Raw genomic sequence first — 71,104 nt, 5'->3', positions numbered from 1 at the left:
GCCTCTCCAGCTTCCTGATCGCAGCCACGTACGCCGCCATTTGAGGATCCGTGCACTGGTACTCCTTGGATACCTGGTTGACGACCAGTTGGGAGTCCCCTTTGACCAGGAGGCAACGAATCCCGAGCCCCACCGCAGCCCGGAGGCCGGCGATGAGACCTTCATATTCCGCCATGTTGTTGGATGCGCGGAACTGCAACTGCACGACGTACCAGAGCTCTTCACCCGTTGGGGAGGTGAGAACCACTCCGGCCCCTGCGCCTTTCAGCGAGAGGGAGCCGTCGAAGTGCATGACCCAGTACCCGAGCGCGTCGTGCCCGGGATAGGCAGAGACCTCTTCTGGGATGATGTAGGGGACGGGTGTCCACTCTGCCATGAAGTCGGAGAGCGCCTGGCTTTTGATCGCCTGGCGACTGACGAAGTGCAGGTCGAATTCCGCCAGCTCCACTGCCCACTTGACAACGCGCCCGGTGCCTTCCCGGTTTCGGAGAATGGGTCCTAGTGGATACGTGGTAACCACCGAGACCTTGTGCGCCTGGAAGTAGTGGCGCAGCTTCCGGGAAGCGACGAGCACAGCATAGAGCAGCTTCTGAGCCTGGGGATATCTTGTCTTGCTTCCCGGAGGACTTCACTGACGAAGTACACCAGTCTCTGTACCCGACGGGCCCGGACGGCGGCTCTACCCGGGGGGCTGCTGCAGCCCCCAGGCTTGGCGGCATGGTCGAGGCTGGCCGGGCATTCGGGCTCGACTCCCTGGTTCGGAGGAGCAGCGTGCTCGGGCTCGACCCCTTGCCCAGGGGGAGCTGCGAGGACAGGTGAGTGCTCGGGGGCCTCTGGGAGCTGGGACCCAGCACCTGGCCCTGAACACTCGCCGCGCTCCACCACCAGTACCATACTCACGACCTGAGGAGTGGCCGAAACGTAGAGCAGCACGAGCTCACCTTTGGAGGGAGCCACCAGCACGGGTGGCGAAGTGAGGTACTTCTTTAGATCGCGGAAGGCCTGCTCGGCCTCCGGCGTCCAGTCAAAATGATCAGACTTCTTCAGAAGCTTGAAGAGGGGGAGCCCTCGCTCCCCGAGCTTGGAGATGAAGCGCCCGAGGGCTCCCATGCAGCCGGCGAGACGTTGAACCTCCTTGAGTCGAGCCGGGGGTCGCATCTGTTCGATGGCCCGAATCTTCTCTGGATTGACCTCGATTCCTCGGCCAGAAACCAAGAAACCAAGGAGCTTGCCCGCCGGCACCCCGAAGACACACTTCTCCGGGTTGAGCTTGAGGCGAGTAGTGCGGAGACTGTTGAAAGTCTCGGCAAGGTCCTCGAGCAGGGTGGCGCGGTCTCGGGTTTTGACCACGAGATCGTCGATGTAAGCTTCGACGTTGCGGCCAACCTGCGAGTCAAGGGTAATACGAATAGCGCGCTGGAAGGAGGATCCAGCGTTGCGCAGGCCAAAAGGCATTGACATGTAGCAATAAGTCCCCACCGAAGTGGTAAAAGCAGTTTTTTCCTCGTCCCCTACGACCATGCGAATCTGGTGATAACCAGAGTTTGCATCTAAAAAGCATAAAAGATCGCATCCCGCAGTTGCATCTACAATTTGATCAATGCGAGGTAAGGGGAAGGGATCTTTAGGGCATGCCTTATTCAGGTCGGTGTAGTCCACGCACATGCGGAGCTTGCCGTTGGCCTTCGGGACGATGACTGGGTTTGCCAGCCAGTCGGGGTGGAGGACTTCTCGGATAAATCCGGCGTCGAGGAGCTTGCTGACCTGCTCGCGGATAAACTCCTTGCGCTCAGGCGCCTGACGCCGGACCTTCTGCTTCACCGGGCGGGCGTCCGGACGCACCGCCAAGTGATGCTCGATCACCTCCCTAGGGATCCCGGGCATGTCGGACGGTTGCCAGGCAAACACGTCTGCGTTAGCCCGGAGGAAGGCGACGAGCGCGCTTTCCTATTTGCTGCCCAGGTCACCGCCGATCCGGACGACCTGGGTAGCGCCTTCGCCCACCACGACCTCCTTCGTCAGAACAGAGGCGTCAGCGGCGAGTCGGGGTTTGGATGAAAAGGGTCCCGGGCCCCCTGTAGAGCCATCGACCTCGGCCTGCGCTGAAACCAGAGCCATGTATGACTGCTCAGCGCAGGAGACGGCGCCGCCGGAGTCGGCGATCACGAAGATGGGGCCCGCGGGGCCCGGCATCTTAACCGTGAGGTATGCATAGTGCACGGCCATCATGAACTTGGCGAGCGCCGGACGCCCGAGGATGGCGTTGTAGGGGAGAGGGAGCTCCGCGACGTCGAAGAGGACGCACTCCGTGCGGAAGTTGTCCCGGCTCCCGAATGTCACGGGCAACTCGACCTGCCCGAGGGGCAGGGAGTGCCCGGGGGTCACTCCGCAGAAGGGGAGCGACGGCTTTAGGCGCCTAGATGACACCTGCAGCTTCTCAAAAGCCTCCTTGGAGAGGAGGTTGAGGCCGGCACCACCGTCGATCAGCACTCTGCCGACCTTAACATTGCAGACAGTGGGGGACACCACCAGGGGTAGTCGCCCCATGGCTGCAGTACTTGCGGGGTGATCAGCCATGCTGAACGTGATCAGAGCGTCCGACCACCTCAGGGGCCTAGCGGCCTCTTCGCTCGGGGTTGCCGAGCACACCTCGCGTCGCATGACCTTAATGCCACGGCGCGAGGAAGGCATATACGCGCCTCCGTCGATGAAGGCGACGGCGTGCTCGGGCTCCTGGAAACCGAGCTCGGCGTTGTCGGGGGCGACCTCAGCATCGCCTCCTCCGCGGGACTCGTCGCGCTCCCTCTGGCGCTGCTCCACGAGTCCTTTGACCGTACGACACTCCGTGAGGTCGTGCCATCTGGTCTGGTGTATGGGACACCATTTGCCTGGCTCGGGCCCCGCGGGAGCGGGGGCCCTCGCTGGAGCAGGAGCCCGGCCGGGGGCCGGGGCTCTTGCGGGAGCCGGTGCCCTAGCTGGTGCCGGGGCCCTCGTGGGCACGGGGGCCCGAGGAGGGGCCCTAGCAGGGGCCCTTGCGGGACGTCGGTCGACGCCCGGCCGGCGCTCTTGCCGGCGGTCGGGCTCTTGCGCCGCCCTATGGGTGGGGCCTTGGGTCGGCTCGACGGGAGCGACCTCGCGCTTCCTTCTCTTCTTCTTTTCCCGCTTGTCAGAGCGGGAAGAACTTGGCTGGTCGGTGGCGGGGCGGGAAGCATGCCACGCCCTGGCCTCCGCAGCCTTGGCGCACTTATCGGCCAGTGCGAAGAGCTCCGCAGTGGTCTCGATCTCGTGCGTACCTAGCTTTTCGAGCATCCGCTCGTCGCGGACGCCCTGCCGGAAAGCAACAATAACAGCATGGGGGGCCACTCGCGGGATAGTGTTGCGAACCTGGCTGAAACACTGTATAAAGCGCCGCAGCGTCTCCCCTTCCTGCTCTTGGACGGCGTGGAGGTCGCACTCCAAGCCGGGGCGCGTGAATGTGCCCTGAAAGTTGGCCACAAACTGGTGGCAAACGTCATCCCAGGAGCTAATAGACCCTGGGGGTAAGTTCATAAGCCAAGAGCGGGCAGAGCCCCTCAAGGCAACATGAAAATAATTTGCCATCACCTTTTCGCTGCCTCCGGCCGCTTGAACGGCCGTTGTGTAGATCTAGAGGAACTCGACGGGGTCGATGGACCCGTCGTACTTCTCCGGCAGCTCGGGGCGGAACTTGAAAGGCCACCTGACCCGGCGGAGCTCGGTGGTGAAGGCACGACAACCGGTGCCGTACCCCGCAGCGCGAGCGGGGGTCCTCGGCGGCGAGTGGCGGCGAGCCGGGGATTCCCGGTGATCGTGGGCCGGGAAAGAGGAAGCCTGGTCCTCTACCCCGACCACCTGCCAGGTTTCCTGCTGGCGCTCGAGAGTAACCCGGGCGTCCTCGTGGCCCCTCCGCTCGTCAAGACGCAAGCGGAGGTCCCGGGCTTCGGACACGGCCAAGGGGACGGCACTCCGCCTGGAGACCCCTGCAGCGCGCTCCCTGGGCCGGCCTCGCTAAACGCGAGCCTGCGCCGAAGTGGCACCCGACGCTGTCCAGATGCGGACCTAGCGACCGTGATCCCGACCTTCTGCTGGGGGTCGGAAAGTGCATCAGCAGCGGCGGCGGCGGCCCTACTGGGCCCAGCGCCTTGATCCCCTTGGGAGGGAAAAACCGCGCACGTGGATAGCGGCTGCTGCTGGAACGCAGCAGCGACTGGGCTCTCTCGGGCGTCGGGCAGCACTCCGTCACTGGAAGTGGAGCCGGAACGCTGGAGTCGGTGCCCACCAGCCATCTTTTCCTGTGAAAAAAGGCAAACGAACAAATCCAGGGATATTCCCCCCTACCTGGCGCGCCAGCTGTCGGAGGATGAACTCCTGTCGCAGGGATCCCGAGAGACCCCTTTTTAAAGATTCGGCCGGGGGGATGATCCTGAACGAGCTCGTCGGGGAAATAAATGGAAACGGAAATAAATGCAACGTCTGGTGGTGGGGGATGATCGACCTAGTGCAAAAAGGAGATAGATGCACCGGGGTTTTGACAGGTTCGGGCTGCACGGGGGCGTAACACCCTACTCCTGTGTGAGTGCGATATCTTTCCTTGAAGGGAATTCTTCAAGGATGTGTCTGGTTACAAGGGTGTGTTGCCTACAGAGAGCTTGAGGCTCCCGTGTTCTAGCTTTGCTCGAGCTTGTTTGTGATGTTCTTCGTTTCTTGATCTGGGCTTGGCTCAGTTGAACTGGATTTCTGCTAGACTTCGCCTTTCTTTGCCTGAACTTTGCCTTTTTTTTTTTGCGTCTCCTCCTTGTGTTCTCCATCCTTTCCTTTTATACACGCGCCGACCTCGACTTATCCTAAATGGGAAAGAGAGGGCGCGAGTGTCCAGGCGCCACGGAGAAAGGCGTCATCATTCCGTCTTGGCGAAGTGACAGGGGCGGTGAAAAAATGCGGCGGGCATCCGACCACCCGCCACTGTGGACGTCCTCCGGCACCATTGAGAGGGCCCACCGGGTGGTCACAGAGGCGCCCGGTGCGCCCATCCTGTCTTGTTCTTCTGTCAGGGCAGGGTGGTAGGCGGAACGCTTCGATCCTAGCAACGTTATCCCGAGGCACCCGGATGATACGGGACGGTACCCGTGCAATTAATGGACCCACGCCCCCCTGCCAAAGCATGGCAGGGACTGACACTAGGGCGTGGCAGCTGAGAATATCGGGATGTCAGGATGTCAGGCCGCGCATGCCCATTAAATGCGGCATTGGACCTTTGACTGGCTGACACCCCGCCGACGGGACCCTTCGGGTCGTCGGGCGATCTTGCGCGAACCTTCGGGGAACCAAGTCCTCGGGGGCTGCCACGTGCAGCCCCGAGCACTCTCTCCCGAGCACTTCGGTGAGACCTTCGTGGAACCGAGTCCTCGGGGGCTGCCACGTGCAGCCCCGAGCACTCTCTCCCGAGCACTTCGGTAGGACCTTCGGGGAACCGAGTCCTCGGGGGCTGCCACGTGCAGCCCCGAGCACTCTCTCCCGAGCACTTCGGTAGGACCTTCTTGGAACCGAGTCCTCGGGGGCTGCCACGTGCAGCCCCGAGCACTCTCTCCCGAGCACTTCGGTAGGACCTTCTTGGAACCGAGTCCTCGGGGGCTGCCACGTGCAGCCCCGAGCACTCTCTCCCGAGCACTTCGGTAGGACCTTCGGGGAACCGAGTCCTCAGGGGCTGCCACGTGCAGCCCCGAGCACTCTCTCCCGAGCACTTCGGTGAGACCTTCAGGGAACCGAGTCCTCGGGGGCTGCCACGTGCAGCCCCGAGCACTCTCTCCCGAGCACTTCGGTGAGACCTTCGGGGAACCAAGTCCTCGGGGGCTGCCACGTGCAGCCCCGAGCACTCTCTCCCGAGCACTTGGCTGTTCAAATCATCGGGGGACTATGGTACTCGGGGGTGAGTGGGAACCCTTCCGAGCACTTTCTTCCTGGTACTTGGACTCTGCGGATCATCGGGGAACTGGGGTGCTCAGGGACCAGAGGCTGTGGCCCCGAGCACCTTCTCTCGGACTTAGATTCTCCTCATCCTGCAGGGGGGATCTCGCGGGATGGTGACACGTGGCGGATGACCGGCCTAGTCTCGGGACTCAGGGACCCCTGGTTCCCGATACACCGACAGTAGCCCCCGGGCCCATTGGTAGGCGATGGCACGGAGACTGCGGATGGGCCCTTCGTCGCGGCCGAGGCCGAGGCTGGTGTGGACGCCACATGGCAGGCTTTCGAGAGGTGGCCCTTGCGGACCCAGACCTCGGGTACGACCCCGCGGGGAAACGAGTGGACGCGTGTCCACACAACTTCTGAAGGGTATGACGACCGTACGGGCGGCACGCACAGCCGCCGCGCAGATCGAGGAAAATACGCCTGGCAGCCGCTGACGCCGCACGATCGGCGGGAGATTCGCCTGGTGGTTGCGTCGATCGAGGCAACGCTTCGCCGAGCGAACCGTTGGGCGGCAATTTTTGAACTTTGAGATATAAAAGGGGGAGGGGATCGGTCCGTCCCCCTCTTTACGCCTTCTTGTACCCCTGCTCTTGCCTTCTTCGTGCTCCGAAGCCCTTAGGAAATTCTCAGGCGACCGGAGCACTTTTCCTTCCTTTCCTCCACCACCAAAAACACCTCCACTCTTGCCGAGATGACGAGGGTCGGAGGAGGCCGCCGGGACAAGGCTCCGGACAGCATTCTGCCGGAGTCTCGTCTGAGGAACGAAGAGGCGGCGGACAAGATCAGGAAGTTGCTGGTGCCCGAGGGGCAAGAGGGAGCTGTGGTGGTGAGGCCGGCGTGTCTAACGCCGGTGACGACTGTCCCCGGGCGGATCGTTCTCTTCACGTCTTTCGTGGTGGCGGGGTTGGTGCCGCCGTTCGGTGAGACCTTCGGGGAACCGAGTCCTCGGGGGCTGCCACGTGCAGCCCCGAGCACTCTCTCCCGAGCACTTCGGTGAGACCTTCGAGGAACCGAGTCCTCGGGGGCTGCCACGTGCAGCCCCGAGCACTCTCTCCCGAGCACTTGGCTGTTCAAATCATCGGGGGACTATGGTACTCGGGGGTGAGTGGGAACCCTTCCGAGCTCTTTCTTCCCGGTACTTGGACTCTGCGGATCATCGGGGAACTGGGGTGCTCGGGGACCAGAGGCTGTGGCCCCGAGCACCTTCTCCCGGACTTAGATTCTACCCCGACCTCCAAGGGGGACCTCGCGGGATGGTGACACGTGGCGGACGGCCGACTTGGTCTCGGGACTCAGGGACCCCTGGTTCCCGATACACCGACAGCGCCCAAGTCACCAGGATCAGGTAGCCACAAAGGCAGCCGAATGCAACAGATCATAACAAGGTACCACAAGGTGGCACCAGATCAAGAGAAATATTCAAGGGCGCCCAAGCCAACAGAATCAGAGAACTCCAAGAGCTCTCCAGAGTTACTGAGCCAACACAGAACCACTGAAAAGAGGGCGTCAAAAGACACACCACAGTGGACACACAGCTGATCAACAGAGATTCCACTAGATCAATAACCGGCTACTACAGCCTAGCTTAAGAGCTCAATTGATACACTAAACGCACTTAGCTCGCATTCACCACAGAGTAGAATATTGCCAATTCTAGCATGCATATACAAAGAACTTAAATGAGAATCAAAATTGCACGCTAGAATGTAAAGGAGGGATTGGAACGAGCTTACTGTCCAGTAGGATGAAGATGGCAAGGCACGCAAATGCGCTGTCCCAGAAAACTGAGATTCCCCCTCTATGCCGAGGACAACTGGGAATAGCTTTCGGAGATACAATGCCACAGAGCCGGCTGCGAGGCACACCACAGCCGACACCCGAGAAGCAGAGAAAACCACAACAGCAAGAGTCCAACACTGGGCCAAGGTGAAGAAGCCGAACACTGCAGGCTATGGCGTGCACGAAGGCACAGTCCAGAAACCACCAAGCCGACAACACCACAGATCTCCTCGCGCACATGCGCAGCCGGCAACCGAACAGCCGAGCACCGAACAGGCGGAAGGCGCAGCACCAAATCCCGCACGAGGCCGACGAGAGAGAGCTGACGGGAACTCGACCAAAGGCGAGCTCAACCGCGTCGGTCGATGCCCCACCGGAGGAAGCCGGCACAGCCTCGCGCGAGAGAGAGACAGAGAGAGAACCGTGGCCGAGAGCAAGTGGAGAGCAGCTCGCAGAATGGACCGGGGGGGGGGGAGATCATGTGAGATCACCAGCATTTGAAGGGAGAGGATGAGGCCCGGCATCCACCCCACGACGCATCAACGGCGCACCGAATCCGCCGGGCGACGAACAGGCGACCGAAAAGAGCGGAGCCCCCCAACGCGCCTCTGTGACGGCCGCCGCCAGACCCCAGGGCACGGGCACCCTTTTAGGTTAGGCAGCCGACCGGGTGGGCTGCTCGGCTTTTGGGCCTAGAAGCGGCCCACTCGGTCAGGCCTTATCCCTTTTTTTTTCTTTAAGGAATTTGCTCAATTTAAATTTGACTCCAACTCAAATTCGAATTTTAAAGGAAAAAACCCCTTCACATTCCAACAATCTAACGTTGGCTTCAAGAATCACATCATACTGTATCATTCAAGAGTCAGACCACTAATCTGGAGTTCACTTATGAATGAGATAGGGCATCCTGGGCCGATTCCGGGCGGGCATGTTGCTCGATGGCAACGTCCACTGACGAAGTCCCTACAGGGAACATGGTCAAAGTGTTGATGACAACCTTTGGTCGTAACCTTTGGCTTGTTTGCTGCTTCAATTTCTATTTGGTTAGATGAGCTGTTTTGGATTTGTTGTGAAGTTGCTTCTGTTTGTTGGATGTTTCAATACTATCTTTGCACAATAGGCGTCCCATTTACTTGCCCAGCCCACTACTCGACCCACTAATAAATAAAGGCATGTGCTTGGTACGTGATGATTTATGGAGGGAAACAGAGCACATGAGGCCAGTTTTAGCGCCAGATAAAAACTACTAGACTCAACTTTTTTGCATTCCTTTACACTTCCCTAAAGATAAGAAAAGTCAGCACAGAACATCACGAAGAGGAAATGTGCTGATATCCTACCAAGAGCTGGACGCCCAAATGGCCCAAGAGATAGGAGTTGTTATGGATGGATCCAACAAGCCTTTCATGCTTGCATGTTTCTTGTCCTTTTTTAATGATATTTATCTTCTTTTGCATTTAAATTGCGCTTCTATTTTTTCCAGTGTAGGAGTAGAACCTAACTGGGTACCTCAAATTGGCATGAAATTTAAAATTTTGGAAGCTGGTACCTCAAATTAGCATGAAATTTAAAATTTTGGATTAGGCTTGGAAGTTCTGAGTGAACAAATTTTATTATGACAATGTTGGTGAGATGTCTAACTTGTGCTTTTAACTTTGCAGGGACCAATTACCGACAAGCTTTATATTGAAGATTTGTTTTAGCAATGAAACGTGTATTTTGGAGCACTACTGTTGTTTCAGACAATGTGACTTGAAAACACATTTCAGCAAAGCCCTGGATTATTGTACAAGAACTGTGGTACTTTCATTGCTGTAATATTACAAGTATTTGGAGTATTTTGAGGATATTCTACTTTTATTACAAGTATTTGGAGTATTTTGGGGATGATCAATAGTCTCCCGTGCTAGATTTCTATCCATACAGGTTTTATTGATGCATAGTTTATACAGTAAGTTAGCAACCCAAAATGCATGTTCTATTTTCAGTCCTGCAAACATGGCGTAGAAAAGTGAAGGCAAAGAGGGCGTCAGCATTCATTGTAGCCAAACAAGAACCCTTGGATGAGTTGAACGGTGGATGGGAGGGCTAAAGTCAAGCCGTGACTTTAGTGAGTAAAGTCAGAGGAACCCATGTGTTGACGTGGCAAGGATTTAACCACTTGACGCATTGTGGTGTGGGATGATGGGATGCAAATGTTGTAACACCATTATTATTGGCGTGACAAACATAATAGCCATGCTGCAGCGCGTGGTCTGGCAGCAATGCAGTCAAAAGATTCAATTTTAGAAAAAAAAAATCTAGTTGGGTTTTTTAAAATATTGTGAAGAAAAACTTCAAATATTGTTAGGAAATACGCGCGCAGACTATAAGACGGCACTATTATCTTATAGGATAGCCTCAAAGCTACCTTAACTTGCTCATGTGTATAGCTTCTTCTTTAGCATCTTCAGCGTGTCCCAACCAAATACAAATACTAGGTTTGATCACACCACAAAAATACTAGGACAGGTAGAATTCTCGTCCAAGGCCAGGTTTTGGATCGATCAGTTGCAACGATACAACCAGCAAACTCGAATTGCCAGCCCAAATAATTATAGGTCTTGTTACAAAATATAACTGTTGTAGTATTTTACTTGCATTTCACAAAACCAGATCGACGTTTTCTTTTTGTCTCTAATTCCTGAGAAAGTGAAGATCATGCCAACCCGTAGCCTATATATGATCTGACCTTTGCAACGAGAGTTCAGTACCTCGGTTACAGGTTACCACAGGGTTATAGCCAAACCAGTAGCCCTCCTTCTAAAACCAGGCTCCATTGCAATGGGTTGGTGTTCAATTTTTTAAAGGCGGTTACTATATTTCAACCACTTGTTTTATTTTTCAGTGACGATTGTGAGCTGTTGGATGGGCCATCTTCAACCTCTTGATGACTCCCTCGCAGTTGTGATCCCCCGCCTCTCAATCAAGTTTGTGTTCGTTCCCGCTCTCGCCCTCGCCTCCGCCCCTCCCATCTCTGGCGACAAGGATGCCACCAGATCTGCTCTTGCTGCCCCTGCTCCACCGTGGCCCACCGGTCATCCTCTGCCACCCGCGGCCGGTGGTGCCCCCGTCGCCTCGCCGCCCTGCCCCATCCCTACGTCCACCTCCTCCGCCAGACTAGCGTGCTTCCCTGAGCATCCCTCTAAGTCTAGAAAGTACACTGATGACCCCCCAAAACCCCTTCACGAACCCTAAACCTCAACGGCCGCAATCATATATTCACGCTCCTAAATTTCAGGTTTAGGAAGCGTGTTTTTAAAAAATTATTTTGAAAATTCAAAATGCTATAAAATGGGCTGGGTCTTGGTAAGAAACCGGAGGAAGGACATCCCATTTTTTGCATCATATAGCCTAATTACTCTTCACAGCATCTTGGGCTCCATTCCACATGAAAACTAGATGGAATCATTTTCACATGGCCAATGCCGATAGTTTTGCATCTAAAAAAATGCCGATAGTTTTGGATACACCGGTAGTCAAAGCTTTTGAGAGGTCTGACGGTACAGATTCAAAGATGTCAAATTAAACAGAGCAAGTGACTAATTTGTAAAACTACGAAGCTACAAAAAAAATGGTAGTTAAAAAATACATCTCAACTGCAGCATCAAATCTCAACTGCAGCATCACGGAAGTCAACAACGTCATTTAGAAAAGACGGTAGTATTAATTCCAACACCGAGTTGTATGGTAGTTATGGATGAGCCGAGTTGTATGAGTTTCCAAGGTGCTTAGTCCTAGTGTTCCTTGACGTTTCAGAATAAATACTCTTTGACCCGCTTTAGCTTCCAGCTTCATACCAAAATTTGATGTTATAGACTATAATAAAATATTTTAAATTTTTATTTTTAGTCTAAAATAGAAAGAAGATGTTTATCTAAATACCCTCAGTGTACCAACAGTTCTAGTTTCATAATTTTTTTAGCTAGGAATAACCAGCTCTAAGTCTTAGAGCTGAAACTCTAGCAAACAAATCCTTAAACTCTCTCAAATTCAACTGCCATTGTATTTGAAGTTTTGAACTATGAGTAGAAGCATGAGACTTGCATCACTAGATTCATTCTTAAAGATACTTCATTAAAACATAAGTTTGTTTTTGACATGATAAATGTATAAGAAAGTAATCTATTACATATATTAAAGGGCCAAGAATTAGAACGATTCTAGATCAAGCTCCAGTAGCTATTATTTATGTGGGTACCATGTATATGTACATACATATATTGATACAAATACATATGTATATATATACATGTACATGCACGTATACGTATGTATATGTACACCTAACTTTTTTTGCGAAATTCTAGAAAATAGCAAAAATAATAATTGTTATATTGATAAAACGGTTGAAATAATCTAAAATGCATAGGAAAATATCTAAAACTCAAGAAAATATGAAACAAATTTAGTTAGGTTCATATTACTGCCGTCTACATATTAATATTATATGCATGCAAGAAAGTACCATTATTTTCCTCATAATTAAATGAATGTGTTAAATATTAAGATGTCTAAAATTGGTGAACCTAATTTGTTTAGTCTTCTTTTGTCATGCTCTGTGCAACAAAAAACGGGCGTAGCGTGATGAGCCCATAGCTCCTTCGGATACGATCAATACCGCTAATAATTCTCAAATCATACAAAGTCCAATTACAAGAGCACGTGCACGACAATTAAACCACCAGGTGAACTCGTTTCTCACTATGTCACTAATCGAGTCGACCATCAAATCGTGTTCGACCACTAGTCGCTTCAATCATCTACTCGAGTTCGACCAGTAGTCGCTTAACCATCTATCGAGCTCGACCACTAGTCAAGTCGACCATCAAGTCGTGATCGACCACTAGTCGTTTTAACCATCTGCTCAAGTTCGACCACTAGTCGAGTCAATCATCAAGTCGTGTTCGACCACTAGTCGCGTTAACCATCTACTCAAGTTCGACCACTAGTCGAGTCAACCATCTACTCGGGTTCGACCACTAGTCACTCCGACCACTTGCTCGAGGTCCGACCTATCACTCTGACCACCCACTCAGGGTCCCGACCAGTCACTCCAACCACCTAGTCAGAATCGCCCACCTTCTCGAATCCGACACCATTGCCAAAACAGAGGTAGCCAAAGTTCAGAGAGAGAGGGAGAGAGAATATCTTTTTATTACCTTTATAACTCTGCTCCCTGAAAAAAGTTTGTGATCCACGTACCTCACTGGTTTTAGAAAAGGCAGTAGAAGAGTTTTGAGTTTGTGTCACATTCAAAAAAAAAAGAGAAAAGAAAAGAAAGCAAGAAGCAAAGATTATAAAAAAGAAGCAAAGAGTGAAAAAAAGAGAGAGAAATTCAAAAAAAAGAATCAGTTTGCATTGCGAATTTTGTTCCATTGTGCTTGTGTCTGTTATAGTTTTCGGCTTGCTTGAGCTAGTTCTAGGAATGTGTTCGGACCAGCAATTGTGACGAGTATTGTGGACTTTTACTCAGCTTTGCTAATCTGATTTCAATTATTTCTATTCCTTGCTACTATACCTATCCAAGCTACACATTCTCTCAATCAGAACGGTTTCTCCCCTTGCAACTATCTCACTCGCACCCAATAAGGTATCATGAACCAACCATCGGTTGTGCCAACTGCGGTGATTGGTAAGAACACCAGCAAGAGCATGGTAAGACACTTGAGAATGTGTGACTCCACCTCCACCACTTAGTAATCGATTGGGATAATTTACCTCTCGTTGTTTTCTATCTTCGACTAACCATGGCAGGTGAAGTATAGGCTGCACAGGAGTGTGTGTTTTTAGGGAAGAACTCACAATGGTGTTGAATGATCATCGACAAGCTATCAATGATGACATCGATAAGAAGTTTGCGGAGACAAACACTATATTGCAATGGCTTCATGACAGTATTTCCATGCTCAATATATGCTTTGATCGAGTGGTTAATCAGCCTCCAAACCATGGGCGTGTGGATACTCATGGCGCAGACTATGAGCAAGAGGAGTCCATCGTAGATGATGAAATTTTGAGGCAAGAGCAAGACACCTTTGATGCATGACAACGAGACCGATTAAACTTCAACCGTCAAGGTATAAGAGATAATAATTTTCAGCAATATAACCTACGTGTTAATGATGATCCATTTGCTAAGGTTAAGTTTACCATACCATCTTATGCTGGTGCTTATGATGCTGAAAAGTATTTAGATTGGGAGATGACGGTTGCACAAAAGTTAAATGCTCATTTAGTTCCTGAAGTGCATAGAGTTAGGCAAGCCACTAGTGAATTTAAAGAATTTGTAATTATCTGATGAAATAGAGTATACATCGATGGATCAGCGCCTACCACATGGAATGCTTTAAAGGTTGCTATGCATAACAGATTTGTTCCACCCTCTTTTAAATGTGATTTATGTAAGATATTACAACGCTTCAACCAAGATGATAGATCTGTAGAAGAATATTATCAAGATCTACAAATTAGTATGTTACGTTGTGATATTATTGAGGATGAAGAGGCTGCAATGGTACGTTTTTATGAAGGGTTAATGCGTGAAATTCAGGACATAATTGATTATAAAGAATACAATAGTGTTTCTAGATTGTTTGAACTTGCATGTCTGGTGGAAAAAGAATTGCAGAAACGACAACAAAAGCCAATGAGCAATTTTGGAAGCACGACCACTTCAAAATCAACACCGGGACAATTCAAAATAGCCCCAAGCTCAGCTATACGGTCTGCTGCTCCCTTCTCAAGTAGGACGCGTTTAGCAGTACCTTCGACACCGTTGCACGCTCTCGAGGTAAGCAAATCCATAAGTGTGCAGGGTCCAACCAAGAGTACTTCTTCGGTTGCTTCTACAGGGCGATTGACCAGGATTGTATGCCACCGATGCAAGGGAATTGACCACGTCATAAAAGATTGCCCAAGTTAGCGAGCGTACATTGTAACAGAAGACGACTGTCGGAGGGTGAACTCCTGTCGCAGGGATCCCGAGAGACCCCTTTTTAGAGATTCGGCCGGGGGGATGATCCTGGAAAAGCTTGTTTGGGAAATAAGTGGGAACGGAAACAAATGCGATGGCTGGCGGGAGATGATTGCCCTAATGCGAGGAAAAGATGGGTGCACCGGGGTTTAGACAGGTTCGGGCCGTACGGAGGCGTAACACCCTACTCCTGTGTGAGCGCTATATTTATCCTTGAAGGGAATTCTTCAAAGATGTATCTGGTTCTAAGGGGAGAGCCGTTTACAAAGAGCTTGGGGCTCTCGTGTTCTAGCTTGGCTTGAGCTGGTTCGAGCGTCTGCGTCCTCTTCTTCACACACTTTCGGTTCCTTCGGTCTTGTTCGTCGGGGGGTCTGGGTTCTCTTTTACGTGTTCTCCATCCTTTCCTTTTATAGGCGCGCCGACCTCAACATATCCTGAATGGGAAAGAGGGGATGCGAATGCCAAGGTGCCACGGAGAAAGGCGCAATCATTTTGTCTTGGCGAAGTGACAGGGGCGGTGGAGAAATGCGGCGCGCATCCGACCACCCGCCACTGTGGAAGCCCTCGGGCGCCATAAAGGGGGCCCACCGGGCAGCCTCAGAGGTGCCCGGTGCGCCCACCCTGTCTTGTTCTTCTGCCAGGGCAGGGTGGCAGGCGGAGCGCTTCGATTCTGGCAACGTTATCCCGAGGCACCTGGATGAAACGGGACGGGACCCGTGCATTTAATGGACCCACGCCCCCCTGCCAGTGCATGGCAGGGTCTGACACTGGGGCGTGGGCAGCTGAGAATGTCAGGATGTCAGGATGTCAGACCGCGCGTGCCTATTAAATGCGGCATTGGGCCTTTGACTGGATGACACCCTGACGACGGGACCCTTCGGGTCGTTGAATGATCTTGCGCGAACCTTCGGGGAACCGAGTCCTCGGGAGCTGCCACGTGCAGCCCCGAGCACTCTCCCCCGAGTACTTGAGTGAGACCTTCGGGGAACCGAGTCCTCGGGGGCTGCCACGTGCAGCCCCGAGCACTCTCTCCCGAGCACTTCGATGGGACCTTCGGGGCACCGAGTCCTCGGGGGCTGCCACGTGCAGCCCCGAGCACTCTCTCCCGAGCACTTCGGTGGGACCTTCGGGGCACCGAGTCCTCGGGGGCTGCCACGTGCAGCCCCGAGCACTCTCTCCCGAGCACTTCGGTGGGACCTTCGGGGCACCGAGTCCTCGGGGGCTGCCACGTGCAGCCCCGAGCACTCTCTCCCGAGCACTTCGGTGGGGCCTTCGGGGCACCGAGTCCTCAGGGGCTGCCACGTGCAGCCCCGAGCACTCTGTCCCGAGCACTTCCTTCTTGGTATTTGGGCTCTGCGGATCATCGGGGAACTAGGGTGCTCGGGAACCAGAGGCGGCGGCCCCGAGCACCTTCTCCCGGGACTTAGCTTCTTCTTACCTTGCAGGGTGGTGACATGTGATGGATGGCCGGCCCGGCCTCGGGACTTAGAGACCCCTGGTTCTGAATACACCGACAGTAGCCCCCGGGCCCGTTGGTAGCCGATGGGACGGAGACTGCGAATGGGCCCTTCGTCGCGACCGAGGCCAAGGCTGGCGCGGACGCCATGTGGCAAGCTTTCGAGGGGTGGCCCTTGCGGACCTAGACCTCAAGTACGTTCCAACGGGAAAATGAGTGGACGCGTGTCCACACAACTTCCGAAGGGTATGATAACCATACGGGCGGCACGCGCGGTTGCCGCGCAGATCGAGGAAAATACGCCTGGCAACCGCTGATATCGCGCGATCGGTGGGCGATTCGCCTGACAGTTGCGCCGATCGAGGCGACGCTTCGCCGAGCGAACCGTTCGGGCGGCAGTTTTTGAATTTTGAGATATAAAAGGGGGAATGGATCGGTCCGTTCCCCTTTTTACGCTCTCTTGCACTTGTGCTCTTGCCTTCTTCGTGCTCCGAAGCCTTTAGGGGATTCTCAGGCAACCGGAGCATTCTTCCTTCTCTCTTTCTTCACCACCAAAAAACACCTTCCATCATGTCGAGATGACGAGGGTTGGAGGAGGTCGCCGGGACAAGACTTCGGACAGCATTTTGCCGGAGTCTCGTCTGAGGAACGAGGAGGCGGCGGATAAGATTAGGAAGCTGCTGGTGCCGGAGGGTCAGGAGGGTGCTGTGGCGGTGAGGCCGACGACTCTGACGCCGGCGACGACCGTCCCTGGGTGGACCATCCTCTTCACCTCCTTCGTGGCAGCGGGGCTAGTGCCGCCATTCTCCGCCTTCTTTCTGCAAGTGCTGGAAACGTACGGCATTCAAATGGTGCACCTAAGCCCCAATTCCGTCGTGGCGTTGGCGGTCTTCGCGCATCTTTGCGAAATGTTCGTGGGGGTGATGCCGTCGGCGACGCTGCTTCGCCACTTCTTCGTCCTTCGGCCGGTGGGGAAGAAGAGGGGGCACTCCACGGCGGACGTCGCGGGGTGCTGCAACCTTCAGCTCCGGGAAGGCCTGGGGGATCATTACATTCCCCAGGTGATGCGCAGCAAGTGGGAGGAATGGCGACGGGACTGGTTCTTCGTCGACATCGACCCCCACGAGCGCCTCGAATTGCCAGAGAAGGCGGCGGAACCTCGGCGATCAACGTGGGAGGCGCCGCCACCAGAAGATGCGAGACTGAAGCCGGTGCTGGAGCGCATTCTGGAACTGCGCGAGGGCGGGCTGACCTCAGTCATGGTGGTTGTGGACTTTCTTCGCCGTCAGTTGGCGCCCTTGCGAGAGCGGTCCCGGCCGAGCTGGTTCTACACCGGGCCGGAGGACATCACCAGGACCCAGATTGGCACGAGCTGGGATCTGGGGGCGGCGGAACTGCGGGGGATGACAAGGGTGATCACCGGAACGGAGGATATGAGCCGGGCGGAACTCCCGTGGCCGGAGATGGCGCTCTGTGCCAACCCCAGCCGGGTGGCCATTATGGCGGGGCTGCCGGAGTTCGATGCCCAGGGGCCTGTGGACCGGCCAAGAAGCCGGAGTCCTGAGGCCTTCGAACTCCCCGGGCTGGAGGAACTACTTGGCGATGAGGTTGCTGGTAGTTCGGCGCAGGCTGGTGAAGGGGTCGCCGCAAGCGGCAGCCGCCATACCAGAGAGGAGGGCGCCACTGAAGTTGTTGAGGAGTTGGCGCCGGGAGATCGGGGAAAGCGTCCACGGGCCTTGATCCTAGTGCCGGATTCTCCGCCGTCGCCGACGGCAGCGGCGGCATTTCCGGTGCTGGAGCCGCGCCTGGTGCGGATGGGGCCTGCATCGGCGCCCGCGACCTGCACGGCGGAGACTGAGACCCGTGCGGCGGCACCCGAGGCCTGCACGACGGCGCCCGTGGCCCGCGTAGTGGCTCAGCCGAGCCCTCAGCGGAAGAGGCGGCGGGAGGAGTCCGGACCGACGGCGCCGGACCTCTTTTGTCTCGCGGGTCAACCTTGAGCATATGCTGGAGGACATACTCCGGCGGATGCGACGGGCCGTGGAGAAGGGTGGTCTTGGACGGCTTATCGACGATACGAAGGGCGACGGCCCCGCACGGCAAGTGTTGGGGCTGCAGCAGGTCTACGAGCGCCTCGAGGCCCTGCCTTGGGTGGTCCAGGAACTCGCCGCCCGGGAGGGACGTGGCTTGGCGCATGCAGTGGCCGAGCACGTCCTGGCCTGCTACCGAAGCAGGGACCCGAACTTCCCACTGGAGCCGGCGCGGGAGGGAGTGGTCGAGGCTGAGGGGGAGGCTGCCCGGGTAGCGGTCCGGAGTACCGCCGCCGAGGTGGCGGCCGGCTTCAGGCGAGAGGTGCCGCCGCCGCCAGTCCCCGGGGATGACTCAGAGGATTCAGCCGACGCCTCTGCCGCCGACTAGATCTTTTGTAGCCTCTTTTCTTTTGTTGTAGATGTAGGAGTGAACCCTTAGAAAATGCCTTGGAAATATCCTGTGAATATTAAATGGCTGTTTTTCCCTGGGCTCGCAACTCCAGTTTCTCTGTGTGTTCGATGCTTCTTCCGATGTTTTACTTCGAAGTCCCGGGGAGTACTCAGTCGGGCCGTTCCCGACCTTCCCGTCCCCGAGGATGAAGTTGTCTTGATCGCTGTTACTGGCACAGTCGGCCTTCAAGCTCTCACGAATCCGCATCGCCTAAGTTAAGAACAAAGACAGAGACTTCCTTGCCCAGGAGATGGATCGATCCCGCTCGGAACACGCCGTGCCTGATGAACACTTTTTCACTTTGCGACCACTCAGTTAGTAGAAGGGAGACGCGTGCGGGCGAGAATGTGACCAAGAGTCCTCGCGGTCCGGTGGTGGCCAGGCTTTAAACGGGCCAGGCCGAGCACTGACAGCCCGCCCCTGAGACCTGAGCTCCGGACTACCCGAGCAGCTCGAGCGATAGGATTACCCAGGGCACCCGAGGACTCGGTAGTGCTCGGGGTCCTTAAAAGCAGACCGAACACCACGACCACCACGAAGGGCTTCGGTCAGACGTTATCGCAAGCACGCTACTCTTTTCTGCAGACCGTTCTGTCGTTCTGGGAAAAAGTAGTCACGCGGCAGGGTTTTGCGTGCGAGGAGGCCACCTCGCCGAACAGATTAAACCGCGAGAGCCCCCGAGAGTGACTCGAGGACATAAATTTACTTAAAGCACACTTGTCTGAATATAACCACTCACCGGACAGCTGTCGGCCTTCCGGCTCATCGATCCAGGAGGGATGTGCTTCCGAGCTCGGGTGCCCGGGGACTCGATTCTTTTAACGGAGCGCCTGAGTGCCCAGAGGCATACGAGGCTCCTAGGGTCGGGTGATCTCGACCACCCATGCCTAAGTGGTAGGACCGCCCGAGGACCGTGGAGCCGACCAGAGACCGGGGCATTGAAGCCCTCGCGGCAGAGCTGCTCGTGATCGCCAGCCTGTGACTTAAGAGAAAAAATAGGATTTCTTTGTCTGGTGCGCTCTGTCAGTGCGGTACTTGCTATAGACTGCTCTCGTTTCCGACCCGAGACCTCTCGAATACCCAAGCCGGCGGACAAGAGCGGTCAGAGGCATAACCCAGAGGTCCTATGGTTTGGTGGTGCCCGGGTATGACAGACCAGACCGAGCACCGACAGCCCGCTCCGGGGGCCCGAGCTCCGGACTACTCGAGCAGCTCGAGCGATGGGATTACCCGGAGCACCCCGAAACTCGGTAGTGCCCGGGAGCCTGTCACGACACCGAACACCACAGCCTACCAGGCCGGACGTAAGTCAGCGGCGACTGCTCGCATGCATACCGATCGGGATTCTTTTATCAGCAGGGAAAATGAGAGAGCGAACTTTTTCTCGCACAAACGAGCACCTCACCAGACAGATTAAACATACGGAATCCAGAAAAAGTATTTTGACATAGCGATTGCTTATTGAAATACTTAATGTGCAATATTTACAAGGTTGGGCGACAACGACTTACCCCACGGGGCGAAGCCTTCAGACTGCTCGGGCGGGGAGAAACCCCCGGCCTTGCTGACCTGAGCCGCAAGCACGACCATCTACGGGTAGAAGCGTCGGAGATGCTCGATGTTCCACGGATTCGGGAGTGGCTGTCCTTCCTCCGTCGCCAACCTGAAAGAACCTGCCCGGGGGACCGCGATCACGGTGAAGGGACCTTCCCACACAGGGGACAACTTATTCATTCCTTCGCGCGACTGGATGCGTCGGAGAACTAGGTCCCCCACCTCGAGAGACCGGGCCCGGACATGGCGCAGATGATAACGCCGCAGACTCTGCTGGTACCGAGCCGCCCGAACAGCAGCACGCCGCCGGCGCTCTTCCAGGTAGTCCACGTCGTCGCGCCTTTGATGTTCCTGCTCACCCTCGGAGTATGCATGCACTCGAGGGGAGCCCAGAGTGAGCTCGGAGGGGAGGACTGCTTCGGCGCCATAGACGAGGAAGAACGGAGTCTCCCCGGTGGCGCGGCTTGGCGTAGTCCGATCGGCCCACAGCACGGCTGGCAGCTCGTCTACCCATCCCTTTCCGTGCTTAGCGAGCACGTTATAGGTCCGGGTTTTGAGGCCCTTCAGTATCTCCGCATTGGCGCGCTCGACCTGCCCGTTACTCCGAGGATGAGCGACGGAAGCGAAGCAAAGCTTGATGCCGAGATCTTTGCAATAGTCCCCGAACAAGGCACTAGTGAACTGGGTGCCGTTGTCGGTGATGATCCGATTGGGGACACCGAAGCGGCTGGTGATGCCGCGGATAAACTGGAGCGCCGTGTTTTTGGTCACCTTGACGACTGGGACCGCCTCCGGCCACTTGGTGAATTTGTCGATAGCGACATATAGGTATGCATAGCCCCCGACTGCTCGGGGGAATGGACCCAGAATGTCCAACCCCCAGACCGCGAAAGGCCATGACAGGGGAATGGTATGGAGAGCCTGAGCTGGCTGGTGAATCTGCTTTGCATGGAACTGGCACGCCCTGCAGCGCCGAACCAGCTCGGAAGCATCCTGGAGGGCTGTAGGCCAGTAGAAACCTTGCCGGAAGGCTTTCCCGACCAGCGTGCGGAACGATGAATGGCCACCGCACTCGCCCTCGTGGACCTCAGCGAGAAGATCGCCGCCTTCTGCCCGAGAGATGCATTTCAGGAGGACACCTCCTGCGCTACGTCGGTAGAGATTCCCATCTACCATGGCATAGCGTTTGGACTGCCGAGCAACCCTTTCGGCAGACGCCTCATCCTCGGGTAGGAACTTTTCTTTCAAGTACCCTCGGATGTCAGACATCCACGAGGCATCTTGAGAACATTCGGTGAGCACAGCGCACTCGCCGGACGGTGGCGCCCTGACGGGGCTTCCCACTGAGGGCACCGCCGGGGTCCCCTGAATTGAGTTCGAGGTTTCCCCTTCATCCTGTTCGGCAGGCAGGACGGAAGGCCGTGCGAGTCTTTCTTCAAAGACTCCGGCAGGGACGTGCGCACGTGAGGAGGCCAGGCGAGAGAGCTCGTCGGCCGGAGCATTGTCGTGGCGAGGGATATACCGCAATTCGAGGCCGTCGAAGCGTCTCTCGAGCTTCCTGACTGCAGCTACGTACGCCGCCATTTGAGGATCCGTGCACTGGTACTCCTTGGATACCTGGTTGACGACTAGTTGGGAGTCCCCTTTGACCAGGAGGCGACGAATCCCGAGCCCCACCGTAGCCCGGAGGCCGACGATGAGACCTTCATACTCCGCCATGTTGTTGGATGCGCGGAACTGCAACTGTACGACGTACCGGAGCTCTTCACCCGTTGGGGAGGTGAGAACCACTCCGGCCCCTGCGCCTTTCAGCGAGAGGGAGCCATCGAAGTGCATAACCCAGTACCCGGGCGCGTCGCGCCCGGGATAGGTAGAGATCTCTTCTGGGACGACGCAGGGGACGTGCGTCCACTCTGCCAAGAAGTCGGAGAGTGCCTGGCTTTTGATTGCCTGGCGACAGACGAAGTGTAGGTCGAACTCCGCCAGCTCGACCGCCCATTTGACAACGCGCCCGGTGCCCTCCCGGTTCCGGAGAATGGGTCCCAGTGGATAAGTGGTAACCACCGAAATCTTGTGCGCCTGGAAGTAGTGGCGCAGCTTCCGGGAGGCGACGAGCACGGCATAGAGTAGCTTCTGCGCCTGGGGATACCTTGTCTTGGCCTCCCGGAGGACCTCGCTGACGAAGTACACCGGTCGCTGTACCCGGCGGGCCCAGATGGTGGCCCTACCCGGGGGGCTGCCACAGCCCCCAGGGTCGGCGGTATGGTCGGGGCTGGCCGGGCACTCGGGCTCGATTCCTTGGCTGGGAAGAGCAGCATGCTCGGGTTCGACCCCTTGCCCAGGGGGAGCCACGAGGACAGGTGAGTGGTCGGGGGCCTCTGGGAGCTGGGACCCAGCACCCGGCCCCGAACACTCGTCGCGCTCCACCACCAGTACTACGCTCACAACCTGAGGAGTGGCCGAAACGTAGAGCAGCAGGGGCTCACCTTGAGAGGGAGCCACCAACACGGGTGGCGAAGTGAGGTACTTCTTTAAATCGCGGAAGGCCTGCTCGGCCTCCGGCGTCCAGTCAAAATGACCGGATTTCTTCATAAGCTTGAAGAGGGGGAGCCCTCGCTCCCCGAGCTTGGAGATGAAGCGCCCGAGAGCTGCCATGCAGCCGGCGAGGCGCTGGACTTCCTTGAGTCGAACCGGGGGTCGCATCTGCTCGATGGCCCGGATCTTCTCTGGATTGACCTCGATCCCTCGGCCAGAGACCAAGAAACCAAGGAGCTTGCCCGCCGGCACCCCGAAGACACATTTCTCCGGGTTGAGCTTGAGACGGGTAGAGCGGAGACTGTTGAAAGTCTCGGCAAGGTCCTCGAGCAGGGTGGCGCGGTCTCGGGTTTTGACCACGAGATCGTCGATGTAAGCCTCGACGTTGCGGCCAACCTGCGAGTTAAGAGTGATACGAATAGCGCGCTGGAAAGAGGATCCAGCGTTGCGCAGGCCGAAAGGCATTGACATGTAGCAATAAGTCCCCACTGGGGTAGTAAAAGCAGTTTTTTCCTCGTCCCCCACGGCCATGCGAATCTGGTGATACCCAGAGTTTGCATATAGGAAGCATAAAAGATCACATCCCGCAGTTGAATCTATAATTTGATCAATGCGAGGTAAGGGGAAAGGATCTTTAGGACAAGCCTTGTTAAGGTCGGTGTAGTCCACACACATGCGAAGCTTGCCGTTGGCCTTCGGGACGATGACTGGGTTTGCTAGCCAGTCGGGGTGGAGGACTTCTCGGATAAATCCGGCATCGAGGAGCTTGCGGACCTGCTCGCGGATAAACTCCTGGCGCTCTGGCGCCTGCCGCCGGACCTTCTGCTTCACTGGGCGGGCGTCCGGACGCACGGCCAAATGATGCTCGATCACCTCCCTAGGGATCCCGGGCATGTCGGACGGTTGCCAGGCAAACACGTCCACGTTAGCCCGGAGGAAGGCGACGAGCGCGCTTTCCTATTTGCTGCCCAGGTCGCTGCCGATACGGACAACCTGGGTAGCGTCTTCGCCCACCTCGACCTCCTTCGTTGGAACAGAGGTGTCGGCGGCGAGTCGGGGTCTGGATAAAGAGGGTCCCGGGCCCCCTGTAGAGCCATCAACCTCGGCCTACGCTGAGACCAGAGCCATGTATGATTGTTCAGCGCAGGAGACGGCGCCGCCGGAGTCGGCGATCACGGAGATAGAGCCAGCGGGGCCGGGCATCTTAACCGTAAGGTATGCATAATGCACGGCCATCATAAACTTGGCAAGCACCGGACGCCCGAGGATGGCGTTGTAGGGGAGAGGGAGCTCCGCAACATCGAAGAGGACGCACTCCGTGCGGAAGTTGTCCTGGCTCCCGAATGTGACAGGCAACTCAACCTGCCCGAGGGGCAGGGAGTGCCCGGGAGTTACTCCACAGAAGGGGAGTGACGGCTTTAGGCGTCGGGAAGATACTTGCAGCTTCTCAAAAGCCTCTTTGGAAAGGAGGTTGAGGCCGGCACCACTGTCGATCAGCACTCTGCCGACCTTAACATTGCAGATAGTGGGAGACACTACCAGAGGTAGCCGTCCCACGGCTGCAGTACTGACGGGGTGATCAGCCATGCTGAACGTGATCGGAGCATCCGACCACCTCAGGGGTCTTGTGGACTCCTCGCTCGGGGTCGCCGAGCACACTTCGCGCCGCATGACCTTGATGCCACGGCGCGAGCAGGGTGTGTAAGCGCCCCCGTCGATGAAGGCGACCGCATGCTCGGGCTCCTGGAAGCCGAGCTCGGCGTTGTTGGGGACGACCTCGGTATCGCCTCCTCCGCGGGACTCGTCGCGCTCCCTCTGGCGCTGCTCCACGAGTCCTTTGACCGTACGACACTCCGTGAGGTCGTGCCATCTGGTCAGGTGTATGGGACACCATTTACCTGGCTCGGGCCCCGCGGGAGCGGGGGCCCTCGCTGGAATAGGAGCTCGGCCAGGGGCCGGGGCTCTTGCTGGAGCTGGCGCCCTAGCCGGTGCCGGGGCCCTCGCGGGCACAGAGGCCCGAGGAGGAGCCCGAGCAGGGGCCCTGACGGGGCGCCGATCGACACCCGGCCGACGCTCTTGCCGGTGATCGGGCTCTTGCGGCACCCTGTGAGCGGGGACTTGGGCTGGCTCGACGGGAGCGGCCTCGCGCTTCCTTCTCTTTTTCTTTTCCCGCTTATCAGAGCGGGAAGAACTTGGCTGGTCGGGAGCGGGGCGAGGAGCATACCACGCCCTGGCTTCCGCAGCCTTGGCGCACTTATCGGCCAGTGCGAAGAGTTCCGCAGGGGTCTCGATCTCGTGCGTACCTAGCTTCTCGAGCATCCGCTCATCACGGACGCCCTGCCGGAAAGCAACAATAACAGCATGGGGGCCACTCGCGGAATAGTGTTGCGAACCTGGCTGAAACGCTGTATAAATCGCCGTAGTGTCTCCCCTTCCTGCTGCTGGACGGCGTGGAGGTCGCACTCCAAACCGGGACGCGTAAACGTGCCCTGAAAGTTGGCCACGAACTGGTGGCACAGGTCATCCCAGGAGCCGATAGACCCTGGGGGTAAGTTCATAAGCCAAGAGCGGGCGGATCCCCTCAAGGCAACATGAAAATAGTTTACCATCACCTTTTCGCTGCCTCCGGCCGCTTGGACGGCCGTCGTGTAGATCTGGAGGAACTCGACGGGGTCGATGGACCCATCGTACTTCTCCGGCAGCTCAGGGCGGAACTTGGAAGGCCACCTAACCCGGCGGAGCTCGGTGGTGAAGGCACGGCAACCGGTGCCGTAACCCGCAGCGCGAGCGGGGTTCCTTGGTGGCGAGAAGCGGCGAGCCGGGGATCCCCGGTGGCCGCGGGTCGGGAGAGAGGAAGCCTGGTCCTCTGCCCCAACCCCCTGTCGGGTCTCCCGCTGACGTTCGAGAGTAACTCGGGCATCCTCGTGGCCCCTCCGCTCATCAAGGTGTAAATGAAGGTCCCGGGCTTCAGACACGACCAGGGGGACGGCGCTCCGCCTGGAGACCCCTCGGCCAGTGCGGGTGTTGCCCGTTGAGGAGCCGGCTCTGGCGGCACCATGCTGAGAAGTGGCGCGAGGACTCCCGGCCTGCACCTGGTGACGAGCAGTGCCGACCAAAGCGACGACATCTTGTATCCACCGGCCTTCCGGAGTGTTTGGCGTGGCCTGAACGGGCGGGTGCCTAAGGAGAGCATGTGCTGCAAGCAGCGCGCTTCCTGGGCTGGCCTCGCTGAAAGCGAGCCTGCGCCGAGGCGGCACCCGACGTGGTCCAGAGGCGGACCTAGCGGCCGGGGATCCGACCACCTGCTGGGGGTCGAAAAGTACGTCGGCAGCGGCGGCGGCGGCCCTGCTGGGCCCAGCGCCTTGATCCCCTTGCGCGGGAAAAACCGCGCACGTGGATGGCGGCTGCCGCTGGTACGCAGTAGCGACGGGGCTCTCTCGGTCGTCGGGCAACGCTCCGTCACTGGAAGTGGAGCCGGGACGCTGGAGACGGTGCCCGCCGGCCATCTTTTCCTGGGAAAAAAAAGTGAAAACAAACAATCCAGGGATACTCCCCCCTACCTGGCGCGCCAGCTGTCGGAGGGTGAACTCCTGTCGCAGGGATCCCGGGAGACCCCTTTTTAGAGATTCGGCCTGGGGGATGATCCTGGAAAAGCTTGTTTGGGAAATAAGTGGGAACGGAAACAAATGCGATGGCTGGCGGGAGATGATTGCCCTAATGCGAGGAAAAGATGGGTGCACCGGGGTTTAGACAGGTTCGGGCCGCACGGAGGCGTAACACCCTACTCCTGTGTGAGCGCTATATTTATCCTTGAAGGGAATTCTTCAAAGATGTATCTGGTTCTAAGGGGAGAGCCGTTTACAAAGAGCTTGGGGCTCTCGTGTTCTAGCTTGGCTTGAGCTGGTTCGAGCGTCTGCGTCCTCTTCTTCACACACTTTCGGTTCCTTCGGTCTTGTTCGTCGGGGGGTCTGGGTTCTCTTTTACGTGTTCTCCATCCTTTCCTTTTATAGGCGCGCCGACCTCAACATATCCTGAATGGGAAAGAGGGGATGCGAATGCCAAGGTGCCACGGAGAAAGGCGCAATCATTTCGTCTTGGCGAAGTGACAGGGGCGGTGGAGAAATGCGGCGCGCATCCGACCACCCGCCACTGTGGAAGCCCTCGGGCGCCATAAAGGGGGCCCACCGGGCAGCCTCAGAGGTGCCCGGTGCGCCCACCCTGTCTTGTTCTTCTGCCAGGGCAGGGTGGCAGGCGGAGCGCTTCGATTCTGGCAACATTATCCTGAGGCACCTGGATGAAACGGGACGGGACCCGTGCATTTAATAGACCCACGCCCCCCTGCCAGTGCATGGCAGGGTCTGACACTGGGGCGTGGGCAGCTGAGAATGTCAGGATGTCAGGATGTCAGACCGCGCGTGCCTATTAAATGCGGCATTGGGCCTTTGACTGGATGACACCCTGACGACGGGACCCTTCGGGTCGTTGAATGATCTTGCGTGAACCTTCGGGGAACCGAGTCCTCGGGGGCTGCCACGTGCAGCCCCGAGCACTCTCCCCCGAGTACTTGAGTGAGACCTTCGGGGAACCGAGTCCTCGGGGGCTGCCACGTGCAGCCCCGAGCACTCTCTCCCGAGCACTTCGGTGGGACCTTCGGGGCACCGAGTCCTCGGGGGCTGCCACGTGCAGCCCCGAGCACTCTCTCCCGAGCACTTCCTTCTTGGTATTTGGGCTCTGCGGATCATCGGGGAACTAGGGTGCTCGGGAACCAGAGGTGGCGGCCCCGAGCACCTTCTCCCGGGACTTAGCTTCTTCTTACCTTGCAGGGTGGTGACATGTGGTGGATGGCCGGCCCGGCCTCGGGACTTAGGGACCCCTGGTTCTGAATACACCGACAACGACGGATATGTAAGTGCTAGTGATGTTGATGATGAATTTGCTCTTGCAGCTAACCATGCAAGTGATGAGAATGGTCGTGAGACGAATATCGACCATGAGGAAGTGTTCGATACCACTGCCATGGAGGATTATCGGACCCTTATTATGCAGCGAGTGTTAAGCACTCAAATAGAGCAAGCGGAACAGCTACAATGCCACAATATATTTCAGATGTTCCTCATAGTCAGAGATTATTATGTTCGAGTCATTATTGATGGAGCAAGCTGTAACAACTTGATAAGTTTAGATATGATAAGAAGCTTACTTTGCCGACAAGAAACTATCCTCACACTTATCATATTCAATGGTTCAACAACAGTGGTAAGGTGAAGGTAATGCAAACAGCTATGATGTATTTTTCTATTGGTTCATACCATGATTGAGCTGATTTCGATGTAGTTCCCATGTAAGCATGCTCTCTTTTACTAGGACGACCATGAGAGTTTGATACTGATGCAACATATTACGGTAGAAATAATAAGTACACCCTTATGCATAAAGGAAAGAAAGTAACTTTTCTACCTTTAACCCCTGCTGAAATTGTAAAATGTGAACAAGAGATAGCTGAAAACATAGTTGAAGTTTATGGATGTATTTCTAGCTGAGTTACCCCCGAGATTACCACCTATTCGAGGGATTGAAAATTGATTTGATTTTGGGAGTAACTTTGCCAAACTGTACTGCATATAGGACCAACTCGGAAGAGACTGAGAAAATTCAGTGACAAATTCAAAACCTTTTGGACCACGGGTATTGATTTGGTTTATATGAGTGGTTAGTAATGCCTTTTGGGTTAACTAATGCATCTAGTACTTCCATGCGATTGATGAACGGAGTTTTACGTGCTTTCATTGGAAGATTTGTGGTGGTATATTTTGATGATATCTTGATTTACAGCAAGACAAAAGAACAACACTTTGATCATTTACGTGCTGTTTTTAATACTTTGAGAGATGCACGTTTGTTTGGTAACCTCGAAAAGTGCACCTTTTGCACGGATCAAATCTCTTTTCTTGGCTATGTTGTTATTCCATAGGGAATAGAGGTGGATGAAGTAAAAATCGAAGCTATAAAGAGCTGGCTAACTCCTGAGATTGTTACACAAGTGAGAAGCTTTCATGGTCTTGTGGGTTTCTATTGACGATTTATGCGGGATTTCAGCACCATTACTGCTCCATTAAACGAGTTGACAAAGAAAGGAGTAGTTTTCAAATGGGGATCTGCACAAGAACAAGTATTCAAGTTGTTGAAAGAGAAACTCACCTATGCTCCATTGCTCCAACGCTCCAACTTCTTGATTTTGGTAAGACCTTTGAACTATAATGTGATGCTAGTGGGATTAGAATTGGAGGTGTGCTGATTCAAAAAGGTAAACCTGTTGCTTATTTCAGCGAGAAATTATGTTGGTCAAGTCTGAATTATTCCACTTATGATAAAGAATTGTATGCTTTAGTTCGTGTGCTTGAAGCTTTACAATATTATCTATGACCCAAAGAATTTGTTATACATTCTGATCATGAATCTCTGAAACATATTAGAAGTCAAGCTAAACTGAATAAATAGTATGCTGGAATTTATTGAGTCTTTTTCCATATGTCATAAAACATAATAAAGGAAAGGACAATGTGATTCCTGATACGCTTTCTAGGTGTTATACTATGTTATCTCAACTTGATCATAAGATTTTTGGTTTAGAGACCATTAATGACTTGTATACTGCTGATTTAGACTTTAAATAAGTGCTTGAACATTGTAAAGAAGGGAAAATATGGAATAAATATGTCTGAATGACGGATTGCTCTATCGTGCTAACAAGCTATGCATTCCAGCTAGCTCCGTTCGTCTTTTGTTATTACAGGAGGCGCGTGAAGCAGGATTGATGGTACATTTTGGAGCAAAGAAGACTAAAGATGTGTTGGCCGCTCATTTCTTTTGGTCCAAGATGAGACGTGACATGGAGCGCTGTGTTTTAAGTTGTACCACTTGCAACAAAGTTAAATCTCGCTTAAATCTACATGGTCTTTATATACCTCTTCCTGTTCCTAGTGTACCATGGGAGGATATTTCTATGAATTTTGTTTCAGGACTGCCTAGGACAATGAGAGGGAGGGATAACATATTTGTAGTTGTGGATAGATTTTCTAAAATAGCACATTTCATACCTTATCATAAGAGCGATGATACTACAAATATAGTTGATTTATTTTTCAGTGAAATTACTCAACTACATGGAGTGCCTAATATTATCGTCTTAGATCGTAACACAAAGTTTTTGAGTCACTTTTGGAGATCACTTTATAATAAATTGGCGATAAAGCTGTTATTTCCTACTATGTGTCATTCCTAAATCGATGGTCAAACAAATGTTGTAAACTGTACATTATCTATCATGTTACGGGCAGTTCTAGAAAAGAATTTGAGGATGTGGGAAGAACGTTTACCACATATTGAATTTTCTTATAATAGATCGGTACACTCTACCATCAAGGTAAGTCTGTTCTAGTTAGTGTATTGATTTAATCCTCGTGCTCCTATTAATTTACTATCTTTGCCTAAATTTGAAAGACTTAATTTAGATGCTAAGAAACGTACTGAATTTATACTTAAGTTGTATGAAACCACTAAAAAGAATATAGAGAGTATGACTGAAAAGTATAGGATTGCTGGAAATAAAGGTTGGAAGGAAATAAAATTTGAACCGGGTGATTTAGTTTGGTTGCATTTGAGGAATGATAGATTTTCAGAACTAAGAAATTCAAAATTGATGTCTAGAGCTGATGGACCATTTAAGATAATTGAGAAAATCAATGACAATACATAAAAATTGGACATATCTGTACATTTTGAGGTTAGTCCCATATTTAACATTTTAGATCTGAAGTCCTACTCGGGAGAAAAAGAAGAGCTTGAGTTGAGACGACTCCAATTCAATAGGAGGAGGATGATGAGCCCATGGCTCCTTCGGATACGATCAATATCGTCAATAATACTTAAATCATACAAGATCCAATTGCAAGAGCACATGCACGATAATTAGACCACCAGGTGAACTCGTTTCTTGCTGTTCATACTTTTTTGGATAGATTTTTACTAAATTATTATGATTTTTTATTGCTTAGGAATGTAGAAGAAGTACCACAATCTTACCCGGACGTCACCCCTCGAAGCCCAAGTCTACTCGGACTCGAGGCTGAGCTCTAGTCGTGGTCGTGATCGAGTTGTAGGACAGTACGTCCGTAAAACGGGCATAACTCTCTCATACGAAGTCCGTTTTAACCAATCTTGAACATTATGGAGAACTTACGATGAGTCATTTCTAATGGATATGAGCTCGATCAAATATTCTTTATAGTTTAGTTAGAGTCAAAGAAATAAGATGTTGCGCCACCGTTTTGGAAATCGTGTCGGAGTCAAGTTTATGTACGCCTCTTTCTATGGCTGCACAACCATATGTCGACCTCCTCACGTCCCCCTATATATACACAATAGCCATCGTAGTTTAGGCTCGGATTTTGCTTAAATTATTTTGTTTTATACAGTTTCGCCGCTTGTTCAATTTGTGGAACTCCAACTTAAATATTTCATTAGTAATTAGTAATATTCAGATTGCATCTACTTATTCTTACTTGTATCTTGATTCGCTTGCAGGAAAAGTCTTTTTGACGAGATCAATCGCGTTTTGGTACGGTTGATAACCACGAAGTAATAATATAGTGGTTGCGAGGGTTCTCGATCTGTCTTGATCAGAGCCTTTAGATCATCAACATCGAAACTCCACCAATCAATTTATCATATTATTTTTGGAAGATCAAGTAAACGTGTATCAGGTGTGCCAATCCGACTAGTAATGATAAAAGGTCCACACAGGAAGATACCATGACAGTCGAATTTGAAAAAAAAAGGAGAGGAACACAGGCAGTACGGACGAGCCGCGTGCCACTCCGACCCAGCCTTCAAGTTCATAACTGCGACCACGCAAAAGCCTCAACGAACCAACCAGATACCCCAAGAAGAGGCAGACGCAGAGCAATGCCGCGCCGCGGTCGTCCGAAGAAGGGCGACCGCCGGATCGACGCCGCAATCGACCACTTCGCCGCCATGGGCTTCCCCGCGCGTGACGTCCGCAAGGCCATCGCTCAACTCCTTGAGGTGAGCCCGGACCCTCGTTTCTTTCCTTTTCCTGCAACATTGTGGCCGGCACCGTAGGGTTTTGTTTCTGGACTGTGGTTCAAGAATTGCAATCTTTTTGGGGAGTATTGCAATTCAGGAGATGAATTGCGCGTGTGACTCAATGCACTAGTTAATTAGTTGATTGATTCTTGCCATGGGGGGGGGGGGGTGATTGATTCATTAGGCGTACGGCGGCCCTGATGCCTGGCCCTTCCTGGAGGAAGGCTGCTACTACGTTGTGCAAGAGAAGCTTATCGAGAAGCAGGAGCAGGAGAAGCTGCTGCTGCCGGAGCACAACCACCAGGATGAGGAGGAGGAGCCTCCTCAGGTGATTCTTCCTTTCTTTTATTTCCTCTGTCTATCTCGCTTCATGCTCCATTTCACCTGGTTATTGCTCCATTTCGTCATGTTACCATTCTGCTTTTTTTTGCTGCCTTTTTCTTCCTTTGACATCAATTGATCTGTGCTTTCTACTCTTATGATATGTAATTTTGTATTGATTGTCGGGTGCCCGCATCGTCCAGTTAATTTTAACACTGTGTCTATGTTAAGAGAAACAAGACTCGAGGGAGATAGATTGACACTAGGCAGATTGGCACGCTATGCCACGCCCGTTCCCATGTAGTGATGTTTTTTGTGGTGCATGGATGGTGAACATGGATGAGACAAAGTGGGTAGAGTGGGTTATATCGGGGAGATACTATAAGAAAACAGTATTTGGTTTCATTGCGTAAGAAGAACATCTATACAAAGGGAAGAATATAGCATTTGCACATGCCAAACTTGGTTTCTCACAATATGGATTGTTGGCGGTTTGTGGCCAGGGTGGTGGAGAACGGCTTGTAGGGAGGGTTGGGGCAGGGGCGAGGATGATGACGGCGGTGGTCGGGGGCGCTAGGTGGGGGGGGGGGGGGGAGGCGGCAGCAAGAAGGCTGCTTTGGCTGGGCCTCGGTTCCTAGGTGAATCCGGTGGTGATGCTCCTAGGCTCATCCTTCATCCATGGTTGCCGGCGAAGGGAGGTGTGGCAGAGGGCGGTAGATCTGGCAGGGGGAGAGGGGGGGGGGGCGGATTTACCGAGTCACAGCCTTTAGCTTGGAGCCGACGCCACCAGCGCGAGCAGCTCACGGACGACAGCGGCTACCGTTGCAGGGAGAGGCGAGGATGTGCCCCAGCGCAGTCGCCCCTCGGGGCTCACCTCCCCACCGTCCCCGCCTTCTCTTCGCCCGGCGGTTCAATGGAGAAGACCATGAGGGAGCACGTGGAGGAAGCCGCCGGGGGGGGGGGGGGGTGGGGCGGTGGAGGAAGCCGCCGGGGGGGGGGGGGGGTGGGGCGGGTTTCGATTTGGTGGCTCATGAAGGGTAGGGACGCGGGGGCACCGACAGCGGAAGGGTGAGGAGGAGGCGGACGGATCGAGGGCGTGGGCGGAACGTGGAAGAAGGGGGAAGCGGCGATTTTTGTTCCGGCGACTGGGGTTCGCGGAGGGAAGACGCTGGACGTCTCTAGGCTTCACGCGTCACGGGAGCTGGCGTCGGAGCCGAGGCCTACCTGGCAGAGACACGCTACAGGAAATTACAGTGCCCAGATGCCCTGAGTGCTCGCCGATCCTTGGAGCTTTAGTATATAGTATAGTATATATTCATAGAAGAAAGACTTTTTATTTCGAAATTATTCGTTAAAGAGTGGTAGCCATTTATAGTCTTAAGACATGCATGGCCTTTTTACCATTGCCAATACGGTTTAATGTTGATAATTCGTAAAGTCATTCTACTTCCTTATCCACTGATACCGAAAGACCCATCCATGATTACTCCGATTTGCCTCACTGCTGCAAAGCCATCTAGTCTGCAGTGTAACATACCATATTGATAATTTGAACAAGTAGATTAATTGTCCAGCAAACCAAGACATCTTGCGCCCTGATACGATGTTGTTACCTGTTCCATTACATTTGCATCCCATTACTATGTTACTACCTGTCCACAGGAGTCCCATCTGACCAGATATAAGTTGGGAACCTGAGTATCTTGCAATCCATTTCTTTTTAGAGCTAAGTATTTTCGTATTTAAAAGAAAAATGTTCATACAACCACCGCGCATATGCGGACTTGAAGGATTACAACCTCAAACCAGGAAACGAAAATAGGTTATACTGTAGCTAGCACGAAAGTTTACACTCCTAAGTACTGCAAGCAACCTGCTGCGCATATTCTCCACTTCGAGGCTTCTTGTCTGATGCTTAAAGCTAGCTGATACTGTGCCCCTTCTTCTGGAAGAACTACTCAATTGTTTCTCTCTTTCAAAATGTGCCAACTGACTACAATCGTCATTGTATCCAAACCCTTTCTCGTATCTTTTGGAACCTGTCTGACAATCCATTTTGGTTATTTCACGATGAACATCTGGATGGTGGGTAATGCTGAAAGAACTGATATGACCACCAAATGATTTCCAGTTGATGTTAACCTTGGTTTTGAACCAGCAAGCTTCCTTCTATATGTGTTTACGTGCATTTGAATGCTTAAATAGTAAATGCCTAATGCGAACCATGGGAAATGAAAAATCTTATGATGCTAAAGTAAATATAGTTGTGGTTTCGTTTTTGTGCAATAATTTATCTTGGGTATCACCTTGACTTCGATATTACAATGTTTCAAGACCTTTGTCGCTTACACTACAAAGATGATATCGATATTGACACTGGCACAATGTAGCAATCTGAAAAATGTAAACAAACTGTCATGACATAATCTGATGTTTTGCTCTAAACAAAAACCTTGGGTCATTAATATGTGATTATGGTTTCTGTTGTCATCCACTTAACAATGCATATGCATGTTGTGAAGCTCTTCAATGGGATGATGCCAATTCTAACTCTTGCACGATGCAACAAACTCAAATATGTAAACAAGCTGCCATGACATAATCTGATGTTTTGCTCTAAACAAAGACCTTCGATCATTAATATATTATTATGGTTTCTGTTTTTATCTAGTCGATGCATATGCATATTGTGAAACTATTAATGGGCTCGATGGGTTTTGCAGCACCTGGAACCAGCAGTGAACGAGGCACCGCCAGAAAACAACTTGTCAATCTTAGAGGTACATAATGAGGTACCAGCTGAGTCTGAGTCACCAGATGAGGAAGTGGAGGACCCTATCTTCACTGAACCACCCGCTCTGGATGCTGTAGTGCCACTTCCCCTTCCTGCAGCTACAGGAACTGGTGGCACAAGGCGCCCGTGTCATGGATGGCTCAGTGAGTCAGAAGATGAGGAAGAAATTACTGGTCAACAACATGTGCATGTTCTGAGTCTAGGAGGAGGCTTGCTTCGGAAGAGGAAGTGGCCCGAATAGATGGGTATGCCCATCCTATTAACTGGGTATGTGTCCGATCTCTGATCTCCCTTACTTTGTCATCGTAAGCAACCAAATTGCTATAAATATTCAATAACTTAGATTCTCTTGTCATTCTCATGCTTTTGATATGATGGACGATGCTCGCAATGTCATTATGATCTCCTTAGTTATGAACACAGATATTGAACAGATTGAACAGTGAATGCAAGACTTATTACATTCATTCATATATAGCACTATTGTAAAAAGGATGTTCTCTAGTTTTTTGTGAACCAAAACACAAATACAATGAAAAAATTCAAGAAGTTATGCATGCCCTTGTCAACATAAACAAGGTACTAGGCCATAAAGCTCATAAGCATGCTTTTACGTTATAGCAACTACAAGCTTTTTTTTTTTTCCTTTTTTGAGGGAAAATCCATGAGCACATAGCAGCTAAAAGATAATCAATAAGGTTCTGAGTTCTGACACACAGACATGCCAGTATACTGCCAAACAAAAATGCTCCGGAGAATGCTGGTGCCGTGGTGAGAATGAGTACTGGGCTGAAAATATGGGATAGAGAAAAATCACGTACTAGTGGTACTGCTGACAAAAAGAGATTGTGATGATTTTTCATTCTATGCTATAGTAGCGCAGGTCTTTTTTTTTGGAACGAAAAAACAGACTAACCTAGGAGGAACTAGGTGGCTTTATATTAAATAGAAATAGGCACCCGGATTTGTGTCCAAGGGTACTTGAACTTAAGTGGTCTAGACGTACATCCACACCTTCAACCAACTGAACTAAGCTTAGTTCCTACAACAGTGTTGTAGGTCACATTCCAGGGTTTAAAAGCAGAAACCCAAATGCCAGTTTCTTGTTGGACATGATGTCCCTAATATTGCTGATCCCCATATCAGGATTGCCATATATCCTATGACCTACGTTAGAATAATCCTATGACCTACGTTATTCTAAAGTCAGAATTCTGAACTATGTTGTAACATTTTTTTTTTTGCTTGTTCTGCTCGCTAATCCTGGTTTCTGATTTTGCTGGAGTGGCTGATATCAACCTGACAAGGTCAATGATGCTCTGCTACGATTCAGGAATCATAATATTGGCTTTAGGTATCCTGACGAACTGACTTACTGAAGCCTTTTACATGAGGGTAGCAATTTAGTTGAAGTATGAAAATAAAATTGAGAACTGCTATTTGCATGAGGAATGTAAGCGGAGCATGTACCGCTATTTACTTCGATTGTAGTAACACATTTGTAGCAACTGAGATGATGTTCATTTAGGCTTTGAAATGTTAGGGAGTTTATGCATCTTTGAAAAATAACAGTTTACGCGATAGAAGTATCTATTTGAGTGCTGATATTGTAGACCTTCTTTTTATTTCGAGCGGCTATTTTAGACTTTCTGGCTACATGAAATGTCGTTTTCCCGTTTCTGTATGGTCAAAAGTTTTTTTCGGCCGTGTATTGGGCCGGCATCGGCTTGTGTGCCAACTGGCGTTGGAGGCCGAGCAGGAGGAGCATCGCCTTGTCTGATATTTGACACAGCATCGGTACTCCTCTGGCCAAAGCTTGGCTTCTTGTAGTCTTTTATTATCCTTTTTCTTGGATGGAGAAGGCAACACTCACTGTTTCCTTCCCGTGGCGACAAGTGCAGCCGGCCATGGGGAACAGGGCCTCTAGCATCCTACTGCTAGGTGAAGAAGAGACCGGCATGGGAATAGACAGAGCGACCTGTCTACGAGGAAAACGTCTCACGTCAGAGTAGCACAATTCAGAAGCATGATAGATAGTTTATTACATAAGAGCAGTTTACATACGACCGTTTGAAAGGTATGCACATTACGTACGGCTGCCAAGCAGTTCTGATTTCAAACCTATTTACATTCAAACTACAACACACTAATTAAACACTACTAGACTTCAACTTCACGTCTAGCTCTTGCTATACGTTGGCCTTCTATTCTTTTGGATCAACCCCATCAGAAGATGGATTGAACTTGGTTTCCGAAATCAAAATCATCCAAGTCGAGATCGTTGCTAGTCCTCTACTGGCTCCATGTAACCATGTTGAGTAGGTACTCAACAAGTCGAGTAATAGAAACAAGAATTACATGTACCTGACCAAGGGGATTAAACAAGGAGGAATCATACAAAATAGATTTGTAATTCATTGAAATTAGGAAAACTACTATCCACTTAGTATCATGGGGGTCCGTGCCTCCTATAGGCCCTTTCCCACCGCGAACATAACTTCCATCTCGAAAGCGAGGAGTGATCATTCACGTTTTTACTTTGTAGAAGTGTATCATTTTACCCACCAACTCTCTTAACCAAGTTTTTCGCATGTAGCTAGCACGCTCCACACATTTCCTTTGATATGTGGCTTGGCTAAAATAACAAAGCCTTTTTGCTAACCTATATACAATATCTCCACCTAGCCAGACAAGGGTCCAGCCATTGCAGACTACTGCCGGCCTTTTGAGTATATAACTCTTGGGTGTGAATTGGCTACCCGTAAACCCAACTGGATTATTCTCTAACGATCCGTGACGCCCCTTAAGTTACTATGCGACCAGTGGTGCCCTGTATATATACATACATACGTTCCCTTAGGTTATATGTCTTAGTATAGAAGGCTAATAATGTGTGATTGATAATTTTTTTGAAAGAAAACGGAATCCAACTTTGCTTGGTTGCTATAAGATCAAGTCGGATGGACGGTGGAGTAGGGATCATCTGAATTCATCATAACTGGTGAATTATATATGAGTATAGAATTATAGATAGATTGAGTAAAGTATTCCCAAGAATCCACTTGGACTTGCCTTGCATAATTGCATACAGCAGCAGAAGAAGCGAGACAGCGAAAAAAAATGCATCGTTGAACTGAAATGAAATATTTTTCTAAGATTTTGATTCATTTCTGCACATATGACTTGTAAACAACTATCTGCTCTGCTATGTTGGATGAGTCTGAACAGCATGTTGGGTATAGAGACTGTTTGTTGCTCTGATTGCTGAATATTGACCTCCTAAAAACCAAACCAGTGTCATTTTGACCTCTTTTTTTTTATTATTATCAACAAGCAGGGAGGCCTGCGGCGGCGAGTTCCTCTGCAGTAACTGCAAAGGGCAATAGGGTCACTGTTGCGTGGACCCAAACGCGGTGAGGTCCATGTGTCAATGACTACTGCCTTTTGCAGTTACTGCAGGCGAGTCCTATCACCCTGCTGCAGCCGCCAGCTCATCCCTCCATCGCCGCACGGGGCACTGTTGTTACTTATGAGTTCTTGTCTGGGGACGGTGGTCCTCACATCCTCAACCTGATGGGGTATATGCGATGATGAGATAGGAAAGGCCTTGAGCCTACGAAGGCAGTATTTGACGTTGATGAGGAGGACAATCAAGTTTGTATCGCACAGCGCAGGGATAAGCTGGAGCCGACCTTTGGATCACTGATTAACACGAGGAGGGGGGCTAGCTGTTATCCGTCAAATAGTGAACTCAAGAATCTGTGAGGATTGCCACTCTGTCATAAAGGACTGAAGGTAGTAACCGAGGTATATTTTAGTGTTAGAATTTTTGTATGGAGTGCTCGATTTTCCACTTATGAAGGCCACAAGTCTTTCTTGAAATATGCTAAACTATTTATGTCAGCAATAGTAAAAAGTATCATGAATATGCTCGACAACCTAGACAAAGTTGAGGAACCTAGAAAAGCTAAGAAAAAGGTGCTGTTGTCATCATATATAACGATTATTGTCGCATCCGGTTTTATAAAAGGATAAAACGTGATGTAAATCATATGTATTTTAGGATCAAGTTTTATATATACAGCGACTTTATTAGTGTATCACACAGAATATGATTATTACAACGCTTAACTTAAACAAAAATAGAAAGATCTCAAAGTATTTAACTAAAACATACTAGCAAAAACAACAAAGCTCCCATCTTCCACAGGCAATCGATCAGGGTCCACCAGTCTAACAATCTTCATCTTCGTCGGTGAAGTAGTCTAGTTCTTCTTTATTGTCTGAGCAGCATTTGATATACATTTGGATGAAAATAGCAAGTGTGAGTACATATCATACTTTATAAATATGGGAAATAAATGACATACAAGCTTAAATAAAGGAACAAGCTGTAATAGGTTAAATTTGCATAAATACCAACTATGTTAACGAAGAGTTATAGAAGCATCCTATTTAACTATGTGATTCACCACTAAACTTCCAACTCTTAGAAACATCTCCATGTGTTTCTCAACTTCCTGAAAACCACTTTAGATTCTCAAACCATTCGACTTGATACCCTCCACAGGTAACCAAAAACAATCCAACCAAACCAACTAAATCAAACCAACTAATCATGTGAGGATCCAAGTCTCTCATAGCCGTGAGCACGATTGATATATCAGATTTTACACTCTGAGAGGTTGTTCAGCTTTTCCCACGAGTTGTGAATTCCATGTTGCCGTGCCGGCCAAGCACTTAATAGACGCATATGGTGTGTCGTCTGGAGATCACAGCAAAGCCGTTACAAAGTTTCATCGAGTATGTGCACGTCTACTAGGTTTCACCGCTGTCAAAGTGGTTTTCACCCCACCCAGAAGCCCCTTTTGCGCCTTATAGTTTTCAGTAAGTTTTCATACTTCCCTTCCACTACACATCTCATACCACTAACCAAATAGTTCTAGCCTTAGCCATCCCCACACATCCACTCTTCCATTTGGCATGCACAAAAACTGGAATCCACTAATTAATAGGCCAAGTCTGTCCCATACCAGGTTTTGTGGTTGGTACGATATTTCATGAGTTGTTGCTCCACGAATCGGTCCTTACTTAGGTCACTTGATCAAACATTAAACGAACAACATAACTATGATCACCATCACCAACACCTCTTTGCTCAAGGCCAAAGGTTCCATATTGCTATACCATTACCAAAATTTTCTAACTCATAGTTGCATAGTTTATTAATCATGTTTAACTGACCACCCATCCATACCCTTATACAAAGCTAAGCATAAGCTACCCAGCATAACCACTACCGATAACTAGGCGACAGGAAATATATGGAACAAGGTACTATACGTAAATAGGATTCAGAATTAATAGCATGCATGTTTGAAATAAAGATTGCATTTGAAAAACTAAGATCAGAATGTTCAAGGACACTTGCCTCTTCCAACTTGCTGCTCAAACTCTTCAAAGACTAAGTCCTGAAGATTCTCGAACTGCTCTTCGTTTGCTCTCGACAGACACCGAAAAATCACACAATAAAACTAACTAAGAACAGTACACCAAATATTATTAAAACACTTTAAAAATACTATGGTTAGATAAATATGATTTTAGAAAAATTTAGACACAAGAATTGCCTAAACGGAGTTAGAATGAAGATAACGAACTTTCGAAAGATGGGTTAGGTTGAAAAGTAAATGCTAGTTTACGGGAGTTATCTTTCGATGGGAATAGGCATTATCAAGCAATCATTATTTCAGGCTTGACGACATCATTGCACAAGGTTCAAGAAGTATAGGGCTGACTAGACTTCGCTAACTAGCTAAGGAGGATGATGTAGTGCTAACTTGGCATGCTATGCAAGCATCGTCTTGGGTTTAAGAAGGGGTACGCTGAGATCTAGTCTCGACCACTTATGATGGATGAAAAAGGCTATAGGTTGTGCTTCTGGGCTAAGGATACTGCCGGTGACTCTACGTAGCAGCGACGGCTTGGGTTTTGTCAGAGATGGCGATCGGGCACGTGGCCACTGACATCGACATTGGGTTTTAGTGGCATTTTAGCGAAACGAGGGATACATGGTGTAAAACGTGGAAAGGCTAACTCAAAGGCATGATTGGTTTTGAAAGGGGTCATTCGAGGTAGCGGCAAAACAGTGATGACTGCTGCTAGGTTTGGTGGTGACTGTGAACAGATGCAGCAACGAAGATGTTCGCATTCCTGAAGATTGGTTATGAATTTTGAGGAACCGTCTAAACAAAGATGTTCATATTTTGAGGAACACAATGCAATAGCACGGGTTTGGGCAGATCATCCCCTGAGAGGAAGAACAAATAGTGGAGATGAGATGCGTGATGGTTGCAATATGTTGCGATTGGCAAATATGTTCCGGTGGAGTCACTGCACAACAGGTGAAAGGCTCCTATTGTCACATAGAATACTTCATGGGACATGTTGTGACACAGATGGAACATCCATACGGCTTCCAGATTGACGGGGAATGCGACAGCAAACTCAGTGTGCGCACAGAACGCGTCCAGAAACCGGACAGTGGGCATGTCGACCTTGATCCCGGTGGTTTGGCTGCTCTACTGGACAATCCATTTTGTGACGGCGTGGGTAACATCATGGGTCATTCTCTGGTGAAAGGGAATTACAATTTGACCTCTGTTCAGCCAGGAATGTCGATGCCAATCGGTGACACCGTGGTTGTCTGCGATGGCGAGGGCCGTGGCAGCGTAGATCGGGCTTTGGCCAGGGATAGGGATTGTCTAGGAACTTAGAATTATGGTAAAACAAGGGTAAGGAAGGAGAAATAGGGGTCCTCACCTTACTTTGATGATCAAGGAAGGAGGATCTATCGAGATGAAGATGTAGTGCATCACGGGCGACGATGACGGCAACACCGGTGAACGGCGAAGCACGGACAAGGCACCTGCGGCGGCTAGGGTTTGGAGGCATGGAAAGAGGGTAGTGAAGGATGTGCAACACCTATTGATAGGGCTAGGGGCAGCTGGTTGAGGTGGAGTCTAAGCCGGACACGAATCAGGTTCGAGTTCGAGTCGGTTAGGATTTTCTTTTACGTAGATATCTATTCCGAGGACAATATATCCACCTTTCGGACTCCAAAGTGGACGTTTCTGGATTCTTAATTGTAGTATCCAAAAAGATCTACAACTTTGGTGGAACTTCTATAAACGTCATTTTGATTTTCAAAAGTGCGTCACAAGATAAACTGTTTGAACTAAGTAGATAGGAATTTGAATTTGGATTTGGGTAAAATTTGAGAAAGAGGAGAGATTGGATTTAAACAAGGATTTGGATAAGATTTGAATTAAACTAGAGAAGGATCAGGTATGATCAAGAATTGAATAGATGATGAATTCAAAGATTTTGAGTTCCAACCATTAAGATCCTTAACTAATTTACTACAGTGTTTTGTAAAAACTTTTTCACTCAAAACACCAAAGATAAACAAAAAGAAAAAGAACTCTAATGCATTTACTTGGCTCCTAGCAAAACTCAGTATGCAATGCACACAAAATAATAACCTATATTGATTGATTGTTTATGAAAATAGGTTTTAAACCTATTCTACTGGTGAAGCTACTTACTAATGTTGGAATTGTTTTTAAAAAAAATATAAATTCTAAAAACCAGGGTGTTACAAATCTACCCCCCCCTTAAAAAGAATCTCGCTCGTGAGATTCGGAAAGATCGGAGAAGGGATAAGGAAACTTGGTCTTTAAATTTTCTTCTCCCTTTCCAAATCACATTTTCTTCTTCTGGGTGGTGACCTCATTGCACTAGCGTCCTTTGATCACTTCACTTTTGAGGGACTTCTCAACTTGTCTCAAGAAATCTTGATTTATTACCCTGAATATGTAATTTTTTTTAATATTCCATTTACAGTATCTTCAACTGTTATAGTTATTTCTGATGTACTATTTTAACTCTCTGATATGTATCACATTGGGCAACATACTTTGCTACATCTTTCATCTTTCCGTACCACAAATAGCGATCCTTGAGATCTTGATACATCTTTGTGATTTCTGAACTATTTCCCAAGTATCTGTAACTTTAGCACTCTTGATAGGTTTCCTTCATTTTTTTTAATCTTCTCATCTGTTAATTGACCTTGGCGGACCTTCTTATTCCTAGAGATTTACTGAGGCTTATCTTAATTTCGAGGGAATGGTACTTGTTCTTGTCAGTTACTTTTGTGATCTGAGTGTGGTTTCTGAGTATTATCCTTCCTTTGACACATCTTAATTACTCCATTACTCTTGCTGATTTTAGAACCAACATATTGATTAGAGGGTCTACCCCCTTAAAAAGAGCAAACTTCATTAATATGCATTTCCAGTTCTTAAGAAGTAGTCAACCTAGAGATAGAGCGTTGAAACATTAACATCTCTTGGGTAGGACGAGGGGAAACAAAACTTCCTTTCAAGTCTTAACACAGATTGTTCTTAAGCCACATGGTTTAATGATATGAAGAGATAATATCGGATTCTCATTATTACAAGGTTGCACTTGACATTTGGTATATCACTCTCAACTTTTTGGTGCCTACCGAGCTTCTTTACGCTTGACAACATCCTGTTGAGCTTGACTGTCTTGAGTTGCTGCTTGAACGTTGTGATGACCTGAATGCTGAACTAGGATTTTTATCTGGGGCTGAGGGTTAATCTGGTTGTAGGATGAAAGCTTCTTAGGTCATCTATAGGCGTAATATCATTCTCCTCCATAGCGGAAACACACTACTTTCTTGTTAGGTTTAGCACAATACCTCTTGGAGCACTCGTTGACGAAGTGTCCTTCATCTCCATAGTGTAAACACACTTTCTTAGTGTAAGGAACAAGAATCCTCAAGGGACATCGGTTGGTATAATGTCTTTCTTCCCCACAACAAAACACACCTTCCTTGTAGGTGGATCCTGGGGTTTGTTTCTGTCCAGGTTTGTAGAATGGGGAACCTGTATGTTGGAGCATGAGAGGAGAGCTTTTTCTGCTGTATTATCCAATTCTTGATTGATGGGATTGCCTTGTTGCACTGATCTAGCTTGATTTTTGCATGTCTTGAAACATTTGGCCCTGTTCGGTTGAAATTCGCTGTAGGTGATCACCTTCTGCTGTATTATCCTATTCTTGATTGATGGGATTGCCTTGTTGCACTGATCTAGCTTGATTTTTGCATGTCTTGAAACATTTGGCCCTGTTCGATTGAAATTCGCTGTAGGTGATCACCCAATCATTGGTGTTGAGTTCCCAAGGGCCGCTTCGTGTCCTAGTGTGCTGCTGTCCACAATTGTTCTGAGCAAGCATCTGACTTCTATTACATGCTTGGGGTTAAGACTGAGTAGGCTTCTGAACGTTGAGGTTGGCCCATATTGGATATCCCTTAGGACAAAATCTCACAAAGTGTCCTTCTTCCCTGTAATGGTAACATCCTTTTTCTGAGGTGGCAATAGATAGGCTATTCTTGGCTTGAGGAGTGACAGGTGGAATAGAACGAGGTGTTTGATGATCTGAGTAATGAACAGGTGCTTGAGGTTGAGGCATATACGAATTATTGGGATGTAGCATATATCCTTCTAGAGGTGCTTGAGTTATCATAAGGGGACATGTGTTGATTCTTTATCCTTGGAATAGCATCTTCCTCTTCTTCCTATTATCCTGCTGACTATGTCCATCTTCTACATCAAAGTTTTAGTGATCCATAGCAATCTTTCCATGTTCTGAGCCATTCTTTGGAGGATCTGAGCCTGTTTTGCTAGAATTTGCTCTTTGTTGAATTGTGGTGGCGTATGCTGGTTGTGGCCATTGTTGTTGGGGTTGGTGTCCACCATACTGGTCTTTCTTTGTGTTCACCATCTGATTAGGATTGGAGAGGAAGGTTGGGGCAAGAAGAGAAAGAACTAGAAGGAGAAAACCTAACTATACTATCAACTATAGAAATATATAAGGAATGTCGTTGTTACCAGATGCTAAACCATCCGACAACGAACTTCAGCACTTAAACAGAAAATCCAAATCACTCAAGGTACACCACACAAAAGCACACTACTAACATCGTTCTAACGTTTATGAAGAATAGAGAAAGTCCTCCTATGACTCGAAAAACTAAAACTGCGAGTGGCGCAGAGGTAGATCCTCATATCTCCAGTGTTGTGGTAGATGATTTCATCCTTGTAGCAAAGTGTCTTCAACTTATCATCTGAATCTTCATTCGAGGTAGACACGTCAACTGAGATCTTCAAAAGCATCATTCTCAATCGGAGTAATTGGGATTGGTTCAACAACTAGTTTTGAAATGGGAGGTGTTGGAAATTCATTTTACTCAATAGTTTGAAGTAGGTAAGTAGAGAATATAGACTAGAAAAGTATGAAGATAGATTTTCAAAATAGGTTTTTTTAAAAATTCTTTATATCATGACCGTTCTACCTAGGCTTACGTCCTACGGTCGATACTGCTCTAATATCATCTCTGTCACACCTGGTTTTATAAAGGGATAAAACCGGATGTAAATTACATGTATGCTAGGATCAAGTTTTATACATGCAACAACTTCATCAGTGTATCATACACATTGTCATTATTAAAACGCTTAACTTAAACAAAAATAGAAAGATCTCAAAGTCTTTAACTAAAACACACTAGCAAAATACAGCGCAGCTCCCATCCTCCACATGCAATCGATCGAGGGTCCACCAGACTAACAATCTTCATCTTCGTTAGCGAAGTAGCCTAGTTCTTCTTCATTGTCTGAGCAGCCTCCGCAAGTCTGGGAAACAAATGACATGCAAGCTTAAATAAAGGAACAAGCTGTAATAGGTTAAATTTGCATAAATGCCAACACTGGTAATGAAGAGTTATAAAAACATCCTATTTAACTATGTGATTCACCACTAAACATCTAACTCTTAGAAACATCTCCGTATGTTTCTTAACTTTCTAAAAACCACTTCAGATTTCCAAACCATCTGACCTGATACCCTCCACAGGTAACCAAAAACTATCGAACCAAACCAACTAATCATGTGAGGATCCAAATCTCTCATGACCGTGAGCACGACTGATATATCAGATTTTAAACTCTACAGAGGTTGTCTAGCTTTCTTCATGAGTCGTGAATTCCTTATTGCCGTGCCGGCCAAGCATTTAACACATGCCTATGGTGTATCGCCCGGAGATCACAACAAAGCCGTTACAAAGTTTCATTGAGTATGTGCACGCCTACTAAGTTTCACCACCGTCAAAGTGGTTTTCACACCACCCAAAAGCCCTTTTTGCGCCTTATAGTTTCCAGTAAGTTTTCACCCTTCCCTTCCATTACACATCTCATACCACTAACCAAATGACTCTAGCTTTAGCCGTCCCCACACATCCACTCTTCCATTTGGCATGCACAAAAATTGGAATCCACTAATTAATAGGCCAAGCCTATCCCGTACCAGGTCTCATGGCTGGTACGATATTTCTTGGGTTGTCGCTCCACGAACCGACCCTTACTTAGGTCACTTGAGCAAACACTAAACCAACAATATAACTATGACCGCCATCACCAACACCTCTTTGCTCAAGGCCTAAGGTTCCATATTGCTATATCATTAGCAAAATTTCCCAACTCAGTTGCATAGTTCATTAGTCATGTTTAACTGACTACCCATCCACACCCTTACGCAAAGCCAAGCATAAGCTACCTAACATAACCACTACCGACAACTAGGCGACAAGGAATATATGGACAAGGTACTATATGTAAATAGGATTCAAAATTAACAGCATGCATGTTTGAAATAAAGAGCATATTTGAAAAACTAGGATCAGAATGTTCAAGGACACTTGCCTCTTCCAACTTGTTGCTCAAACTCTTCAAAGACTTGGTCCTGGAGATTCTCGAACTGCTCTTCGTTTGCTCTCGACACACACCAGAAAATCACACAACAAAACTAACTAAGAATAGTACACCAAACATTATTAAAACACTTTAAAATACTATGGTTGAATAATTATGATTTTAGAAGAATTTAGACGCAAGAATAGCCTAAATCAGAGTTAGAATGAAAGATAATGAACTTTCGGAAGATGGATTAGGTTGAAAAGTAAAGGCTGGTTTACTAGAGTTATCTTCCGATGGGAATTGGCATTCTCATGCAACCATTGGTTCAGGCTTGACAACATCATTGCACAAGGTTCAATAAGTATAGGGCTGACTAGACTTCGCTGACTGGCTAAGGAGGATGATGTGGTGCTGACTTGGCATGCTATGCAAGCACCGTCTTGGGTTTAAGAAGGGGTACGCTGAGATCTAGTCCTGACCACCTATGATGGATAAAAAAGGCCGGAGGTTGCGCTTTTGGGCTAAAGATACTGCCGACGACTCAGCGTAGCGGTGACGGCTTGGGTTTCGTTGGAGATGGCGATCGGGCACGTGACCACTGACATCGACATTCAGTTTTAGTGGCATTTTAGCGAAACGAGGGATACATGGTGTAAAACATGGAAAGGCTAACTCAAAGGTATGATCGGTTTTGAAAGGGGTCATCCGAGGTAGCGGCAAAACAACGACGATTGCTGCTAGGTTTGGTGGTGACTGTGAACAGATGCAACAATGAAGATGCTCGCGTTCGCGGAGATTGGCTATGAATTTTGAGGAACCGTATGAACAGAGACGTTCATATTTCCCAGGAACACAATGCTGTAGCACGGGTTTGGGCAGATCATCCCCTGAGAGGAAGAACAAAAAGCGGAGATGCGATAGGTGACGGTTGCAATATGCTGCGGTTGGCAAACACGTTCTGGTGGAGTCGCTACACAACAGGTGAAAGGCTCCTATTTTCACATAGAATACTTCATGGGACATGTTCTGACAAAGATGGAACATCCATACGGCTTCCGGATTGACGGGGAACATGACAACAAACTTGGTGCACACACAGAACGCGTCCAGAAATCGAATAGCGGGTATGTCGACCTTGATCCTGGTGGTTTGCCTGCTCTACTGGACAACCCATTTTGTGACGGCGTGGGTAACATCATGGGTCATTCTCTGGTGAAAGGGAATTGTGATTTGACCTCTGGTCAAACGGGAACATCGATGCTAATCGGTGATGGTGTGGCTGTCCGTGACAGCGACGACCATGGCGGTGTAGATCGGGCTTCGACCAGGGCTAGGGCTTGGCTAGGAACTTAGTATTATGGTAAAATAGGGGTAAGGAAGGAGAAATAGGGGTCCTCACCTTGCTTTGACAATCGAGGAAGGAGGATTCGCGGAGACAACGATGCAGCGCATCGCGGGTGGCGCCGGCGGCGACACCGACGAATGGTGGCGCACGGCAGGGCACCTGAGGTGGCTAGGGTTTGGAGGCATGGAAATAGGGTAGTGGAGGATGTGCAACACCTATTTATAGGGCCAGGGGGGCTGGTTGAGGTGGAGTCCAAGCCGGACACGAATTGGATTCGAGTTCGAGTCAGTTAGGATTTCTTTTTTCGTAGCTCTCTATTCTGAGGATGATATATCCACCTTTCGGACTCCAAAGTGGATATTTCTAGACTCTAAATTATAGTACTCGAAAAGATCTACAACGTTGGTATTCATTGGAACTTCTAAAAACGTCATTTTGATTTTCAAAAGTGCGTCACAAGATCAACTGTTTGAATTGAGACTTATCTGCGCAGCACTAATTTCGGGGGCCATAACTCCTAGCTTCATTATTCAAAAGGGGACTTTCATAGGTTCAAATTGAAGCTCTCGACGAGACCTACAAATTTGGTGTTGTTAAGATTTGTATTTTAGGACGTCTTGAATTCTGAAACTTAATCGGAAGATGAGACTGTCTAGGACTCCACAAAAATCCACAGATTTCGTGGATCCTTTGTGTTGGGTCTCCTAGATGACTTGTGTGCAAGCCAAGAGTTTGCGCTTTGATAGGATTGGATCCAATAGCATCTTAGGCATATCTAGGGTTTTAGAAAAGAAACTTTTGCAAATAAATTTGAATAGGGTATGAATTTGAATTGAGCTTGAACTGAATTTGAGAGAAATGAAAAATGAGGTTGAACAAGAATAGGAGTAGATAAAGAATTTGAATTTGGATTAGGTAGAATTTGAGAAAGAGGAGAGATTGGATTTAAACTAGGATTTAGATAGGATTTGAATTAAACTAGAGAAGGATCAGGTATGATCAAGGATTGAATAGATGATGAATTCAAAGATTTTGAATTCCAACCATTAAGATTCTTAACTAATTTACTATAGAGTTTTATAAAAATATTTTTTAAAATCTTTTTCACTCAAAACACTAAAGATAAACAAAAAGAAAAGGAACTCTAATGCATTACCTAGCTCCTAGCAAAACTCAGTATGCAATGGACACAAAATAATAACATATATGAATTGATTGTTTATGAAAATATGTTTTAAACTTATTCTACTGGTGAAGCTACTTACTAATATTGGATTTTTTTAAAAAAAAATTATAAATTCTTAAAACCAGGGTGTTACAATTATGTTCTCTCGACTTGCAGGCTCGAGAAACGTATCTCGTGTGTATAGTGGGTTACCTTTTCCTGGTCATCCTTACAGGAAAAGTGATATTACAGATAGAAGAATTCCCCTTATTTCTTCTTCATTTTTAATCTTTGATACATTGCAAAATACACCAACCAATCATTCTTTTTAATGATAAATTCACTAGCTTTGATGTCTTCGATCTTGATCCCAGTTACCCCGTACATTTGTCCACTCTGGGTGCCATCTTCTTGTTAGGAGTGCATAATTGGTTATGATAATTACATTATCTTTGACCTTATGGGAAAGAGTAGGTATAATGTCACAGTCAGCAATCTGAAAGCATATTTTTTCAAGAAAATATTAGAGGCTTACTTGTCACTCCTGATGTATCCTGTGTCCATCAAATACTTGATAGAAGGTATTTAAGTCCCCATTCCAAAAACCTTTGCTTTCTGTATCATCTTATCATACTAATGTTTCACTAAGATTTAGATCTTCCTCAACCCACCATCTCTCAGATGTCCCATTCCTTATCAATTTTGGAAGTACTGTCGCCCTCCTGGATGGTTATTTGAGGTTCTCCCTTTTTTTTTCTTTTTCTTTTTTTGCTTCAGAACCAAAAGCCTACCATCTTTCTATTTGCTAGAGCAAAGTGGACAAGCCCAAGGACAACACGCGGTGCCCATCTCCACAAAATCTTCTACGAATTTATCTTTTGTCCTGAAGTTGTGCCTGCTAACGATTAACGAGTAATACCTGCACTCCACCCGTCCATATGTGCACCAGTCCAGCTCTTTCCAAAAGTTGGCCGGTGCTAGTGCTGGTCCATGTCACTTAGTTAATGTCTTGTTGAACCATGCCACTTGGTAAAAGTTCATCCAGGACAAACGTTGTGCCTTGTCCACCAGTTGTGATCAATTTTTTCATCTACACTTCTCTTAATTTTCTTCTTCCGGAAAAGGACAGGTTCTTATATTGATGTTTACATCACATATTCCGCACAACCAAATCGACAACAGTGGAATAATTCAATATGGATCTTGCACTACAAAAGTTATTCTGCAACTTGAAGGACAAGAGGCAACAGTGAACTAGATAGAAACTTAATATGATTATTTTCTTTGTGATGGTTGCCGACCTCCTCCCTGACTAGTTGCATCCCTATATGTACTTATCTATCACTCTTTGGTGCTTCCCTTCCAGTAGCGAGTTGGAACATACAAGTCTGCCTTTTCTTTTGAAGTCGAGAGAGAATTGGAGCTTTGCTCGTTGCATGCCTTGTAGCATTGCAGATCATGAGAGCCCAAAGAAGAAAGCAATCAGAGGTAATTTGCAGAAATCAGGAGCTTCTGTATATGTTTGTATGGCTTGTGTTAGATTATTTGTTCCCTTTACTATTCTTGATAACGTGGAGTTATCTAACCTGGAGTAATTTCCAGCCGTTTTGGCCTTCAATGGTGATGAGGAAATGGCTAAACATTAAGTCAAAATTGAAAGATTTCAGTGAAGACGAGTTTGATACAGAGGGCGAAGATAATGGTATGGTAAACTGCAGGAGCATTGTTCTAGAAATTTCTTTGCTTGCACTCTGGATATCTCTGTTTGGAGTCAGAATTTTCATATCTTTTCTCAGATGGTAGTGACTCTGGAGATGATAGCTTCTTTGAGATACATGGTAACAAGTACATGATTAGCAAATCATCAGGTATTGTGAAATTATTGCCATAATGGTCCGCACTGATGTCTATATCTTGGTGCCTTTTTCAGTTTGACATAATCACATTTCTAAGGCGTGTATTCTGAGTTTAAATTTGCATTCATTTTAATTAGTTCTCCTTCTTGCTTACTATATACTTTGAAAAAAAAATACCACTGCTCCTAATGGTGGCAGAACAATGGTTCTCTAGCTACTTTAGGTTTGGAAGATAATATCCTAACTTCAAGCTACAAAGTTCAGGTACAAACTAATACATCAATACTTCATAAATGGAATTTAGAAACAAGAAATGAACGATGAAGTTTTCTTATTTTTCACGATATCTGAGATAGGAATCTGATCATTAAATCGATATGCTAGTATAGACTATAAAAGTTTTGGCTGCAAATATCCTAAACAGAACACAGAGAGACAGAGTTAGTCAGTTATTGATGAAACAAATTACTGTTGATTTCTTTTCTTGTCCAGTTGTACAATCATAGAACTATTTGAAATATTTCCTGTATTTTACTAAGGAACAAACATGTCAATAGAACCCCTCTATCAGTCGTCTATGATAGGTTCTATATATTTCTCTCTCTTTTTTTTTTCTGTTGTAGGTCTATGCTTTAGCCTCTAGGGGCAGAAGTAGCCTAATAATCCTGACCAGTCAGGACACAGTTGATAGATTCATAATCTTATGTACAACGAAAATTCATGTGTACTGTCTTATAAACCTTTGTATTGCTGAATTTTGTATGAAATTTTTATGTGTTTGATTTCAAGTTGTCCACTTTCTTGCTAGGAGAGAAAACAATTCCTCCTTTGCGAAGGCTTCAGAGAAGAAAATCAGAGAATTTACGTGTTAACTACATAAGTAACAAAGATGTGAGGTTTGGATTTTTATAATTTCATTTTAATATTCAAATGCGTTCTGTGTGAAGCATCTAGTAGTTTATAACATAGAGTGGTTGCCACCAGGGTGATGATAGGAACATGGAATGTTGCTGGAAGAACTCCTAATGAAGACCTTGACCTTGATCAGTGGCTTTGTACCCAAGAGCCAGCAGACATGTATGTTTTAGGGTGGGTACCTTGTCAAGCTATGAAATTGTTGCATTTTAATTTGGATAAAGTAATCATGATATTCAATGTTGACATGTTTTTTTCTTGTGTGCTTGACTGCTGAAATCTGATTGGCATATTATCGAATCACTTGCTGTGCTCCTTTGGCCAATTTAATCATGACATTAAACGTGGCTAGTCACTGTTATCGGATTTCAAATGTTTCACTTGTGTTGCAGTTTCCAGGAAGTGGTCCCATTAAGTGCTGGGAATGTATTGGGAGCAGAGGACAGTAGACCAATACGAAAATGGGAGGCTATTATCCGCCGAACACTAAACAAGTCTCAACAACCCAAGGCAATCTGCAAAAGCTACAGTGCTCCACTATCACCATTACTAGGACCTATTACTTCAGAGGATGGACATGAATACACCAAACGCAAACCTGAAGATGAAGCGAGGGGAAATTTAACTCATCTTAGAGACAAGCCAACTAGTATAAGTGAGTTTAGTTGCAACTGGTTAGATGTGACTAGCTCATTGGACTGGCCAGAACATCCACTAGACACTCCATCAAATGTTTTGGTATCAGGTGCAGGGTTGAGGAGAGTCATGAGCTTGGGGCTATCTAGCACCAGCTTTGCGGAAAACCCTCGAGATTTTGAGCTAGAGGATGTAGATTTGCAGGTTGGTATAAGAAGACAGTATCATAGCTCGGGGAATCTTGGCATGTTATGGTCTGAACAGCAGGAGAAGCTTGATGTTTTAAATTCGCTTGATCGCATATCTGATCTGACGTCAGAAGAAGACTCACCTTCTGCTAGCACTGTTGAGGAATGTGCTACTCTTGGGAAAAGAGAATCTTCAATGCCTCGTGCAAATTATGTGCGCATTGTCAGTAAACAAATGGTTGGCATATATGTTTCTGTATGGGTTTCCCGAAAACTGAGGCAACATGTTAACAACTTGGAGGTAGCTTCAGTTGGGGTTGGACTTCTGGGCTACATGGGCAACAAGGTCATCCTTAGCCCTGTAGGATGTACATTTCCATTGTCTGTTGATGAATAGTGTCAAACTAAGATGCTGATTTCCTATTGCAGGGATCGATTTCCATCAGCATGTCTCTTTTCCAAACTCGACTGTGCTTTGTCTGCTCCCATCTAGCATCTGGCCACAAGTCTGGGGATCAACAGAAAAGGAACTCTGATGTGGACGAAATTTTACAAAGAACAAGATTTTCTTCCTTGTTTGCTGCTGGTCGGCCACAAAAGATTCCTTCACATGAGTATGTATATACACTTCCGTCCCCATTACACTGTCTTCCTTAAAAAAGTTGGTTTGATTCTGAGGTCATACATTTGCTCTTCATCATACTGAATAACCCTGACAAGATGATCGAGTTGGTTAAAATTATCTTGCACACGGAACTGAAAACATAAATATTTGTTATGGACAACAAATCGAACTTCTACTAACTTTCACATGCACTAAACGACTCCAGTGCCGGTTACTACTGAGTTAGGAATGTACAGACGCTCATTTGGTCAAAGAACTAATGCATATCGAGTATTTTTTTTCTCGTAATACAGATCACATGGAAACCTACCATCCTTTTTATTCTTTTTATTTGTCTTGAACCAATCTAGACGTGTTTCTTGCTTTTTGTACGCTACTGTTATTTCATTGTCAAAATATGTGATTATATTTGTGTCATTCCCTTGTTTTTGTAACTTACTGCATTCCCTGTTGAGTATGGACCCTAATTTTGCTATAACTAGTTCAGACCACGCACACTGCCTTCCCAAACAACCTCGCTGTTGAAGTGTGCTTCTTTTATGCTAGATTTCTGACAACATAGTTTATTTCCCATGGAAGGGTGTCTCTTGGCAACAGGAATCTCAGTTTGATAGTGTTACTTTGCATCTTTCATGGTATCATAAGATGAATGTTTTGTTTTGGAGTGAGTAAGAATTTCATTTTGGAGCAGTCGAATTTTCTGGTTTGGGGATCTTAATTATCGCATTGACTTGCCGGATAATGAAGTACGTCGTCTGGTAGCTATGAAGAGGTGGGACGATCTTTTGAAGTCTGACCAGGTTTGACGATGAATTTTTATTGCTTGATGATTGGATAACACTACACCTACTAAAAAGTGGGATAATTTTTGCTGTTTCTAAAAATTAATTAACATCCATTTGCATATATCTCAGCTAACAAAGGAGCTAATAAGCGGGAGTACTTTCGTAGGTTGGAAGGAAGGCTTGATTAACTTTCCACCAACTTACAAGTATGAAAGAAATTCAAGCAGATATGTTGGGGAGATTCCTAATGAAGGACAGAAAAAAAGATCTCCAGCATGGTTAAGTGTCTTTCTGATCATACTCTATTTAGTTTATCATTTATGAATACATCAGCACATGCATATGATATGTTCACAATCAAGTATAAAACCACTTGTGTGTATGCCGTACTGATCAGAGTCTAATGCTGTGTTTCTTAACATGCGAATTCTTCTGTCACCTCTAACTGGCACAACCAACTTTTCCAAGATGCTTAACTGTTCTGTGTTGCAAATGAATCAGGTGTGATCGCATACTATGGCTGGGGAAGGGTACCAAGCAACTCTCGTATTGGAGCTCTGGTTTGAGCCTCTCGGATCACCGGCCAGTCAGCTCCCTCTTCTTGGTCGAAGTTGAGGTGTTCGATCAGCGAAAAATCGAACGGGTTTTGAACTTCACCAATCCTGGGTTCGTTTCAAAGGGGAAATATTACATGACAGTTGATTTCTGAATTTCAGTCAGTCAATAGTGCTGAGCTGGGCATTGAAAGTTTCGGCGGTTCTTCCGTTTGATTCAGTCAGTCATGTGTGATAGTAGTTGAAGAAACATAGAGAGGGTCGCGGTAAGGATTTGAAATATGTTTGTAACACGTAACTAAAGTATTGCTTGTCAGATTGTATTAGCGTATATTCCCGATGTGAGATGAACTGAAATGAAATCCGGATGTTATCAAATGTAGATGTTTCTGCATCGCAATCTAATTGGCACGAACTTGTCAAACCTTAATGGCTCCGCTGAAGCTGCTAAATTATTGCTATTAATTATTCAAATATCACAATTATCCGCCTAGTGTGGCCAAAGCAGTTGTTCTCTATTCTAGTTTCAACAGCAATATAACAGTACAGTGTGGAAGGCTTCATAACACCTGCAAGAACATTCAAATATCTGCGAAGAGCACAGGTAATTCCCCGTCGTCCACATGTAACACTAACAGGAGTGAAATACATTGGGTCCTGTAAGGGCACTATCTTGAATGAGTTTTCCAGACTCAGTGAAAGACAATGCCCACTACGCTTCTATACAAATCTCAGCATACCATGGTCCCGGGAACCTACATAAGGGCTCAAAATTGGCCTGCCCTGATGTCTCTGTCTATGCGATCTGCATTAAGTGTTCCTGGCAGCTCCCTGAAGTCTTCGTTAAATATGGAGTATGCACTGTGTGGAAGATAGAACAAACGGAAAGTTAAAAGTGGGGAAACAATAAGCCTTAACTTCCATATATACTCTTCATATCCATATTTGTTTATCAGCTATTACAACCAAATTTCCTACTGCAAGATCTTTGCATCTTAATGGTTCTATTTTTTAATGCAAGTAGTAGCACTGGTGAAAAAAGAAAATAGTTGATCCCCTGGGTCTTTAATAGAGAAACATCGGTTTTGGTTTATCAGCATGACAAAAACAGACACTAAAACTAAATTACAGCTACTCTACCAAAAACACGCACAGAATTTGATAATGACAGTATGATATCACAGTATCACCTGCTTTTGGCCAAAAGAAAAAGAAGGTTTTGATCTAGACAGCACCGATATGGATACGTGTATCGGTATCGGACCGATACGGATACGAGGATATATCATTTTCCCAGGAAACCCAATACGCGGATACATTTTATTTTTTAAAAAAAGCAGTAATAAGTTCGCAATGCATGTTTATATTATCTGAATCACTCAGAGGCTACTATTGTTAACATGCCAACATGTCAATTCAAACCAGAGCATATGCCTAGATTTAACTCATCAGTAATTTGCATATGAGATGACAAAAGGTAGTTCAAATTATGCAATATCAACACAAATTTGCTTTGTCATCTTCACAACATGCAAAACTGTTTCCACTCCATATGAATCATAAACGCGGCTAATTTTGTCAACCAATTAACCTGAAAAGGGGAAGAGCTAGAGAGGAACTCACTGCCACTGCAGCTGGGAGGGCATCTCTAGCAGCGGGTGGCGGCTGACGTGGTGGCATGCGAGTGGCTCTGCGAGAAGGAGGTGTGCAGGACTGTGGGCGGTATCCCCAAAGTATCGGAGAAGTATCCAATTGTGTATCCGGAATTTACATAATTATTTTTTACGGATACTCGCCGGATACGTATCTGGCGCGCATTGGTATCGGATATGGTATCTGATATGGATAAGTGCCTTCTTGAAGTATTGGTGTTTCAAAATACCAAAGACAACCAAAGAAAAAAATTGCAATGTATCATAACATATCATATCCAGATGCTAAACAAAAGAGTTGTAAGAATAAGCTAGTCCATGGCATAGAAGAACACAACACAATGTTGGTAAGGTTTATTCTTTCTGAGTGAAAAGCCAGGTTTCCACTGCCAACAACTCAACAATAGTTGTTGGCAGACTGAATGGACAAGATGACATACCTTACATCACCTTGTTGTCTCCTTCCGAGATTGAGAAATATGATCAAGAAGCCCGTACCAAGTATCTGGGTAGACAGCAAATACTCGCGTTTGTCAATAAATTGAAATCTATTAACAAATCCTGTAAGTTTGGTATTACATATATTGTAGAATCATTTCTGCACAAAATCTGTTCCCCTGTCTGGAGCTAGAATTGGTAAATTCAATTCTTCAGTGACTGGTTCCGAATGTGTTCCGAATGCTTAAATGTTAACTCAGTGTCATGATGTACTACTGAGAACTATTTTGTAGAGTACTGATTATCGAAGGGATTACTTACATATAGAGGTCCAACGTCATACTTTTGAGCAATGGGTGCCAGTAGGAACCACATTGCAATGATAACCCATGCTTTCATACTGAGAGAAAATAGCGCCATCAAAATGATATCTGAAGAAGAGAAATGCACGTTACATTCATCACACTTGATGTTTAATTTCAACAGAGAATAGAGGTGCACCATGCATGTACATTACCAGGTAATCTCAATTTGTCCTGAAGAAAAATAAAAATTTTCCTCTTCCACCAGGTTGTTGTTTGTGGTATTTTGAACTTCTGTGGGAACGGAGAGATTAATTGTCATGAGGAGCACCAAACTTAAACATCCTACAAGTACAATTCTCTTGGAAATATTGTGACAAAACTTTACCAGTTCTTCTTCTTCCTCCTCCTCCTCATCGTCATCATCACGGAGATGATTAGCAGGTGGCTTCGGTGGCATAGCCACTATTAGAATATCTACAGAAGTCGCCAGAACGGAAATTTAGAAGAAAGAGCGTAAATAGGCAAGTAGGAACTTGATGGAACAGGCAATTAACCATCCTGGAAGTGACTAGGTAGTAATACATAAAACAATGAAGGAATCAAACTGCGGAATTTGCATCAGCGCCAATCAGAGCGGGGTTATGATTTAGGCTACCCACCCCCATCGCGGAGGTTGACACGGGCGTCGTCTTGGCGCGGGAGCGTCGTCCCTCGCAGGACCAGGCGGAGGCGACCTTCTTCTAGGGCTGCGAGACGGCGATCTTGGGCGATGCGGCGGCGAAGATCGGCAACCTGGAAGGAGGCATTAGGGAGGCAACCGAACCTAGGGAAGAAGAAGGGGTTGGGGTGTTACACACCGAGAGAAGCGGAGGGAGGCGGAGGGTGGTGGGGCGAGACGGGCCGACGGCGCGCAGCGTCACCTCTACCGTCTCCGGCGTGTCACCGGCGGCAGCCATGGCCGACTCCGTCTCGTCAGGACTCATGCTCTGTAAGATTCGTGCCGCAGTCTCTCCTCCTGCGGCTCTGACTTTGACCGACCGTTGGATAAGTGGCCTGGGCCGCAGCAATGGCATTTGGGCTTTTTCGTACAGCTCAGCTTACCCATGGGAAGCATTGCCGCACTAGTTTGCATTTCTTTTTTACATCAGCTTCGTTCGCATTATTATTGCAGCGGAGTGTTATCACCTCTTATCATAAAACAGATGTTGCTTTAACAAAAAATCCGTGTTCATTTCATCTTAGCGTCATCAGAGCTCATATTTTTTAATAAACCAAAATCTGCCTCTCCCTAAGACATGAACCCAACCATTGGCTGCAAATAAAAATGCAAACAAATATAAAACGTTCACAATTCTTAGACATGCTTTGCGAATATCTTCATGAGTCTTGTCTTCAGAGTACGGCATGTCCACTTTATCCTTTTCCTCACCGCCTAATTTTTGCAGGAAGGAGCAGAAGTGAATCCAACGAGTTCTTCCGAAGATCGAAATGGCAATATCATTTCTTATTACTTATCAAAGACAAAATCATTTCTTCTTAACCAAATGTCTCAATATATATAATGTGCTTGCCCCAAACAAAAGTTGAGGCATTGCGTCACTTAGGTCTGGAAGATGGAATCAATAGCGCATACAAATATTTCGATGTGGAAATGTCGCTTTAGGTGCTGTTTTGGCCTGGCTTTGAAGCTGCGCTTCTTGCCCGAATAAATAATTGATGATTATTTTATAAGAGAGATATATCTTAGTGTCATTGATAAAATTCGACAAGAGCTTAACAATTAGTTTGATGAGGTTAATATAGAGTTGATTCTATGCATGTCGACCTTGAATAGGTTCAATTCATTTGCTTATGATGCACACAAGGTATTTAGACTTGCTAAGTTTTACCCTAAGGACATATCAAGCATGAATTTGATAAAACTTGAAATTCAACTTGGTAACTTTATTGATGATATGAGAAAAGATGATAGATTCAAAAGACTAAACAATCCTAGAGAGCTCTCTAATAGGCTTATTGAAACAAATAAGCATGTTCGTTATAATTTGGTATACTTCCTTCTTAAATTGGAATTGATCTTACTGGTGTTGACAGCAAGTGTTAAAAACGTATTTTCAACATCGAGTCTAGTGAAGAATAAGTTGAGAAATAATATGTGCGACAAGTTATTGAATAATTATTTAGTTACATTTATTGAGCGTGATGTTTTCTTCAAGGTAAGTGAGGATGACATAATCGAGATTTTTATGACTATGAGAAAGCGTAAAGTAGAGTTCTGGAGTAAATATTGTGGCAAGGTGCCAGTCTGAGAAATTTCAGCAGCAGAGTCAGGCTAACAAGGGTATGCCAGTCACGCAACACGCAACCCCACAGGCAGCACCAGTGGGTACACGTGCAAAGAGTTGGATTGGGACAAGGAGGATGAGCAGGTAGCTCGGGAGAATCGCTCTACACTATTTTCCTAGATCCTAGAGAGGCAGGCTCGGAATTGGTTCCGAGGAAGGACCGTACGCTCGTCTGATGGTTCCATCATCTTCAAGAAGCTAGAAATCGAGCAAGTGGCTCAAAGGATCCTGTAACTTTTGGAAGAATTCACTTAAGGATCATTCCAACCATCTCGGAAAAAAGACATACTAACCTCAGCTTTGGGGAACAAAGAGCACCCGGGTCGCATGCGTGGCATAGGTGTTTTTGTTCCATGGAAGATGAGATTCCCTGACGATGTCGATTCATATAGGAGCCGAAGGAGAAACAAAGTTGAGCGTGAAGCAGTTGAGCGTGAATAGATGAGAATGGAGATTGTCGCTAAGGTCGAAGAAAGGATGAAAGAATAGATGGATTTGCTTGCAGAAAGGATGGAACAACGGGTTGAGGAGTGAGTACGGACTATGAGACAACAGGATGTAGCCATGACAATTGAATCTCCACCGGCTCGGTACCGAAGCAGCTGCACATCTGCACAAGATAACGCTCTAGATATCATGCTCGATCAACATGACTTCCCTATTGGTAGATTTGAAGGTGACCCCCTCCCCCCCCCCCCCCGGTCGACGACAGTCCAAAAGAGGTCTTTGGTGAGACATACCCCGTCGACAACATTCCAAAAGAGGTCTCTGGTGAGAGATACCCCGTCGACGATATAGAGGTGGCCACCAAGTGCAAGCTCATACTACCCACCACTAGTGGCTCCGATAACATCATTGAGGTTGGCACAGGCTTGGCGTTCTCATGTGGTGGGGAATAGACAATCCACGGAGTCCCGCTACAGCCTGGTTGCGCTAGGGTGTCAGTGGACATGGTATACAGGAATTACACGTCCCTCCCACTTCCTATTCCCCTAGAGGATGACGTCAGAATACTTGGGGAGGCTGTCCACTCCTTCATCCAGTGGTTGAAGAAGTTCATAACACTAGTTGCTCCTCCACCGCCTCCGCAGCCTCTGTCTCCAGTACACGACAGCATCGACTTCTCTTTTCATCATGATCCACCAAAGGTTAAATCTCCTTCTGCACCACATCAGGAATAACAATTGTCCAGCAAAACTGGCCAATAGTCTGCCAAAATAGCATCTCCCGGAAAGCATAGAGCTAGCAAATAGAAGGACAAGAGAAAGGAGGTAGAAGAAGAACCTCTGTCAAACACCTACGTGGCAGACCAGCTGTTACTGAGCAATAAAGCATTAGAGAAATTGGGCTGAGCAAGTATGATTCTGCATGACCTATACATGAAGAGGATTCATGAGGAGAAACATATTTCTCCTTTTTTCAGTGCTAAGTACCAACGACAACATTTTCTGGAACCAGCTGGAACCTTCCTTGTGACCTTCGAGGATTTATTCCTCTTCTACCATTGTGACAAGCTGGACGTCAATCTAATGAGATGCTGGATATTGTAAGTGTTATTAATCATGGTCTATGCTTAATGAACCGCCTAACTCATTGATACGCTCATTCATCTACATTACTCTTATGTATAGAGTTATGATTCAAGAAGCCAGAAGAGAGAATCTGAGAATTGGATTCCTTGACCCACATGTCATATGTGGGTCAACGATCACTTGGTCTCCAGGGGAGGTTGAGAAATACATCGCGGAGGCCATGTTCACTCTCTGTGGATCGAAGGATCTTATTCTTCTACCGTATGACTACTGAGACCATTGTATCTATACACATAATCAGTACTGCATATACCTCGACTCGATGTACTACGACCCAAAGAGGTATTCAGATCTGACATACTTGTTTACAAGGGCGTTTGCAAAGTATGTTTCGATGGACGGGATTGTACGGAGAGATAAACCATCGGCGACCCACCAACATCAGTTCCTAGTAATAATTCCTTCATCTCACATCAATTTACCATTATAATATGCATTCCATAGAACTAAATGTACCGTGCACAAATTTCTGCAATGTCACAAGCAGCCACAGGGCACCAACCTCTGTTGGTTCTATATTGCCCAGTATATGATGCAAATCCTTGACTCTAGCCACCAGTATATCCTCTGGTTAGTGTAATTATAATATATTAAAATGTATTTTTTATCGCTGCACCTAACTATTTTAATTTTCTTGTACAGACATATAAATTTTCTACAAATAATCTCGCGAAGGACAATCTTATGTATATTAAAAAATGACTCATCCATTTCATATATGCGTAGATCATAAAAGGAGAGCGGCGAATTTCATGATCGTGATAACTTTAGGAGCCAAGGTATGTAATCTCAACAGAAGCTGATCATTTCAATATATTGAAAATGCTTGCATCTTGCAGTCTATTGATGTATTATACCTTTATGTCTAATGATATAGAAAATGAAGCAAATCAACTCATTACTTCCTTTTAATTCAGTGTGCTAAAGCTAATTTGTTGGTTTATATATTGTTAGGCATGGAGTTGACTCAAGAAAGAATGCTTTGCAAATGTTGTGAAGCATTGTAATATTGATATTTTACTTCTGTTTATGTGTATAACTTTGCATGATATTTGTGACTTTTGACATTGAATGAAGATGTTTGATCTACTCTGTGTATGATCTACTGTGTGTATGGAGTTTGAATACAAATGATCTGCTATGTGTATGATATTTTACTGTTGTATATACGATTTGTTGTCGATATGTCAGTTTACATTCAGTAATATATGAATTTAGTACTGTATACATGAATGTATAGATGATTCTAGACTTACAACAGTCTGTACAAATGCACAACATATGGCTCATGTTCCTGGTTCACTGACGGCTCACAACTAGAGCCATTTGTACTGTCCTATAATACAGACGGTTTATTATTGTAGCCGTCTGTACTGCTACTATATCACAGACGACTCAAAACTGTAGCCGTCTGTACTATTATTTTATCACATGTCTGTGATATTCTATAGTACAGACGGCTCGTTATTGGAGCCGTCTGTATAAATCTTTTGTACACACGGTTCAAAATCCAGATTCATACAGACAATTTTTCACAGGTAGTTTAAAAAAAGCATCTCATACGGGGTTCTGAATCATCTGCACAAATATTTTCTCTAGAAGTGTATGTTCTTAAATTCTTTAGTTTTAGCATGCATATCAGTGCCCACCTTATCGCCATAGAGGGGCCTGTATAGAGGGCGGGCAGAGCTAGAAGAAGAAAACTGATGTGCTCTTACGCCTCGGGTTGGTTGCAAATCCTAGCTCCATGCCATATTACTTAAGGGGTTCTTTCACTGGTTATTGGGCCAGACCCTCGGCCCCTAAGCTTTATATGGTTTGGTCCAACTTTGGATCCCCTTTTCCAAACACAACAAAGCTGGAAAAAAGTCGGATAGTATATATAGAGCAGCTGCAACTCGGACCAAACATGTGAATGATAGGCATAACAAGAAGCAGCAGCAAAAGCTCTGAACAAAATCGTCGACGTGTATGTGCCAACTGCGTACACGACTTTCTAGGCTGTAGCTAGCTAGTCATTGCAGCTTGCAACCAGTCTGAATCGACATAAATATATTAGACCTCTTAACCGTCCATGCCATCTGAAACATGCTAGTATTGTTAATTAAGCAATGCTGAACGTACGTGCGTGCAATGCAATTAAAGAAACAAACAAATTAACATCGCACCAAATTAGTTGGGGAATCAACCGGTAATTAAACAGGTCGTTGGCATCGATTAGCAATCAAAATCATTACATCTATGCACATCACTCGCTGTTGCAAAATGCATGACAATTGCAGGAAATGACCGTTTGGATGTAATGTGAAAAATTTCTGCAGGGGAATTTATAATGAGACGAAAGACTTGAAAAAGAGTCTCAACAAATTGGACTTTGTGTTAGATTTTCTTCAAAGGAGCCCTTAGGAATGGACCAATAATTCATTGATGAATTAAGAGTTTCAGCAAGAGAAGGCCTTGAGAAAAGTTGTGTGGCATGAATTAGTATCACTGATTTTCCAGAGAGAGAGAGAGGGAGAGAGAGAGAGAGATTGCTTTCATTTCAGTTCCCAATTTCTCGATTAGCCATGTGCACCCCAATAACTAACTAAATGTGGAAAATCAGGACAATTAAGCTAGGTATCATGTTGATTCAAGCTGGTTGCACGTCGTACCATATACAGCACCCATGCATCGAAAACCAGTCACAGTATCTTCAACATGTTCAATAAACAGGAGACTGATCATTATTAGTTGCATGCATTGCGTGCATGTTGGAGATATATAAGCATGAGCTAACTAGTAATTGACTGGTTTCGCTTGATCAACAAATTTGTTCTACTTTTTGGTTGATCCATCACACCGTCCCTACCGACATGCATGTTTGACAACACCCAGCGCACCATCATCGAATCGACAATTTAGTTGCTATTTTGATGGCTAATTTCTTCTTCTATTATTGATATAACTTAGATGATGATGAATCAGTGCTTGGTTCTGAACTTTGAAGGAACTGGCCACAATGAGTTTTTTTCTCGAAGACCAAAGAAGTAAGGCACCCAAACTCAAATTGGAAATGACTCGATCACGAGTGGTGCAGTTGTGCATCTGGTCTCTCATGGCTCTCATGGTTCCACTTCAATGAGGATCGTATCGGTCTCTCATGGCTCCGGTTTGAAATAGTGAGAGACATTATTTCAGACAGGCTCACACGGTGAGAGAGAGGCCTTGAGTAATAAATACTCTTTGTCTCACATTCTCCCGTGCCAGATCCGTCCTCTCACATTTCTCTGCAAAAAACCCCCAATCCGGCTGCATTCTTCATAGCGCCGCATCTCCATCTGCCACATTCTGATCAATTCCTCTCCACCACCCTTGCTCGTCATGGTCGCACCGACACTGCCTTCTACAGAGCCAGTGGGGCGCTACTTTAACTTGTCCCTGATGATTTCATAGGAGGAGGAGGTGGAGCGGCTCTCCACCGATGAGGAGATGAGTGAATACTTCAATGAGTATGAGGAGGAGGATGAGGGTGACATCAAGTACTACTATTGGTTGAAGGGTTGCCCATTGATGCCGCCCTCGGACGAGGAGCCAAAGCCACTCCATTTCAATGAGGATGAGGATGGCAACGACAACAAGGTTGACAGGCTTGAGGGCTATGACGACCAAGGCGGTGGTTAGGGAAGCTGCAACGATAGCTATGACAACTACGGCGAGGGCGATGACAACATCGACAAAGAGGTCATAACCGATGATGGGGACCCACCGGTGAAGAGGGCTAAGCTAGTTTACTTTAGGCATGAATATGCTAGGCTAGTGTAGGTGATGCATGCATGCACGATGTCGCTAATTCAAATTTTAACAAATTAATTTGGTTTTAGCAGATTTTTGAGATCCAGATGGGTTTTTACATGTGTAACTAGATGTCCTTTTCTTCTGATCTTTCTTTTGTGTAAATTAATGAAAAGATCGGTTAACTTGGCCTAAATCCTCTTGTGTTTGTGCAGTTATTAAGTCTTGTGTTTAAATATCTAAGTGAATGTATGATAAAAATTCATTCTTGTGTTTTAACTATCTTGTATTTAAATTATCTTGTGTTTAAGTTTTGGAGCCAAGTTATCGTATTACTCCTTATATTTCAAAATATAGGGCGTATTAGGATATGAAAATGACAAACTTCATAACTTTTGATCAACAACTAGTCAAATTATATTATTTGCATATTTAGTGTATAAAAGTTGTATCAATAAATTCATATTTCATAGATCTTTTAATAAGATATGGATTTTGTAGTAATTGATAATATATTATATGAGAAATTGATGGTGAAAGTATACTTTCAAAGATTTTTTATTTAAAATTTGATTGTGTTCCTTCATTGGCATGAGGATGAGGGATTTTGTGTAATCTTGATCTTTTGTATAGCTGATCTTTGTTTTGTTTAAATTGAAAAAGCTCAGCAGCGATAATGACCACAACAGTAGGCTAGAAAAGTGTAGGATAATGTAGTGTGTATGTGATATGCTGAAATATCGTTATCATGTACTGATCTTCTTTTGTGTATAATGAAAAGATATGTTATTAAATTAAAGTCCCTTGTGTCTTTAAATTCATTATTTTGTTTAAATTTGTAAGTGAAGGTATGATTCAAATTTGACATGTGTTTTAATTTTGATTGTGTGTAACTTCAAATTTTAGCTCCAAATAAATGTAGTAATAACAGGTTAAAAGGAATATATGCTGGAATCCTGGCGTGAAACACAAGCTAGCTCAATGGTAATAGGTTTGTGCCTCAGGTATGATGTTGTCGAGTTTGAATCTCAAGCGACACATTTGCAAACATACTAAGAGAATGACGAACTAAAAAGAGGGGTTGACTGATGTGATGCCTGGGTGACCTGGGTATACCCAATTGTTTTTTTTTTGGCCATTTTCCTGTTTTTTTTTTGGCTTTTTCAGCCTCTGGAAAAATGTATCCCCACAGTTCTAGCCGCGAACTGTGGGAGGTAGAGATTATCTGCGCGGCTAAATACCCGTGTGAGATAATTGATGATAATCTCTGATAATATTACTGTGGCGGCTTGCAAACCATATGAGATGATGAGGTTTCTTTGAGGCATGTGAGATGAGACTCTCTATAGTAGTGTATATATATGCAGCAGCTATGCATCGAAAACCAATTATCTTCAGCATCTTCCATAAACAGGTGACTGATCATTAGTTGCATGCGTTGCGTACGTGCATGTTGGAGATATATAAACTTGAAATAACTAGCAATTGACTGGTTTAATAAAACGATTTACCAACTAATAGCCATGTATATAGTATACTAGTATCATAGACATAGCTAAGCTTGATCAACTTTGTTCAACCGTTTTAGTTGATCCATCACACCGTCCCTACCGATATGCATGTTTGACGGTACTACCCATCATCAAATCGACAATCTATTCGCTGTAGTTTTGGTGGCCAGTTGTTCTTCCTTTGTTGATACAGTTTTTTGACGATGATGAATCAGCGCAGGGGGTTCTGAACTTGTGAAGGAACCCGCCACAGTGAGGTTTATTTCCGAAGACCAAAGAAGAGCCTTCTCTGATGTCGATCAACATTCAAGAGTACACTGTTCCCGATCGAAAATGGACGAAAACTAGCTCAGGTGGTGAGAGTTGCAGATGTAGAACCGTACCACTCGTGTTCGAGTCATTTCCAACTCAAGTTTTGGTGCCTGACTTCTTCTTTAAAGATAATAGAGATGTCTCGTTTCTCCAATAGTCATTCTTGTTTGTTTCCTGGCCGAAAAGAAAGACCTCCTTGAAAAGTATAAAGAAAATTCCAGTTCATGTTGGGCTTCTTTTGTGTAGCATGCATCCTATCAACCGGATCATACTGGCCTATCTATTTGGCCAAAAAGGCGTCGACTTCTGCTTAAAGACGACACCAGAATCTTAAACTCAAGTCCCAATGCATCTTGGCTGATTGCAAATATAACGTTGAACGGTACAGCCACAAATATATATGTACCTAGAGAGTTAATATGCATGGTTAGTTGATGTGTAATTAGTGTCTGGCTAATCAAGCTTAATTCCAGCTAGTTAGCTAGCTAGTCATGCAGACGATTTTGTTACTGCTACGCACATGTTGGGGGAACGTCTCAGTCTAGAGATATTTAGATGACATATTGTGTATTATTATAGCTATCATAGTATTCAAGCAAACATGTAGTATGTAAAGGGATAAAATATCCAAAATACCCCTCTATGCATATGATTGTAACATAATATCTTAGAGACAAATTGGTAATTTTTCCTACCCCTTTTTCTATAAATAAGCTCTCAAAGGGCAGGAGAGGAGGCTCCAGAGGTTTTCGCTATTACAAAAACTTCCACAGATACACAAACGAGGCTTCTCTTTCACTCTCTTCTCTCGGCTCACGGTTCCTCTCCAAGCTTGAGCCTCCTCTTATGAGCGGGGCTCTCGCCGTATCTATGCGGGGCACACCTTCGTGCTCCAATAACGCGTCGGTCGTGGGGAGGTCTGATACAAAAAGCCATGAGAGGAAGGGAGTCGAGAGGACATCAAGAGAGCAGAACGCATTCTCAGATGCTCATGGAGGAGCACTCGTGCTGCTTGAAGAAGCCCATCATCGTGTAGGTAGTGCACAAAAGGCCAACGTCGCAACCGGTCGCCAAGTCACCGCCGCAACCCAAGCGGATGCGATGTGCGTGCCGCTCTTCGCTACCTCGACATGAACAACATGGCATGACTAGATGCTAGCCAGTGACATGTTGGGTGAGCACACGCGCCTGCAATAAACAAAGATGCTAGTGGCATGTGATCGTGCTTGCACTCATTCCATCACACATAAGGAGCAGAACATTAAGCCGCTAAGCACCACGCCAGCATGTGGCTCTTGTTTTCTGTGATGTGCATGCATGGGCGCATAGCCTTCTTTGTTTTCCATATGCAGGAAGCAGGACATTGAGTGAGCCTTACAGCAAGGAGTGGTTGAGACCGGGCTTCGCATGGACAATATCCGGGCGCGCACGCGAGCCCTTCCAGCCTCGTCAGCTCCGTCTCTAGCCTGTAGGCTGGAGGCTGCACAAGCCTGAGTTAGCTCACACTTGAGTTAGCACGCCTGAACTCCCACTGACAACGAGGTATGCCACACCGTTCTCCTCTTCAGTTCAGCATTGCAGTTACTTTCAACCTTTACATGGCTTCCTAATAGCCTTAGGTTGACGCATGCTGAGAATAATCATCTGAGCTAGGGATATTATCTACTGCCATCAGCTGTTCACAGGCAACAGTAGACGACAAAACTTAAGTCATATCTCTGTTCAACAGTAGATGGCAGAATTTAAGGTATATCTCTTTTCAAACAGTAGACAGTAACACTTAGGTTATACATTTTCTCAAATAGTGCATAGCAACTAAAAACCTCGACAAATGGAGATGTCTTAAAAACCCTCCAGCATCTTTAAGGCATTACCTACGTGCCGGAGTGGTATGGACCCACCAGCATCTTTAAGGCATAGCCTCTGTGCTGGTACGGACATGGACCCTTCAGCATCTTCAAGGCATTGTCTACATGCTAGAGCGGTATGGACCCACTAGCATCTTGAAGGCATAGCCTCCGTGCCGGTGTGGATATGGACCCTCCGGCATCTTTAAGGCATTGCCTTTGTGCCGGAGCGGTATGGCCCCACCGGCATCTTGAGGCATAGCCTCCGTGCCAGCGCGGACATGAACCCTTTGGCATCTTTAAGGCATTGCCTACGTGCCAGAGCGGTATGACCCCACTGACATCTTAAAGACATAGCCTCTGAGCCGGCGTGGACATGAACCCTCCGGCATCTTTGAGGTATTTCCTACATGCCGGAGCGGTATGACCCCACCGACATCTTGAAGGCACAGCCTTCATGCCGGTGTGGACATGAACCCTTCGGCATCTTAAAGGCATTGCCTACGTGCCGGAGCGGTATGGCCCCACCGACATCTTAAAGGCATAGCCTCTGTACCGGTATGGACATGAACCCTCTGACATCTTTAAGGTATTGCCTATGTGCCAGAGTGGTATGGCCCCATAGGCATCTTGAAGGCATAGCCTCCATGTCGGCGTGGACATGAACCCTCTGGCATATTTAAGGCATTTCCTACATGCCGGAGCGGTGTGGCCCCACCGGCATTTTGAGGGCATAGCCTCCGTGCTGGTGTGGACATGAACCGTTAGACATCTTTAAGGTATTGCCTACGTGCCGGAGCGGTATGGCCCCACTGGCATCTAGAAGGCATAGCCTCTGTGCTGGTGTGGACATGAACCCTCTGGCATCTTTAAGGCATTGCCTACGTGCCGGAGCGGTATGGCCCCACTGGCATGTTGAAGGCATAGCCTCCGTGCCGGTGTGGACATGAACCTTTTGGCATCTTTAAGGCATTACCTACGTGCCAGAGCGGTATGGCTCCACCGGCATCTTGAAGGCATAGCCTCTGTGTCGGCACGGACATGAACCCTCCAGCATCGTAAAGGCATTGCCTATGTGCCGGAGCGGTATGGCCCCACTGGCATCTTGAAGGCATAGCCTCCGTGCCAACGTGGATATGAACCCTCTAGCATCTTTAAGGTATTGCCTACATGCCAGAGCGGTATGGCCCCACAGGCATCTTGAAGGCATAGCCTCTGTACCGGTGAGGACATGGACCCTCCCGCATATTTAAAGCCAAGCCTACGTGCCGGAGAGGTGTGAACCCTCCCCTTGTGGTAGAGGAATGGACCCTCCAGCTACATGCTAGAGAGGTATGGCTCCCCCCGGCATCTTGAAGGCACAGCCTTCACACCGGAGAGGTTGCATTGAACCGCTAGCCAATGAAGAGTTTAGCTTTGCTCACACCCAACGCAACTAAGCACCCCTAAAAAATTGCACCCTCTGGCCGCTAGCAGCAACAGAATGCAAGGGGGGCAGGATAGGGGAGACAAAAGAAGCGTTGATGTGACTAAAATTGTAAGGCAAAAGGTAAAATCAGCACAGTACAATTTTATTCATACATATTCATACATCATACATACATACATATACATATACATATACACATACACATACATTCATACATGCATACATACATACTTACATGTACACACATACATACATACCTGCGTACATGCACATACACTCACATGTGGTATAACTGCCCTAGGAGCTTCTCTGCATTGGCTAAAGCCATGACAATAGTGCCAATAGAACGCACCCTCCGCTTGCTTGCGGTCAAAAAGCGCGAGGGAAGCCAGGAAGTCAAGGAGCCAAAAGGCTTGATCGATCCTGCACAGGTTGCAGAGTTTCACTAGCTCCAAAAGGCTTCATCTATCCTACATAGGTTGCAGAGTTTCACTAGCTCTAAAAGGCTTGATTGATCTTGCACAGGTTGTAGAGTTTCACTAGCTCCAAAAGGCTTGATTAATCCTGCACAAGTTGTAGAATTTTTCTAACTCTGTGAAAACACATTATTGTCAAAGAATTGCAGGACAAGTGCGAGTCTAACTCTGTGAAAACACATTATTGTCAAAGAATTGCAGGACAAGTGCGAGAGTTGAGATCGAACCCGTCTCCGGCTACCACCGCTAGGGGCTTTGGATGTCCTAGCCTCCGATGAGCCCACTACGCTCACCACTAAGGGGGTGGCGGACTGCCTCGCTCAGCCTTTTGTTGCTGATTATTTTTCGCCATGGGTTCTTTGAAATATGATATTCCGCTACTAGATCGTGATACAAGGTTTTCTCTATGGCAAGTAAAGATGCGGGCTATCCTTGCGCATACTGATTTGGATGATGCGCTTGATAATTTTGGGAATAAAGATC

The 71,104-nt window shown here is 47.4% G+C and overlaps 3 protein-coding genes across 9 annotated transcripts; 2 read left to right on the top strand and 1 right to left on the bottom strand.

The window, feature by feature from the left end:
* Nucleotides 1–31,714: 31,714 nt before the first annotated feature.
* LOC133902141 (uncharacterized) lies at nucleotides 31,715–36,633 on the top strand. Of its 3 annotated transcripts, none has more exons than XR_009906834.1 (5): nucleotides 31,715–31,892; nucleotides 32,098–32,241; nucleotides 34,958–35,295; nucleotides 36,314–36,356; nucleotides 36,395–36,633. XR_009906834.1 is itself a non-coding variant. In XM_062343735.1 (5 exons), the coding sequence occupies exons 1-3, from the start codon at nucleotides 31,773–31,775 to the stop codon at nucleotides 35,267–35,269; spliced, it is 576 nt and encodes a 191-aa protein (XP_062199719.1). In that variant the 5' UTR covers nucleotides 31,715–31,772; the 3' UTR covers nucleotides 35,270–35,295; nucleotides 36,336–36,356; nucleotides 36,395–36,633. The 3 variants fall into 3 exon arrangements, 2 of the variants coding, with proteins under 2 accessions (XP_062199719.1, XP_062199718.1); XM_062343735.1 differs by having other exon boundaries at nucleotides 36,336–36,356; XM_062343734.1 differs by having other exon boundaries at nucleotides 36,314–36,633.
* Nucleotides 36,634–50,621: 13,988 nt separating this feature from the next.
* LOC133901700 (type I inositol polyphosphate 5-phosphatase 2-like) lies at nucleotides 50,622–55,340 on the top strand. 5 transcript variants are annotated; one of them, XR_009906756.1, is made up of 10 exons: nucleotides 50,622–50,869; nucleotides 50,984–51,083; nucleotides 51,178–51,249; nucleotides 52,046–52,133; nucleotides 52,222–52,326; nucleotides 52,545–53,322; nucleotides 53,406–53,590; nucleotides 54,293–54,401; nucleotides 54,553–54,664; nucleotides 54,888–55,030. XR_009906756.1 is itself a non-coding variant. In XM_062343153.1 (10 exons), exons 1-10 carry the CDS (start codon nucleotides 50,840–50,842, stop codon nucleotides 55,093–55,095), a joined length of 1,812 nt encoding a protein of 603 aa, XP_062199137.1. In that variant the 5' UTR covers nucleotides 50,622–50,839; the 3' UTR covers nucleotides 55,096–55,340. The 5 variants fall into 5 exon arrangements, 4 of the variants coding, with proteins under 4 accessions (XP_062199137.1, XP_062199136.1, XP_062199139.1 ...); XM_062343153.1 differs by having other exon boundaries at nucleotides 52,222–52,314; nucleotides 54,516–54,664; nucleotides 54,888–55,340; XM_062343152.1 differs by having other exon boundaries at nucleotides 50,624–50,869; nucleotides 54,516–54,664; nucleotides 54,888–55,340.
* Nucleotides 55,341–55,385: 45 nt separating this feature from the next.
* On the bottom strand, nucleotides 55,386–58,360 carry LOC133901702 (uncharacterized). The gene is made up of 7 exons (XM_062343156.1): nucleotides 58,193–58,360; nucleotides 57,995–58,127; nucleotides 57,721–57,809; nucleotides 57,548–57,626; nucleotides 57,352–57,461; nucleotides 57,033–57,097; nucleotides 55,386–55,801 (listed from the first exon to the last, which is right to left on the bottom strand). Exons 1-7 carry the CDS (start codon nucleotides 58,316–58,318, stop codon nucleotides 55,708–55,710), a joined length of 696 nt encoding a protein of 231 aa, XP_062199140.1. The 5' UTR covers nucleotides 58,319–58,360; the 3' UTR covers nucleotides 55,386–55,707.
* Nucleotides 58,361–71,104: the final 12,744 nt, after the last annotated feature.

The sequence above is a fragment of the Phragmites australis genome, chromosome 20 (assembly GCF_958298935.1).
Source record: "Phragmites australis chromosome 20, lpPhrAust1.1, whole genome shotgun sequence".
Classification (NCBI taxonomy): domain Eukaryota; kingdom Viridiplantae; phylum Streptophyta; class Magnoliopsida; order Poales; family Poaceae; genus Phragmites; species Phragmites australis.
This window is presented reverse-complemented; position numbering and strand designations above follow the sequence as displayed.

Coding starts and splice junctions, on each gene's coding strand:
- LOC133902141 (XM_062343735.1), top strand. CDS start 31,773: ATGCCGCGCCGCGGTCGTCCGAAGAAGGGCGACCGCCGGATCGACGCC. Junction 31,893..32,097: donor CCATCGCTCAACTCCTTGAG/GTGAGCCCGGAC, acceptor TTGATTCATTAG/GCGTACGGCGGCCCTGATGC. Junction 32,242..34,957: donor AGGAGGAGGAGCCTCCTCAG/GTGATTCTTCCT, acceptor TGGGTTTTGCAG/CACCTGGAACCAGCAGTGAA.
- LOC133901700 (XM_062343152.1), top strand. CDS start 50,840: ATGAGAGCCCAAAGAAGAAAGCAATCAGAG. Junction 50,870..50,983: donor AAAGAAGAAAGCAATCAGAG/GTAATTTGCAGA, acceptor AGTAATTTCCAG/CCGTTTTGGCCTTCAATGGT. Junction 53,591..54,292: donor CAAAAGATTCCTTCACATGA/GTATGTATATAC, acceptor ATTTTGGAGCAG/TCGAATTTTCTGGTTTGGGG.
- LOC133901702 (XM_062343156.1), bottom strand. CDS start 58,318: ATGAGTCCTGACGAGACGGAGTCGGCCATGGCTGCCGCCGGTGACACG. Junction 58,128..58,192: donor GCCTCCCTCCGCTTCTCTCG/GTGTGTAACACC, acceptor GCCTCCTTCCAG/GTTGCCGATCTTCGCCGCCG. Junction 57,098..57,351: donor ATGACGTTGGACCTCTATAT/GTAAGTAATCCC, acceptor CTGTCTACCCAG/ATACTTGGTACGGGCTTCTT.